This window comes from Silene latifolia, chromosome 9 (genome assembly GCF_048544455.1).
Source record: "Silene latifolia isolate original U9 population chromosome 9, ASM4854445v1, whole genome shotgun sequence".
Classification (NCBI taxonomy): domain Eukaryota; kingdom Viridiplantae; phylum Streptophyta; class Magnoliopsida; order Caryophyllales; family Caryophyllaceae; genus Silene; species Silene latifolia.
Window position 1 is genome coordinate 176895894 of NC_133534.1, and position 72089 is coordinate 176967982.

A 72089-nucleotide genomic window follows, 5' to 3' on the forward strand; every position below is an offset into this window, starting at 1 on the left:
TAACCTACTTACATCTACCTCGAGAAGAAAATCAATTTGCGGATGCTCTTGCAAAACTTGCATCTTTGATTAATATGCCGGATAGCATGGTAGAAATGCCTTTATGCATCGAACGACGATCTGAGCTAGCTTATGTGCACCAAATCACCGATGAAGAGGAAATTACGGAGGAACCTTGGTTCCAAGAAATCCTAAACTTCAAACTCAATGGCACCTATCCACCAGAAATGGACAAAAGGGGACAACGTGCTATCCGCTTGCTAGCTTCCCAATACGTTCTCATGCAAGGAGAGCTATACAAAAGAACACCTCTTGGTGTAATCCTACGTTGTCTTGATCATTCACAGGCACGGAAAGTGATGGAAGAAGTCCATGATGGAGAATGTGGCCCTCACATGAGTGGACCCATGATGGCAAAGAAAATCACACGTTTAGGGTATTATTGGACCACGATGGAATCTGATTGCATCAAATATGTAAGACATTGCCATAATTACCAAATATTTGGGAATGTGCAACATGTTCCTCCTTTATTACTTTACACCATGACATCTCCTTGACCATTTTCTGCTTGGGGAATTGACATCATCGGCAAAATCACTCCAGCTGGAACAGGAGGTCACTGTTTCAACCTAGTAGCAATCGATTATTTCACCAAGTGGGTAGAAGCGGCTTCCTACACCAGTCTTACAGCCAAGAACATGGCAAAGTTTATACAAACCAACATTATCTGCGATATGGTTGCCCACACGAGATCATCAGTGACAATGGATCACATTTCCAAGACGAGACTGAACAATTGCTAGCCAAGTACAAAATCAAGCATCACCACTCCTCGCCATATAGACCACAAACCAATGGTGCGGTAGAGGCGGCAAAAAAGAACATTGTCACGATTCTCAAGAAAATGATTGACAACTATAGAGATTAGCCAAGCAAGATACCCTTTGCTTTATGGGGATACCGTACATCTGTTAGGACGCCCACTGGGGCCACCCCTTTCTATTTGACCTACGGCATGGAAGCCGTACAACCAGTCGAGCTAGAAATACCATCCTTGCGTATTTTACTCGAAAGTCAAATCCCAGAAGCCGAGTGGAAGAGGGATAGATATGAAGAGCTCATCCTCCTGGATGAACGAAGGTTACGTGCATTACACAATGTGCAAGCATACCAAGCACGTATCAAACGAGCCTTCAACAAAAGGGTTAAGCCAAAGAACATCAAAGAAGGAGACTTGGTCCTCAAATCAATTAGAGCTCTTTTATGTGTCGATCCATGAGGAAAATTCAAACCTAATTGGGCTGGGCCATTTCTAGTCAAGTCCATACTTCCAGGAGGTGCGGTTAGAATCACAGACCTAGATGGGAACGAATTTGCCAACCCGACAAACCTCGACCAACTGAAAAGTTACTATGCCTAGAATAGAAGCAAAAAACGCGCCTCGCGTAACCTCACTTGCCGCTCTTGTGGCACGAAATAAACGGCCCCTGGCCAAGCTGAATCAAGCTAATGTCATCTTGCTCTTGCACTTTGACAATTTGTCATTCTCATATCATCAAATAAACTAAATTGCATTTTCGGAGTAAGTAAAGCTCATGCTTATTTTCTAAAGTTCATTACAAGCTCTTGCTTAGAACAATTATTCTTTTACATTTACTCGAACTACGCACAAGGGTTTGATTTCATTTTTTTAATGAATACGTAGGCAATCCTTGACGGGATACAACCCATTTAATTATTTTAAATGTAAATAGAAGGACATTTGCGAATGCATTTGAAATTCAACAAGAATAATGAAAAGAAAATCACAACGGTTTCATAACCAATTAACCTTTTTTATTTCATTTCTAATAATAGTACGTTACATAATAAAAATAAATAGGCTAGGATTCTAAAAACCCCACCTTCTTATTACAATAATAATAATAATAAATAATAATAATAAAGACTTAGGCTACTCTTCCATTTTCCCTTTGCCTTTGTCATTTCTATCATACTTCTTGTCCCGACCTCAAGTCGGACGCTCTTGCGCCACTTCCGACCTAATCACCAATAGTCTCTCTCGTGGTCTTGCTTTGCCATTCTTGTCAACCACCATCTTGACGGCAGGAGAAGTCTTCGATTTCTTCAATGGACGAACAACTCGAAACCCGGCTTCTTCCTCTCCCTCAGTCAGATGCTTCTCCTTCTCCTTTTCCACCTCACGAACTTGTAGTCAACAGGTTCACGTTTCCTCAATCTCTCGCGCTCCTCCGGAGTAGCAGCTTTCCTCCACCGCAGATAGGAATCTGACACCCATAGAGCACTGACAGAAGAATTCAAGAACCAAATATTCCTCTGAGCCCATTTGATGGCCCATTCCCTTCGACTCTCAGTAGTAAGCGCCACGGCAGTCTGTGGGACAGTGGAAAGCTTCGGGATCCTCTGCTTCAATCCAACCTGCCTCATCAACCTCTCCGGGAAAACGCATATCATAAACTCCAGGCCGGGAATGCGAACAGACCGGGTAGGGTCCAAGGAAGATACTCCAGTGACAGATTTGAGATGCCACCATGGTATGATCCATCTAATTAAGGGGCCATCTTCACTCTTAAATTTAATCTCCCAGTAATTGCAAACTCGAGTGAAGTCCACCATGTAAAGCCTGGACCTCATCGCAATTGAGCGAGCATGATAAGCAGGAACATTGACTGGGGGCTCGATCAATCGAAGACGCTCCATGAGCCAGTCCTACCAAAAGCAGGTATTAAAAAAAAATAAAAAAAGAAAAAAAAAAGGAAAAACGAAAAAAAAAAAAAGAGAAACAAGAAAAGAAAAAAAAAGTTCTTTTACCTGCAATATAATGGGACTTCCCAAATAAGGTAGGTCGCGATTGGCTTTCCTGTTATCTAAGCCCAATAGGATCTCTCCTATACACAGACAAGCTGGGCTCCTGCGCAGCTCCATTTGCTCAATCACGCTCAAGAGACGAGGGTCGACTCTCATATCCTCATCAACATGCCCTTGAAGGACATATACGTGTAATAGGCAAAATCCGAATGCCCTTCGCCTCGCAACATAAGAGACAGCGGGATCAGCCCTATTGATGAATCGATCGATGAAATCTAACATTCACACTCCTTTAGAAGTCACAAGACGGTCAACATCAACTCTGGCCAATCCGAGCAAGTCTCTAAACTTGTTCTTATACCCTTGAGAAGTGGAGGGAATAGCAGGCAAATGTTCCGGGTCCCAACCACCAATCGCAGCAATTTCCTCGGGAAATGGGCAAATGTCGCCTCCAGGGAAGGCAAACACGTGATAATTCGGGTCCCAATAGTCAAGACAAGCATCTAGAAACGGTTTGACTACCTTGATCAACTTCAAGCTCAAAAGCGATCCAAAATTATAACCACACATGTCGTGTTTCTCCACATTGGAGAACTCATTTGTCCATTCTTTTAGATGAATTTCAAGAGTATTCATGTTGTATGCTTATTTTGGGAGCTTTGTGTAATAAGACGAAGAAAGACGGAAGAATTATGTGAATAAAACCTCCCTCGACGTCTCTATTTATACTAAAAGTTGTTTCCTAAAATCCGTCAGAACGGACGATTGGGGAACAGCGCGCGGCGCGGCCCAGTCTTTGCGCCGCTTCGATGGGACGCAGCTCTTGCTGCGCCTCTTCCTCAGCATTCTTTCTGTGATTTTCCGCATTGGATCTTTCCTAAATTCCTCAACGAATAATTTCCTATTCATACGGGTTATTATTTTGGTAAATATGTCAAGTTGCCATGTTTCGTGTTTCCTAATTTCACGGACACGCATTTCGAGACGACATCGACATTTTCGTCATTTTAGCACACTTATACATTTCTTTTTTATTTTGTTTTTTGGAGAATCATTTCACCAATTTAATTTAATTTAATCATTCTCTTCAAATCTATACATTTTTGTATTTAATTTAATTTAATCATTTTCCGGCTTATACATTCCTTTTTAATTTTTCTTTTTGGGGGAATCATTTCACTCTCCTTCCACATCACATTTCAAACTTATATGTTTTTATTTTTTATTTTTTTAGGAGGTAACCCTCCCTACCGTCCGGTCATTTCTGGCCCAATTTTTGCATGTTTGAGTCATTGTTTTGCGCTAATTTAGGCTATATGTACAAATATATGTTCTATGTGATTTCTATGTAAATTTCGGCAGCATGACGGCGTAACCGTCATCTACCAAACCTGTTCAAAGCTAACCTGCAGGTACAAACAAAACAACCCAGCAGCAAGAGCACTCAGGCCATCATATATACAACCAAAAGGAGATATGTACACCAAACTGGGGGCTCGAGCCCCAAAACAAGATCCAAATGTCCAAAAGCGGGTTCTAAAATGTATAAATGTACAAAAATACAGCCAAAAAACAAGAATCAACACGGAAGCTACTGCCGCTCACCGTCTAACTCAGCAACTCTCGCCTCGAGAGCAGCAACCTCGGCGTCACGGACCTCGAGCTCCTTCAGTAGGCGAGCTGTCTCCTCTCGGGACTGGGCAAGCTCTCACTCCCTCTGCAAAAAATAAAAACTGGCTCATGCCAATCATTTCAAACGTAAAGGAAGATTAGAAAATTCGAAAATGAAGTAAACGGAAGGTTCATATCTGGCGTCCTAGGCCACCAGCAAGTGCCTCGATGGCAGTAGCCCGCAGCCGGTTGGCTACCCTCCATAAAGCCACGAACCGGGATGGCGCAACCTTGTAGACACCTCGTTTCTGCACCTCCCGCAAACCACCCGGTGATGATTGGGCCGCATGTTTGATTCGCGGAACGATTTGTGACAGTTCGTAAGTTTATCATCAAGTGATTGCTCAAATATTAATGTCTACCTCTTAGTTGTCATCTACGTCCCGATACGGTCGTTTTGACAGTAATTAGAGTACATTTGGAGTCCGGGTCAAAAACCGTCTTCATTTCTTAAAACCGTCAAAATCCCGAGTCAAAGCAATGTGCTTGTCTACCTAAGGTTAGTATGTCATAAAATGTTGATACTATATCTCATTTTGAGTCTCATGTCACCTCTTTAGGCTAAAACTAAAAGTTTACATTACAAAATGTGCATTTCATTTAGTTAAAATGATAACCCGACCTTTAGGCCCGTTTTACGAGGTGATAACCACTTTTTTGGGTCAGGCCTATTTCACAGAAAGTTCTAGATCTTTCTTTTAGCTTTCCAACGCCACCGAAATCACCTTAATCCGAGTCTTGTAGAGAAAGTTATGCCTAAAATACGACAGGCTGTCAAACGCGTTTTCTACGCGCGAGGAACCTACCCGGAAAGGACGCAGCGGCCGTCTTTGCCTCTTCCAAGGGACGCAGTGCCTGCTGCGCCTTTTCCCAGGGTTTTCTTTTTGTCCAAGCTTCCGTGTTTTAACCTAAGTCGGTTATTTCCGGATCTTTCCTTCCGTATCCTAGTCTTGCCATAATTCCTTCGCGTGATTAGTATAAATAGGAGCCTTCGCTCCTCATATTTCTCACGCGAGTGTCCGCCCTTCTCTTCTCCCTTTGCATTCTAGACTTCGTTCTTACTAATTGGCGCCTACGTGCTTGGACTTCCGACCACGTAAGCTCGGATCTTTCCGGGTACCAGCCTCTCCGTTGCATGACCGACCAATTTGACCAACTACACTCAATCAACTTAATTAATTAATCGTTTTCCTCTTACGAGGGCACTCTCTTTGCATTCGCGTCGAGCATTCACTAATCGATATCTTAGTCCTTCCCGTTTCATCAACATGTAAGTCTGAGGGTGTATAATCCTTTTATTTATTGTTTTTTATTTATTGTATCATCATCCATTGTAAGGTTTACGTCGAAAACACCGTTAAAACCGATTTCTAAAACCATGCTTTAAAACCTGTTTTCGCGGATTTCCAGTAGACTGACAGTCGAGAAAAGACGCAGCAACTGCTGCGCCTCTTCGAAGGAGCGCAGTTCCTGCTGCGCCTCTTCGTGAGGCTGCCGCAGTTCCTGCTTCTTTTCTTCTTCTTCGTCCTCTGTAATTCCGTCTTGCTTTTATTTTGTTTGTTTGATTAACTCTTCGTTCACATGATAGTATATAATTCACATGTATATTATTCCTTCATCATTAATATGTTTTAATCATCACAAATCCGACTTAAATCCCTTATAATCCAATATTTGCGGGTTTTCGTCATTAAACTCAAATCCGGGTTTTATAAATTCGATTCATCAGTATTGAGTTTCTGGAATTCGACCTTTGATATAGTTTTCATCTGTTTATTCATATGTTCGTCGCATATTCGTCATTAATCATCATGTTTAGTCTAATTAGTTAGTTTTGTTTGTTTAATTCGTTAATCAATCATTATTTCATGTAATTAATTCATCTTAATTCCGTCCCATCCATATTTTATCGCTTTCATGACCATCATTCACATGTAATTAACCTATTAATCACTTTCATCCGAGTAAATATTTTAATCCATCATTAAATTCATCAATTCAGATTAACGATTTGCACTTCCGGCTTCACAGCCAGAACTCACCCTTGGAACAGACGCAGCAACTGCTCCGCCTCTTCCAAAGGGCGCAGTCCTGCTGCGCCTGTTCCAGGATGAGTTCTGTCCCTGAACTCCGTTTCTGCCTTGACCTAGTTTGTTTAATTTACATATTAACTAACTATTACTCGTAATATCGCTAATTCCTGTTCGTTAATTCTTTTAATTTTTATTCTTTTATTTCTTTTTCCCAAATTATCCGTTTTAAAGGTATTTTCGACATAAATCGCCTATTCCAATGTAATTAATGTAATTTTCGTTATTGTAATTTTCGATTATTGTATTTTGTATCATTTGTATGTTTTCACATGTAATTGAACTAAATCCTACTTCGACCCAATTGTTTGCTAAATTAATTGTTCAACCGACTTAGGCTAAATTTCACATGTTAGGATTAATCTAATGGATGTTGCATTGCATGCATATAGCTGACGGTATATCGAGTACGAATAACTTCCCTAATCATTAGTAGAGGCCGCTATCGAGGCGGGCGGGATTAGGTGTTCGATCAAAAGAGCTTCCTAATACGTACCCTCACCCCTTACTCCAGATATCTGTGAACACCCGTGTTCATTGGCATCCACGAGAGTCATTCTAGACATAGAATGCTAAGGGTAACGATTGCTTAGTGTTCATGTCACTACTTTGTGTCTTGACATGACACGAGGTATTCGAACGGTTCCAATTTCCCATAAAAATTGGTGGCGACTCCATACAAAATGCAAACGCTTGTTTTTCGACCTTCACCAAGCGCCCCCGTGGGCGGCCCGCTGTCCACGCTTTGGCGACTCCTGGGGGATAATACACTTACGTGTAGCTAGGGTGAAACTCGAACAAGGTTAGGGAATAATTTGTACAAGACAATTGTCGGTTTTCATAACTCGGTCTTCCTAGATCGTTTAATTCGGCCTTCCTAGGCCCAACCCAACCCATTCGACCAATCGTCCCGTCTAAACGGTCCTAATTCTTATTTGGACCTAAGGATGGATAGCGATTGACGTCATCCATACCATGATGCTTACTCTTGTTTGTATCAAGGGCCTTCACTACTTGAGGAAATGGACTAGGAATCGGCCTTACTCTTGTTTGGCACGAACCTCTCCACAGACTTCGGGTTTGATGGTTCGGTATGGCAACCCACCCTTTAAGCCAAAACCCTTCTAAATGCACTCAGCATCCCGTTATAATGCTTGTATAAATGTGTAAACCTTACGTGATCACCATTTCTAAACAAAACCATGACGAAATTTGTAAAAATCAAAACCTCTTTTAAAATATAAATTTTCGAAAAAAGGCCTTTGTTTAGCGCAAAACAAAGCCGAAACTCTGTCCATATGTCGAGTCAAACTTCGGGCCTAAAACCCATTTCAAAACTAAATACAAAAAAAAAAACGTCCAAAAAAAAAAAAAAAAAAAAAACGTCCAAAAAAAAAAAAAAATACGTCCAGAAAAAAAAAGTCCAAAACCAAAAAAAAAAAAAAAAAAAAAAAAAAAAAAAAAAAAAAAAAAAAAGTCAAAAAAAAGAATGTTTTAATCAAAACATTTTCCAACATGTAAATGTAAATATGTAAATTCAATTGGGCTAAGTTAGAGTCAAAGTTCAAACCGACTATGTCCTAGTCGAAACTCCGTCGAGTCATGAACCCGTCTTCCATTACATTTTGGGTCTTTTCAAATTCAAGTCAAGTCCTGAGGCGTCACGCCGTCATTTTGGACCCCCTACCCCAATTCACTTAGGATCTAAACACTCGAGTCACACGTTCCGAGACTTAACACACGAGTCTCAATGGGCCTCATATTTGAGTCTAAACTACAACAGTCTTCTTAACAACTATAAGCAAACATCGAGTCCAGAATCAACACGTGTCTTCAATCCCGTCAATAAGGTCAACTGTATAAATGTCACTCCGTCAAAGTTAACACTCGAGTCTAAAATTACAGTCAAGCACCGTGAATTCAAACACGAGATGTCGCTCACGACATTTTACGAGTTCACAAGTCAAGTCTAGATGTGTCATCTTATCCCTTCCTTTATTTGTTGCCTTAGTATGCGTGATCCCCTGTCGAACCGAGTGTAATGCGCGTCATTTCTGTCGAGTAGGAATCCAGCAAGTTCTGTCAATCAGCAAGGTCACGAAGCAGATCAAGCCACAATCACCATGTCTCTTCAAGACATTTACGCCATGGTCCTACGAGTTCAAGCTACAGTGGAAAATTTGAGCATTCGCGTCCTCACCCTTGAAAATGGAATGGTGGAAAAGAACACACCAACTAGGGAAACATCTAGTCTAGGTCATCCAAAGCTTACCTCTTGCAATAACCATCGTCCTAGAAAGCCGAAAACAGCTGAAAGGAAACCTGGGAGGCATCAAAGGGTACTTAACAATTTAGGCATGTCTTATGCCGATGCTTTGAAGAGACTTTCTGCCCAAGGCAAGCTACATCTAATAGGGCCAACTCCGGATCCACCCTTAGAGAAACAGGTGAACCTCTGGAAGGGCAACAAATATTGCTTATATCACCAAGGTAGAGGCCATGATATTGAAGAGTGTTTTCTCTTGAAACACGTTATCCAAGATATGATCGAAGAGGGCAAGCTTCCTAAGCCACCTTCTGTCGGGAAATCCAAGAAGATCGACCCTCTTGGGTCTAATATTATTAAACATGACAAAGAGTCATTCCTAGACTGTTCTCACCTCCTCGATCCTCGTGACGACGGAGAGATCAACGTGCTTGAAGACGACAATATCCAAAATGGAATGCTCATGCTTTCCATTGCCTTCAACAACAAATTTTCCAAAATAGAGGGAGCTATTGATAGTCTAAACTCTCGGCTTTCCAACATAGAGAACCAGTTTGCTTTAAATGGGTAAGAAGCTTGATGCCCAACCTCTCGGGATGAAAAGTGTCCGACAAACCCTCAATTTGACAGTCTTAAGGAGAAAGTAACTAGTGAACGATCTATTCCTAACAACTCTCCAAGGTCATTTACAAAGGCTTCCGAAAATAAGGGCACACCTCCTAGGAAATTTACCAACATTGGTATTACATACACCGATGCCCTTCAGAGACTCATGGAGCGACGAATGTTAAAGCCTATAGGACCTACTCCCGAACCAGAAAGGAAATCCAAGTTCTGGGATGAGAATGCCTATTGCCAATATCACAGGGGCAAAGGGCATGATACAGAGAAATGTTACAAATTAAAACATGTCATTCAGGATATGATCGAAAGCGGGAGGTTGTCCCTCTCAACCTTTAACCCACAAGGTAGCTTGGACAATCCTCATGGATATACCACTTATCAAGAAACTCTTCTTGACTGTTATCCTTCCAATGTTCCCAATAATGAGGACGAGGTGCTCAAATGGGTGAATGCTCAAAGCCAGATGTCGAAGCCCGTTGCTGGAAGAGAAAATGTTCAAGCGTGGGCCGATGATTACGAGTCTAGGTCTAAGATTGCGTCAAAGTCCGGGTCCGAGTCCGAGTCTTAGGCTTTCTATCTCATATTTGTTCTAGTAACTTTCTTTCTCCATTTTCATTTCTAGTGACAACCTGGGGCATTTGTCCCACGAGTCACATGTCTTCTCAAGTCTATGTTAAAAATATTCATTCTTCATTTCAATAAAAATATGCAATCCACATATTCTTCTATCTTTTCCTTTACCCTTTTCCTGTGACAACAAGAATTGGTTTGAGACATTTTTTAAAACAAACAACAACAACACATGACAGTCAATGTGAGTGCACTTATATGATGTTCCATTCTAAGTTGTAGAGGACCCGAAACTCCGTGTTCTTTCTTTACCTATTCCATGTCCGGCAATAGAAACCACAATATAACCCTAGTTTAGGACGAGCATATCTCAAGAGATTCTAAGACGAATCCAGACCATCTCCCTTGTTAACGATCCATGACGGAAGGCAAGCCCATTCCCCACAATAAACAACCCGTGTTACTAAAGACCAACCCGTTTCCCATCAAAAGGTGCTAGTCTGACCCAAGAAAATCCAAGACAATACGAGCCACGAACAAAGATAAAGGCTCAATCAAGATAAGTACCCAAGATCAATATCTAAGATAAAAGAGTCAAAAGAAGAAGGCTCAATCAAGCAAGTCAAGTCAATATCGAAAGTCAATGTCATCCTTAAAAAAACCGAATCAAAAATCTGAGCAAGAAGCCGAGATATATTCTAGACCAAGAATCTGAGTCTGAATCAAGATAATGCTGAAGTCTATATAGAATCAAGACACCAATCAAGATGGTCAGCTAGCACCCTCACTTAGCCTTTCACATCACACACCCTAAGTCCTTCTCGAGACCGTTACAGGGAGATAGTTAGGAATTTTGAGAATCCTCTCAAGCTCGTCAAGTATATCCATCCTTTAGGGCCAGGACATGGAAACTTGATCCCACGTCATTTCAACCTACCTTTATGTGCTCAGGCTACATCAAGCCAAGAGACTCCATTTCCAAGCCACATTACAAGCCATAACCCCATAAAGCCTTAACTCCACAAACTCAAGCTCCAGAGATTTGTTCATCAAAGCCTCTTATTACCGAGCTCCACATTCCAAATATCCAATCCAGTTTCACCTTGACCCATACACGGAGTCTTCAATACTTTGCTACCCAGGACGGGACATACCCATATTCATCCTTAGGGTCCACTTTTAGGTGTGCTCACGCGACAAGGAAATTTTTACAAACTTAATTATACCTCTTTGGTCTATGATCAGAGGGAGTTATCTCAAATCGATTCTTTGAGTCACCAAAGGAATACACTCCCTTGTGACCCCTATACTTTAAGGTCCTAACAACATAGCTTAGGCACACACTTGAACTACGAGCATGGTTTGATTTCACCTTTTCAGGTGGATACGTAGGCAGTCCTTTCTTACACAAGAAGGATACAACCACAACACCCAAACAAAATTAACCAAACCTCAGAACTACGATCTGGTTTGATTTCACTTCACGTGAATACGTAGGCAGTCCTCAAGGACACAACCATCCCCACTTCCAACTTTCAATCTCAACCATCAACTTCCAACCTCAATTATCAACCATCCCAATTTTCAAATTAACATCCCTTCCACAACCAACACCTCTATACTAGGGGCTCCTTATTGTCGCCCAGCCTTTTTTTACCAAAGTCCAAAGTCATTTTCTCATCCTGGGGGCTTCTCTTCCAAGATGCCACCCTTCCTTTATTCCTCTAAGTCTAGCTAGTACTCGTTCCGGACAATGACAAAGGTCTTAGATCGATTCTCCAAGTCATCGTGCCTCAAGAGGGGTCACTTTTACAGCAAACGGTGGTGAAAGATGTCCAAGTAGACAGATGATCCATGGCTCATGCCTTGCCTTTATATGACGTCATCATTCTCTCAATTATTCTACCTTTGGAACTGATACGCATTGTCACCCCTACTAGGCTAGGGGTTGCGCATACTTAAGCAAAGTCTGTCAAGGTCATCCTTGTGTCGCGTCAAATCTAAGTTAATGTCGCGTCGACCAAACCTAAGTCTATATTTTCGCGTCCGCATAAGGTCTACGTCGCGTCGACACATGTGTAAAGCCCATTGAATATGCATAACGTATTACAAACGAAAAACTTCTTTGAACAAGTTTTAAACAACTTTTATAAAGAAACGCCTTTTGCAAAACCTATGTGTTTCCTCATTCGAGGTCCATGTGATAATTGCTTACGTGCATATGTGTTCATGTTCTATTTGCATATTAGATTGCATTCTTGTGTGGCTACTAACCATGTAGGTAAGTGTCAGAAGCAGTGCTCGCTCCGACTGGGGGCTTCACCCAAGTCTTCATTCTCCCCAGCGCAGCAGTATTTTGCAGTATTGCTCATTCAAGATTTCTTCCACGACGATCAAGGTGTTCCTAGTCGTCAAAATATTTGTCCCAGTAAGAGCAAAGATTTTTGCAAAGATTGCTCACTCAAGATTTCTTCCATGGCGATCAAGATGTTCCTAATCGTCGATATTTCCCCAACAAGAATTCGCTTGAGACCGACGCAAGCAGATTCAACCTCAAGTTTTTGCCGAGTTCGCTTGAGACCGACGCAAGCGCATTCTCCAAAGGTTTCTACCGACGTCCCCTATCCTCAATATTATTGTTTCCCGCGGAGTTCGACAAAGGTGTCGTTCTCCGAAAGTTCCCAAACCAAAGCCTCCTTCCTTAGGTTCGTAAACCCAAAGTTAGGATTATTACCCCTAGATTCTTAGATCCCAAAATGGCTTCCCATAGGTTCATAAGCCTTTAAGCTCCCACACCAACATCCTTAGGTTCATAAACCCATAAATCCTTTTGGAGTTCTCATACCTCACGCGTTTAAAACAAGAATTAATATCCCAAAGAGTTCCTAAACTTAACCCTAGGATCCCAATTCCTCTTAGGTTCATAAGCCTTTAAGTTCCCATACCAGTCGTCCTTTTAGGTTCGTACACCCAGGTTCACACGCCTAGCTCTTTAGGTTCCCAAACTCCCTAGAGTTCATACACTTCTACCCCTTAGGATCATATTCCTTAGGATCACCTTCTACCCTTAGGATCATATTCCTTAGGATCACCTTATACCTTTTAGGATCATATTCCTTTAGGATCACCTTTTCCCTTTAGGATCATAATCCTTTAGGATCACCTTTCCTTAGAGTTCCTACACCCAAACCTTGGTTACCCCTTTAAGTTGAACCTATATTCAGGCCTCCTTCCCGTTGATGCTTTCCTTTAGGGCCCCACACCCTAGCACAAATCCTTACATATCCTTTAGGTCTTACCCTTAGCTCCTACGCTTAACCTTAGCTCCTATGCACCTCCATAAGCATCTCGAGAAAGAAGTCTCGGGTATGGTCTCTTCTTATGGTCAAGGCGAGCTTCCTTACGTAGTCTAATGGACTTTAAACGACCCTCCCGATAGTCGACGGACTCTAAAATGTTCCCGACGACATGTCCTTGGTTCGGACCCCTTGAGCCGCCTCGCGTCGCCATAGTCGTCAAGTTGTAATCTTCGATTGACCTGATGGCTATACTTTGACTTTCGCCTTGTCCAAGCCTCGGTCAAAGTGGGGGCTCAGAGACACCTCGTTTACGCACCTCCCGCAAAACCACCCGGTGATGATTGGGCCGCATGTTTGATACGCGGAACGATTTGTGACAATTCGTAAGTTTATCATCAAGTGATTGCTCAAATATTAATGTCTACCTCTTAGTTGTCATCTACGTCCCGATACGGTCGTTTTGACAATTAGAGTACATTTGGAGTCCGGGTCAAAAACCGTCTTCATTTCTTAAAACCGTCAAAATCCCGAGTCAAAGCAATGTGCTTGTCTACCTAAGGTTAGTATGTCATAAAATGTTGATACTATATCTCATTTTGAGTCTCATGTCACCTCTTTAGGCTAAAACTAAAAGTTTACATTACAAAATGTGCATTTCATTTAGTTAAAATGATAACCCGACCTTTAGGCCCATTTTACGAGGTGATAACCACTTTTTTGGGTCAGGCCTATTTCACAGAAAGTTCTAGATCTTTCTTTTAGCTTTCCAACGCCACCGAAATCACCTTAATCCGAGTCTTGTAGAGAAAGTTATGCCTAAAATACGACAGGCTGTCAAACGCGTTTTCTACGCGCAGAGAGGAACCTACCCGGAAAGGACGCAGGCAGTCCGCGCCCTCTTCCAAGGGACGCAGCGTGCTCGCCGCGCCTTTTCCCAGGGTTTTCTTTTTGTCCAAGCTTCCGTGTTTTAACCTAAGTCGGTTATTTCCGGATCTTTCCTTCCGTATCCTAGTCTTGCCATAATTCCTTCGCGTGATTAGTATAAATAGGAGCCTTCGCTCCTCATATTTCTCACGCGAGTGTCCGCCCTTCTCTTCTCCCTTTGCATTCTAGACTTCGTTCTTACTAATTGGCGCCTACGTGCTTGGACTTCCGACCACGTAAGCTCGGATCTTCCGGTACCACCTCTCCGTTGCATGACCGACCAATTTGACCAACTACACTCAATCAACTTAATTAATTAATCGTTTTCCTCTTACGAGGGCACTCTCTTTGCATTCGCGTCGAGCATTCACTAATCGATATCTTAGTCCTTCCCGTTTCATCAACATGTAAGTCTGAGGGTGTATAATCCTTTTATTTATTGTTTTTTATTTATTGTATCATCATCCATTGTAAGGTTTACGTCGAAAACACCGTTAAAACCGATTTCTAAAACCATGCTTTAAAACCTGTTTTCGCGGATTTCCAGTAGACTGACAGTCGAGAAAAGACGCAGCAACTGCTGCGCCTCTTCGAAGGAGCGCAGTTCCTGCTGCGCCTCTTCGTGAGGCCGCCGAGCCTTCGCTTCTTTTCTTCTTCTTCGTCCTCTGTAATTCCGTCTTGCTTTTATTTTGTTTGTTTGATTAACTCTTCGTTCACATGATAGTATATAATTCACATGTATATTATTCCTTCATCATTAATATGTTTTAATCATCACAAATCCGACTTAAATCCCTTATAATCCAATATTTGCGGGTTTTCGTCATTAAACTCAAATCCGGGTTTTATAAATTCGATTCATCAGTATTGAGTTTCTGGAATTCGACCTTTGATATAGTTTTCATCTGTTTATTCATATGTTCGTCGCATATTCGTCATTAATCATCATGTTTAGTCTAATTAGTTAGTTTTGTTTGTTTAATTCGTTAATCAATCATTATTTCATGTAATTAATTCATCTTAATTCCGTCCCATCCATATTTTATCGCTTTCATGACCATCATTCACATGTAATTAACCTATTAATCACTTTCATCCGAGTAAATATTTTAATCCATCATTAAATTCATCAATTCGATTAACGATTTGCGCTTCCGCTTCACGGCCCAGAACTCACCCTTGGAATGACAGAAGAATCGCTGTGTGCCTCTTCCAAAGGGCGCGATCTCTTGCGCTTTGTTCCAGATGAGTTCTCATCCCGAACTCCGTTTCTACCTTGACCTAGTTTGTTTAATTTACATATTAACTAACTATTACTCGTAATATCGCTAATTCCTGTTCGTTAATCCTTTTAATTTTTATTCTTTTATTTCTTTTTCCCAAATTATCCGTTTTAAAGGTATTTTCGACATAAATCGCCTATTCCAATGTAATTAATGTAATTTTCGTTATTGTAATTTTCGATTATTGTATTTTGTATCATTTGTATGTTTTCACATGTAATTGAACTAAATCCTACTTCGACCCAATTGTTTGCTAAATTAATTGTTCAACCGACTTAGGCTAAATTTCACATGTTAGGATTAATCTAATGGATGTTGCATTGCATGCATATAGCTGACGGTATATCGAGTACGAATAACTTCCCTAATCATTAGTAGAGGCCGCTATCGAGGCGGGCGGGATTAGGTGTTCGATCAAAAGAGCTTCCTAATACGTACCCTCACCCCTTACTCCAGATATCTGTGAACACCCGTGTTCATTGGCATCCACGAGAGTCATTCTAGACATAGAATGCTAAGGGTAACGATTGCTTAGTGTTCATGTCACTACTTTGTGTCTTGACATGACACGAGGTATTCGAACGGTTCCAATTTCCCATAAAAATTGGTGGCGACTCCATACAAAATACAAACGCTTGTTTTTCGACCTTCACCAAGCGCCCCCGTGGGCGGCCCGCTGTCCACAAACCTGCATTTCAAAAGGAAAATTCTTAGCTGATACGTGCATATTCTATACACTTTCCATTGAGTTTTGGCACGTATTTCTATGCGTAAATGTTAGCGTTCGGCTACTTTTCTTCCCGAAACAGGCTACTTTGGGTTTTCTATGTGTCAATTGCAGGATTAACCGTATGTGAGCTAAATCGAGCCTTTATTCGTCCCCTGGAAGCATATCTTGGAAACTACGGGATTTGGAGCTCAGAAATCGTCCACCTCGAAGTGCGTGAAGAGTTTGAAGTGGAAGTATGAAATCATTGCTGAGTATATGGTCGATCGACCAGTGTTGCCAGTCGATCGACCGAGGTAGACTCCCCAGAATTGGTCAGAGCCCAGTATAGTACATGCCAGTCGATCGACCACAAGAGGTAGTCGATCGACCGCATCGCGACTTCAGAAGCCTTTTATTGCGTGATTTATGTTTGGGCTTCTTTTATAAAATAACTTATCTTTCGACTCCTTTGGAGGAGATTAGGGTAAAAACGGTAGACAATCAGAAGGTTACATTATTACGATTCACAACAGTTTGTAGATAAAGTTTTAGGAACGCGAAACGGAGGCTACGGATTACGATCAATTGTTTGTTCATCGAATTATTTAGTATGCTTTAATTCAATTTCAATCTTCTCTTATTCTTGTTTATTTATTTCTAGTTTCTTCCAATTTATATTTAAGCAATTCAATTTTAATCCCTTAGTTTTTAATTCTAATTCAATCATGTCAATTTTATTCCGTATCTTTAATTTTGCAATTGTCATATTCTTAATCATGCGTAGCTAAATTCCTATGCTAGGAATTAGGGAATCCATGGCATCATGAGTTGCAATTATTAAGTTTAGGTTGAACCCGTACCGGCCTTATTTACTTTTGTAAGAATTTACCCCTTTGCTAGATTGAGAGATTAGCGGAGTTAGATTTCTTACCAGTAATTGGAAAGACTGGTGGAGCGAAAGCAATCTAGTTTCATTCTAGGGTGAAAGAAGACCGACATGCTTAATTCGAATAGAGACTTAGAGGACCTATTTGACATCCTGAGACGGTATTGGACAGACCTTGACTTTACTTGACTGACCCTTAGGCCATGGTGAACCGAAGTTCCTAGCTGCTTTTTAATATCTATTTTAAATTTTATTTAAATTTCAGTAATTAGTTTAGAATTAACCAACCAACCCACCCCCCCCCCCCCCCATAATTATTACTTCAATAGATTAAAAATAGCAAATAGAAATTATCTTGTCTCTCTGTGGTTCGACCCTTACTATCACTAACTATAGTTTTAGTTTGGTTTATAAAATTAACTTTGATACAAAACGACGGTATCAAATTTTGGCGCCGTTGCCGGGGAGACGGTGTAATTCTGTTTGCTTTATTTTTAGTATATTTTTATTTTCTCAAGGAACTTTGGTTCCTTGAGGTCGTTGCTTACCTTTTCCTTCTAGTTTTGCTTGTGCACAGTTAGAAGAAGATTTCGAGAGGAAAACTTGAGTACTCCCGATTTTGCTACAATCATGCCAACAATATACGATCAGTCTTAGCCAAAGGTACAAGATATTCCTCAGGGCTTTAGCCTCCATGTTCCTACACAGGGGACTTTTGATATCCGCCCCTCTCACATCTCTTTAGTGGATCAGAACCTGTTTGGGGGATTACCAGATTAAGATCCTGGGAAGCATATGGAGATCTTCACGGATTATTGCTGTTACATATCTGTACCGGCCGGAGTGACCAAAGATGAAGTAAAGGAGACATTATTTCTATACTCCTTGAAAGATTCTGCGCGTGAATGGTACCGCTACCTTGATAAGGTAGCAGCTGGAGTTACAAACTGGACATCTCTAGCATTGGTTTTCTACAAAAGATATTATCCGCCTGCGATAACCAATGCTTTGAGAAGTCAAATTACAAACTTCCAGCAAGGACCCGATGAGGAATTACATGAAGCATGGGTCCGTTTCAAGAAATTAGTTTGATCTGTTCCTCACCACGGTTTTCAGCAGTTGTACCTTTGCAACCAATTTTATAATGCCTTATACGATAACTACAGAGTCATTCTTGATGCGGCTGCAAATGGTAGGTTCCAAAATAATGTGGATTCTAATAAAGGTTGGAACACTATTGAGGAGATGGCAGTTCATAGAGCTAAATATGGGAGTTCGCGTGGGAATTCGCGAAAGCCAAGTGATGAAATGAGTGCCGTTGCGGCACTTGAAGCTTCTATTAATGCCCGGTTTGAAAAGCTCGAGTTTTCTAAGGCTTCCGAGAAGAAAATTGAAATTCTTGTTCATAACTCAAATGAGACCGCGGAATTGAGAGAAATAGTCCAAGCTCTTTTGGTTCAAGTTACGAAAATAGAAGAAGCTAGGATTGAATCTGCAAGGAATTTTGAGAAGCAGTTGGAGATTCTAGCGGCTAACCAAGTCGCTAATTCTTCAAGCAAATGTGAGGTTCCTATCGAGACACTTAATGCAATTCACCTCTGCAGTGGTCTCTTATATGACGGTCCTGATAAGCCAAGAAAAGACTCGGAAAATGATGAAAAGTCAGATTTAAATTCTGGTGTGAAAACAAACTCTACTGCCAGTGCCAGTGGTTGATCGACCAACAGCATCAGTCGATCGACAAGAATCTCTGACGAAAAAGTTTCTAACAATTAGGAACTATTTGAACCCAGTGCACTCGGTCGATCGACCGAGCCCCATGGTCGATCGACTGGGTCGCCAGTGCTGAATGAAAATCCGTCAATTGAATTGCAAAATACCTCAGCTAGTGACGATTTGACGGAGATTTTAATCATTCGGAAGACGAAAATTGTCGACCCTACGACAAGTGTTGCGGTCCCATATTCGAAGCGTTTAAAGAATACAAAGTTGGAGCGTAAGTTCGGTAAGTTTTTGGAGATCGTCAAGAATCTTGAGGTAACCATTCCTTTCACTGACTTAATTACCCAGGTACCTTCTTACACTAAGTTTATGAAGGATATTTTTACTCGTAAGAAGAATTTTAATGATGTTGGTACTATTGCTTTCACGAAAGAGTGTAATGTTCTTTCACGAAGCAACATACCACCTAAATTAAAAGACCCGGGTAGTTTTTCGATTCCATGTACTATAGGTAACCATGAATTTGGGAAAGCTCTTTGTGATCTAGGGGCCAATGTCAGTGTTATGCCATATTTTGTGTGTGAAAAGTTAAATATAGGTAACCTTAAGGTGACCAATATGACCCTTCAGATGGCAGATAGATCGATTCAGAGACCCTTAGGTATTTTAGAAGATGTACCCGTTCGAGTGTATAAGTTCTTTATTCCTGTCGATTTCGTCATTTTAGACATTGCTGAGGATAGTCAGATACCTATTATCTTAGGTAGACCATTTTTACATACGGCTGGGGCTGTGATAGATGTCAAACGCGGAGTCTTGACCTTGGAGGTGGGGGATGACACAATTGAGTTCATTCTTGCTCGCACTGCGACTGAACCTGCTGATGATGATACGTGTTATTCCGTTGATATTGTTGACAGGGTTGTTAATTGTAACTAGAGGGAATCCCTAGCCAAGGATCCTCTAGTTGATTTAACCCTTTTAGATGAGTGTGCAGTTAATCCAGCAAAGAATGCTGATGAACTGGATGGTTTAGAAGCAGTAATGGAAGGCCACGAGCTCACAGAGGAAGAAGATGAGATGATCATAAGCCTGGCCAACGCGAATTTGGTAAACACTTGTTATGCCATTGAAGCTGATTCTGCCTATGCTGTTGAGGTAAAGGTGCCAGAGCGTAAGCCACTTCCTCCAAATCTTAAGTATCCCTTTTTAGATGATACGGAGCAATACCCAGCTATTGTTAGTGCTAAGCTTGACGATAACCAGCTTTCTGCTTTGATGTGTGTACTTAAGAAAAACAGGAAAGCTTTAGGTTATTCTTTGGATGATCTTAGACCATCCCCAAGCAGTGGTCACGCTAACTAGATCACGACCCGATTTTACTCTTAATTCCACTTTATTAACATTGACCTATTTTCACCCTCCCAAGCAGAAGGTCGTGACCTAGGTCATCAACCCAATCATTTTCCACTTCACAACATTCACAATCATACCCCACTATCATATTATATACTTTTTTTTATTATTTTTTTATTGTTCCACCAATCAAATTTGGACACATAGAAGGTCACATAAGTGGTCAATTTGTGACCAAAGTGACCAAGTTTGGTCACAAATTGACCTTTGGTCACAAATTAATAACTTTGGTCACCAATTAAGTACCTTAATTACCCCATTAACCATGACCAAGCAAGGTCATGACCAAGCAATTGACCTTGCTTGGGGATGGTCTTAAGGGCATCAGCCCTGACATTTGTATGCACAGAATTGAGCTGGAGGAGGGTCACAAGCGTTACAGACAGGGTCAGCGCAAGTTGAATCCGAAGATGTAGGAGGCTGTCATGGCTGAGGTGATGAAACTACTCGATGCAGGTATTATTTATACAGTTGGCAACTCCAACTGGGTCAGCCCAGTTCAGTTAGTCCCGAATAAAGGAGGGACCACTGTGGTACAAAATGAGAAAAATTAATTAATACCAACTCGAGTTGTGACAGGTTGGCGGATGTGCATTGACTATAGACAGTTAAAGGCCGCCACAAAAAAAGACCATTTCCCCCTCCCTTTTGTTGACCAGATGACCGAAAGACTAGCCTCTAATAAATTTTTCTGTTTCTTAGACAGATATTCAGGGTTCTTTCAGATCCATATTCATCCGGATGATCAGAGTAAGACCACATTTACCTGTCCACAGGGTGGTTTTGCATACCGCAGAATGCCTTTTGGATTGTTTAACGCCCCAGCTACCTTCCAGAGGTGCATGATGGGGATTTTTTCTGATTATATAGAGAATATTATGGAGGTATTTATGGATGAATTCTCAGTTTATGGTAATGACTTTGATCGTTGTTTAGCTAACCTTGATAAAGTCATGCAGCATTGTATTGATGTTAATCTTGTTTTAAACTGGGAAAAATGTCAGTTCATGGTCAATGAGGGAGTTGTGTTGGGACATTTGATTTATGATAAGGGCATACATGTTGATAAAGAAAAAGTGCAGGTGATTGAGCAACTGCCTCCTCCTGTGAATGTTAAAGGAGTGAGGAGTTTCCTTGGCCATGCTGGTTTTTATCGGCGGTTCATTAAGGATTTTTCGAAAATTGCTAAACCACTTACACAATTGCTTCTTAAAGATGCTGTTTTTGAGTTTACTAATGAGTGCCTTTTAGCTTTTAACAGGTTAAAGGAGACTTTAGTTTTGGCGCCAATCATTCAGCCGCCTAATTGGGACCTCCCGTTCGAGATTATGTGTGATGCTAGCGACAATGCGATTGGTGCAGTCTTAGGACAGCGGAAAAATAAAGTTTTGAATGCCATATATTATGCGAGTCGAACTCTGGATGAGGTTCAAGTTAATTTTTACACAACTGAGAAGGTGCTTTTAGCTGTAGTTTTTGCCTTAGATAAATTTCGGTCTTATTTGTTGGGTTCCAAGGTTATTGTGTATACTGACCATGCAGCGTTGAAGACTCTCTTTCTTAAGAAAGATGCGAAGCCGAGACTTCTGAGATGGATACTCCTTTTGCAGGATTTCGATTTGGAGATCAAAGATAAGAAGGGTGCAGAGAATGTGGTGGCTGACCATTTATCTCGTCTGCAGCTGACAGAAAGGGAAGATTCGTTACCCATTGATGATTCTTTTCCTGATGAGAGTCTATTAGTTATTACCAATTCAGGGTCTTATCCACCTGGTTGGACTAAATCTTTTCGGTAACTTGTCGTTAGGAGCACCTATACCAAAACACAATTTATAGCTTCACAAACAACTCTACAATTAGTAAAGAGGCAAGTAAAGGTCGGATCCCAAGGGACGGGAATTGAGATGAGATTTCTATTGAGACTAGTGGTGTCTTAGGGGTGTCACAATTTGGGTTGATGTAGAAGGTCACTAAACTAAATAGCAATAAAAATAAACAAGCAAGATAAACTAAAAGGGTTGTAAACAATTGATAAAAAGCACTAGAGTGTCATGGGGTCATAGGGGATTCATGGGAATTGATCATACAAACATGTTCTCAAATTATAAGCAAGCAATTATTGTTGTGATGGATTCAGTTGGGTTATATCTTACAATCCTAGGAAAGTTTGGGTCCCGGAGCCGAATCAATTAGATTGTACAACACCTACAAGTCGACTTAGTCTTCCCTACTCAACAACATGCATGGTCTAATGAGACTCGAGTTGATTTATATCTTACAAGTCTCATTGAAAAGGTAGGTGATGGGTGAAAAATGCAAGGATTCATAGGCTCGCATTTCATCAAACATAATATGTGCATGAGTTGAGATCAAAACAAGCAAGCAAATAAACCATGAAAGCATATTAATTTAAGCATGAATCATTCCCCATGTTGGTTTCCCCTAATTACCCATTAACCCTAGCTAGGTGACTACTCACTCATTATCATGTTGATCATGCTAGCAAGAGTGTCAATCATACCAACAAAGTAAACCATGATGAATAAATGAAAGTAATTAACAATAATTAAAAAGGGATTAAGAGAATTATACCTACTAATGATTCTAATAATAAAGCAAAGAATAAAAGAAGTACTTGATGCTTGATTGAGAGGTTGTCAATCTCCCAATAATAACCCAAATAATCTTCAATTACCCAAAATAAAGGATGAACAAGAGAGAGATTAAGGAAATAAAACTTGTATTAAAACTTGATTAATTGTTGATTACAAAACTAAAGAGAGATTTGATTGATATTAACTACTCTAAGAATTGATAAGAAGAACATACTCTTCCAATTAGACTAATGGGGTATTTATAGTGGAAATTAGGTGGATGCATTAGGGTTAACTAAGGGCTTAAATGACGATTAAGTCCCTACTTAAGGAAACGCGGTATTTTCTGAAGGATGGGCATCTTTCTTGAAGCTTGAAGAAACGAATTTGCGATGTCTTGGAATCCGTGCGTCTTAGGCTCGGGACGGCCGGATTCCTGTGTCTCTGCCCGGGCGTCTTTGGGAGAAGACGGGCGTCTTCTGGTAGCTGCTGCCCGGGCGTCTTGTATGGAAGACGCACGGATTGTGGCTGCTGGGGACGGGCGTCTTCAGGACAATCCGCACGGATTGCTGCTCAGACTTGTTTCTTCTTCTTTTCTTCCCTTTTCTTCATAAAATCCTTGGGGAATTCCTTGGGGATGCAAGGATCTTTCCTCATCATTGCCCAACTACTATAATATGTACAAAGGCCTTCTAATCTTGTCTCTCCTTGATGCTTGGTCATTGAATTCAATCAATTTAGTTTCATTTTGCCATGAAAATGCAAGGTTTGCACTCCTTTCCTACCAAGGACACAAAACCTCAAAGAATATGCAAAACAAAGAAATAAAGACAATAAATGACCCAAATATGCACTAAAAAGCATGGGAACAAGGCTAATTCGGGGACTAAATATGCTCTAATTATGGTCACATCACCACCTCCGTGGTTTGCTGATTATGCTAATTTTGCAGTGACAGGTAAAATACCACCCGAGTTCTTATGGCAGCAGAAGAAGCGGTTCGCTTATGATGCTAGACAATACTTTTGGGATGATCCATTTGTTTTCAAGGAATGTGCAGACAGTATTATCCGGAGATGTGTACCTCAATGGGAGGTCAAGGATATCCTAGAAGCTTGCCACTCTTCTGCCTATGGTGGTCACCATGGTCCGTCCCGGACTGTGGCTAAGGTACTCCAATCTGGCTTCTATTGGCTAACTTTGCATGCAGATAGTCGGAATTTTGTTGCTGAGTGTGATGCTTGTCAAAGATCGGGGAATATTTCAAAGAGACATGAGATGCCGCAGCTAGGCATTCTAGAGGTTGAGATTTTTGATGTCTGGGGCATAGATTATCAAGGACCCTTTCCGAGCAGTCAAGGTAATAAATATATCCTCGTGGTCGTAGATTATGTGTCCAAATGGGTAGAAGTTGTTGCTACTCCTCATTGCGATGCAAAAGCCGTGATTAAGCTGTTTAAAAAGATAATCTTCCCTCGTTTTGGTGTCCCTAGGGTTGTCATTAGCGACGGAGGTATGCATTGTAAAGAAAAACAACTTTGTGCGAAGTTGACTAAATTCGGTGTCCAACATCATAGCGGTTTGGGGTATCATCCCCAGACTAGTGGTCAAGTTGAGATTTCTAATCGAGAATTGAAAGAAATGTTAGCTAAAGTTGTTTCTAAATCACGGAAAGATTGGAGTCTTAAGTTGGATGATGTCTTGTGGGCTTATAGGACCGAGTTTAAAACGCCAATCAGGATGTCGCCGTTCCGATTAATTTATGGTAAAACGTGTCATTTGCCTGTTGAATTAGAGCGTAAATCTTGGTGTGCAATTTGTGATTTGAATTTAGATCCTAACCTCTCTCGTGAGAAACGTATGATGCAGTTAAACGAGTTGGAGGAATTTAGGCTGCTGGCCTATGATAATGCTAGGATCTACAAGGAGAAGACGAAGCGCTGGCATGACAAGAGGATCATCAAGCGCGAGTTCAATATCGGTGATAAGGTACTCCTTTTTAAGGCTCGTATCCGTTATTTCCTGGTAAGCTGAAATCCAGGTGGAGTGGCCCTTATACGGTCACAGCGGTGACAAAATTCGGATCAGTTGAATTGGAGACCTCCTCTGGAGACCGATTCAAAGTGAATGGTCAATACGTTGTTGAACCATATAGTTTATATGTTATGTTTTGATGATTTCAAGGTGATTTATATTTTATATACTTGTTGCGTGTAATCGTTTGTCAAAGTGTTTTAGAATCAACTTATTACAAACAAGCAACAAAGAAGATTGTGATAATTGTATGAAAAGTTCAAGCCTCTATTCAAGATTAAGCGATATAAAGATTCATTCAAGATTTGTGTGAAGACGAAGTCTGTCTAAAGATTAATCAAGCTTGGATGATGACGTAGCCTATACTCGAAGATCTCCTTGAAGATTAGAATAGTATAGGTGATTATCTTGTAACGGTAATCAAGAATGAGTTTCTTGAATTGGTAAAGTTATAGCTTCGCAGCTATAACATTACTAGTAAAAGAGCTCAATGTTATAGCTCTCCTACTATAACATTGAGATGCTGAGTTTTTATACACGACTTATATTGCTTCGAAAATTGTTTTGAAAATTGTTTAAAGTTTATTTTAAATGTTTTAATAAAAGTATTTATATAATAAAGCCGGTTTAGTGCGGAGTTTGGTTTTATGTTGGACGTTGACTAGTAGCTATTTTGGACCAACTTATGAGTTGGACCATGCTACTAATTAGGGTTTCAACATAGCCTCTCTTAAAACCTGAATTCTAATATATATGTTAAGACTAGGGTTTGCACGAGTCACGAGGCATATGAGCCGTGACATCTCGTGTTACCTAGGGTATATTCGGTAAAGATTTTATTCTATAATAATATCTTTACATATCTTATATATCTTACTTAATATATTTGTTTATGATAAGAGATATTCTTGTTTTAGGAAATCTTATCATATCTTGGAATTTATAGTAAAGATAATATTTGAATAAGATTATATTCTATCTCTTGGAATATTCTTTATTATATTTTAAGGCTTTTAGGAAAGAGATAATAGAAGATATGATTTGTTTACATATCTTATTATTTCGGCTATTAGGGTTTGTGCAAAACCGTGTTGCCTACTCTTTCCTTCCTATAAATACTTTGCTATTTACAACATCTAAAATAGAGACCTTAAGCATAAAAAATTGATTTTAATTTTACAAAGCAAACCGTGTGTTTTCAAGCAGAAAAACCGATTTGTTACTTTGAAAGGTCGTGTGTTTTAAAGCTCGCATACTTGTTCTTATTTTATTGTTATAAGATAATAGTGCTTAGTTGATTTCTTACTTGTTCATTAATGTGAACCTTTGTTAGAATCATTAGTGCTTTCTTATTAGCGTAAGTTAGTCACTCGAGTATTTAACGGTACTCATTGAGTTACAGCTAGAGTTAGTTGTACGAGTTGGGTTATTAAATTTTTAATCCGTAGAAAGGTACTAAATTTATTAATCGAGAATAGTGGACGTAGGTTTCGACTTGTGAAACTGAACCACTTCAAAAACCGTGTATCTCTTCGTTCTTTCGTTTATTTCGTTTACTTTCATTAGTTGATTAGTTAAAGTTTAATCAATAAACTTTAAATAATCAATTACATACGCATAATCGAAAAAGCTTTCAAAAGTTTTAAATCCTCACTTCAACCCCCCCCCCTTGAGTATTTTGGATCAATAGACTCTTCAATTGGTATCAGAGCCTCGTGCTCTTGATTGCCTAACCGCAAAGAGGCTGATCTATCTTGTTTTTCATTTATCTTATCATTTTATATTCTGCTGCCTATCACGTGATAAATGGATTCCAAATATCTCAAGTGTCCCGTCTTTGATGGGAAGAATTATGGATTATGGAAAAACATGATGACTCACTATGTGAAAGGTCACGATTGGGAGTGCTCGAGGATTATCCTAAACGGACCGCACAAAATTCTTGTGGCATCCGAGGAAGGCACTACCTATGAAGAGAAAGAAGAGGACTATGTCGAGGCCGACTACTAGAAGGCCGAAAAGAACTCCAAAGCAATAAGTCTCCTGCAAAACGGAATGACTTCTACAGAGTTTGATCGGTTTTCTTCATGTTCCACGGCCAAGGAGATATGGGATGGGCTTGAACTAGCTTATGAGGGTACTTCCATTGTTAGGAAGCACCGAATAGATTTGCTTATGCAAAAATATGAGCTATTCATTATGGAGCCTAATGAGTCCTTAGATAATATGTCCGCAAGGTTTTCAAGCATCATAAACGAACTGAAAAACCTAGGTAGGAAATTCAGTACTGAGGACATTGCTAGGAAGGTTCTTAGGAGCCTGACTAAGAAGTGGCGTGCTAAAGTCACGGCAATGGAGGAATCACGAGATCTTGAAAACCTATCCTATCAAGAACTCATCGGTGCTCTTATGGCCCATGAAATTACTCTTAACAAGGATGACGCTGAACTAAGCCGTAATAAGAGTATGGCCTTAAAGAGCGAAGAAGTTGACTCTGAACTAGAGGATGAAACTGTTCTGTTTGCACGCCGTTTCAAAAATAAAATATTTAGAAACAAACAAACAAAATCATCCTACAACAACAACAACAAGTCATCCAACAAAAAGGTCACAGAATCAAAGTCATATTTTGCAAATAGAGGTTGCTTCAATTGTGGAGAATCTGGTCATATGATCAAAGATTGTCCAACATGGGAGAAGATAAAGGACAAGACAAAACGTAAGAAGACAAAGAGAGAATTCAAACAAGTTATGATGGCGTCGTGTTGGGGAGACCTTGACTCAGATGATGACGAGGAATCTGACGACGACGAAGTGGCCAACCTTTGTCTCAGCAGTGTTAGTCTTGACCTAATCTCCGACAGCGATGATGAAAGCACAAATTCTCACTCAAACTATTGCTTTCTTGGAGAATCAGACGAAGATGGCGATGAAGAGGTAAGTTATCTTGAGCTTAAAAAACGTGTTAAGAAATTGTCTTTTAGTGCTTTAATTGAATTCTTTGAACAATCTCTTGATAAGTGTCACGAACAGGACTTGGAATTAAAAGATCTGAAGGAACAGATTCTCGAAATCGCAGAAGAGAATCATACTCTCAAGGCCAAAGCTAAGAAGTTGAAATCTAAGGTTATAGCTGAGAAAGCAACAACGTTAGATTCGACTATGGCTGAAAAGAAGGAATTAGAGTCCAAAGTTATAGCTAATGAAGTTATAACTTTAGACCTAAAGCTTAACATCAAGCAGCTTCAAGCCAAAGTTATAGCTAATGAAGCTATAACTTTAGAACTTAGAAAAGCCAGAGAACTTTTGAAAACTAAGGTCACATTTGATGAAGCAGTGATCTTAGACCAAAAGAAAGAGGTAGATTCTCTTTTAAAGCAATTGAAGGAATCTAAGACCGATATGATCAATGTTAAGAAACAACACACCGATGTTGTACTCATTCTTAACAAACGATTCCAAGACTTTCGTGATAACTTTAAAAAGGACAATGATGTAGATCACACGAAATGTCAAGAGGAAATTAAAATCCTAAAAGAACTACTTCTACACGCTAGAAAGGTCCATGATAAGTGGGAAGGTAGCACAAAAGTCCTAAACTTCCTAACCGAACAATCTGACAATAATATGAAGATGGGGTTAGGACATGAGTGCTACAGCCGTAGAGATCACTCTAAATGAAAATCTACCCCTTCGTATTTTGATTTCAAAAAAAGGAAGTATGCTGATCTTCCTGAATACCTGATTTGCAATTACTGTGGTCATACGGGTCACATTCAAATCAATTGTGTCAAAAAGGCTCATGATAAACGAAAAAATGCCGACCATGCTAAAACTGTTGACACAGTTGATGAGAATAATGAAACCCCCATTAAAGAACCTAACGAAGAAAGGAACAATAAATTTCATTGGTTCTATGACATGGCCTTCGACTACAGCAAGAAACCTAGCACCTCACAAAACCCTTGTCGATCTCAACCTAGTAAACCTATTCACAAGGGAAATAGTCAAGAGAGACCTAGAGAAATTCCTAGACCAAGAGAAAACCTTAACCCAAGAACTCCTCCCAAGCAAAATAAACCAAGGGTTAGAAAAACGGTTATTAGACAAGTGTGGATACGAAAGGATTTAGTATATAGAATAACTAATCATAAGGGACCCAACTTAGCTTGGGTACCTAAAAATTGTATCTAATCCTTTCTGCAGGAAGTAGTGAAAGAAAACAACCAATGGTATCTTGACAGTGGATGTTCAAGACACATGACCGGAGATAAGAACTTATTTCTTTCACTCAAGCCATTCAATGGAGGAAAAGTGACGTTCGGGGACAACAAAAAGGGAAAAGTCATCGGCGTTGGAAAAATCGGAATTTCTAAGACTCACGCAATCAGTGACGTTTATCTCATGGATGGTCTCAAACATAACTTGCTAAGTATATCTCAACTATGTGACAAAGGTAACAAGGTAGTTTTTCATACTGATAGTTGTCGCATTATTATTGAAGGAACTAGCAATGTTATTCTTGAAGGCCACAGGAAAAGACATGTTTATATGGTAGATTTAAATGTTGTGCCTACTAACTCTTTTTCATACATGAAAGTTACTCTTGATGATCCTTGTCTATGGCATAAACGATTTGGTCACATTAGCTCACTAACCTTGAACAAACTCAAGAAGTGGGACTTGGTTGAAGGGTTACCTAAGATCAAGTTCGATCAAGAAAGGATGTGTGACACGTGTGCAAGGTGCAAACAAGTGAGATCATCGTTCAAACCAAAAAGATTAATAAGCACAAATCAAGCCTTGGAATTAGTACACATGGATTTATGTGGACCAATGAAGGTAAGGAGTAGAGGAGGATCCAGGTACGTCTTTGTTTTTGTAGACGATTACTCAAGGTATGTATGGCCTATCTTTCTTCATTCAAAAGACGAAACTTTTGATGAATTCGATTGTCTTATAAAACGTGTTCAAAATAAGTATAAGACTAATCTAGTATCTATTCGTACGGATCATGGCACCGAGTTCGATAATCAAGCTTTCATAGAATATTGTAGAGTTAATGGTGTAGGGCATAATTTTTCTGCACCAAGAACTCCACAACAAAACGGCGTCGTTGAACGTATGAATAGAACTTTGGAAGATATGGCTCGTACAATGCTTTTGTGTAGTGGTTTACCTCGTAACTTTTGGGCTGAAGCCATTAGTACTTCTTGCTACATCCATAATCATGCTATGATCCGACCTATTATCAAGAAAACCCCCTACGAACTCCTTAGAGGTCGAAAACCTAATATCTCCCATCTTCGTTGCTTTGGGAGTAAATGTTTTGTTCACAATAACGGTAAAAACCGGTTAAGTAAGTTCGATCCTAGGAGCGATGAGGCAATTTTCATAGGAAATTCAGATCATAGCAAGGCTTACAAAGTCTTCAATAAAGGAACTCTTTGTATTGAAGAAAGTGTCCATGTCATGTTTGATGAGGATAACGTGTTTGATAAGCCTGTACAGGATGAGGAAGAAGACTTGGATGAACCCGACTTCCGTCTTTCAAGAGACGATACTCCGGAACTAGAATTGGAGGACAATGAGATTGAGGGAACGAATGATGAACTTGATCGTTCCTCAAAAGATAAAAAGGAGAAAAACAAAGTTATAGTTAATGATACTATAACATTGACTCAAAACAAGGACTCCCAAACCAATGTTATAGATGATGTTACTATAACATTGAATCCAAATCAAGGTGTAGAGTCCGAGGTTATAATCGGCTCTAATACAACACCCGGATTGGATTCAGGGGGAACTTCCTCCAATTCCGATCCAGATGAAGTTGGGACCAGCTCAAATAACGATGAAGAACCAAGTACGTCAACAAAATGGAAATACAAGAGCTCACACCCCATGGACAATATTCTAGGGAATATTAAGAAGGGTGTTCAGATAAGATGTTTCTTGAACAACTTCTGCTCTTTCTACTCTTTCCTATCCATGATCGAACCAAAGAATATCAATGAAGCTCTTGCTGAATCAGATTGGATTATAGCTATGCAAGAAGAGCTACAACAGTTCGAAAGAAACAAGGTTTGGCTTTTAGTTCCTAGACCAAAAGATCGTTCAGTCATTGGAACAAGGTGGGTCTTTAGGAACAAACTAGATGATGCCGGAGTCATTGTCAAAAACAAAGCAAGATTGGTGGTCCAGGGTTATAATCAACAAGAAGGAATAGATTATGACGAGACCTTCGCACCTGTCGCTCGTCTTGAAGCTATTATACTTCTAATAGCCTTCGCTGCACACAAAGGGATGAAGCTCTTCCAGATGGACGTAAAGACGGCATTCTTAAATGGATATTTACAAGAAGAAGTCTTCGTTGAACAACCTCCCGGTTTTAAGAATATCAAATTTGAGGATCACGTTTTCAAATTAGAGAAAGCCCCATACGGATTGAAGCAAGCACCTAGGGCATAGTACGATAGATTATCTAAGTTTCTACTTGACAATGGATTTAGTAGAGGATCCGTCGACAAAACCTTATTTCTAAAAACCGAGGATTATGACCTTTTGGTTGTTCAAATTTACGTCGATGACATTATCTTTGGATCGACCAACCGAAGCCTATGTAAATATTTTTCTGAGTTGATGACTTCCGAGTTCGAGATGAGTATGATGGGAGAATTAAAATTCTTCTTAGGTCTGTAATTACAAAAAACTGAAGAAGGCATTAAAATCCATCAACAGAAATATATTAAAGAATTAATTCGGAAATTCGGGCTGGAAAACTCTCATGCAATGCCTACTCCAATGGTCTAGAACAAGAAATTGACATTGGATGAAAACGGTAAATCAGTTGATGAAACTACTTACCGTGGAATGATTGGGCCACTGTTATATTTGACCGGAAGTAGACCAGATATAATGTTTAGTGTATGCGTTTGTGCGAGATATCAATCATCTCCCAAAGAATCGCATATGACGGCCGTAAAACGAATTTTACGATATTTAATTGGAACGGCCAACTTATATTTGTGGTATCCAATGGAGTGTAATTTTGATCTAGTCGGTTATTCTGATGCCGACTACGCAGGATGTTCTCTAGACAGAAAAAGTATGTCGGGTGTCGCCACATTTGTCGGACCGTGTATCATTACGTGGGGTTCTAAGAAACAAAATTCGGTTGCTCTCTCAACTGCTGAAGCCGAATATATTGTTGCAGAACTGGTATGTACTCAACTTTTATGGCTTAAGCAACAATTACGTGATTATGGTATTGATGTAGGATGTATTCCTATTTTATGTGATAATACTAGTGCAATTATTATTTCTAAAAATACCGCACAACATTCCGTACCAAACACATTGAAATAAGACATCATTTTATTCGAGACCATGTTGAGAAGGGGAATATAAAACTTGAATTTTGTAGTACTGAAAAACAATGGGCAGACATTTTGACAAAATCATTTGCTAGAGAACGATTTGAGACTTTACGGTTGGAAATTGGTTTAATCAGTGGTACCTAAGTTTCTATACACATTCAATTTCCTTATGACTGACTAGTTAAGATAAGATTGTATGACTATGTCCGTATATTGTGTTGCATGAATAATTTCGTTATTGGAATATATATTTGTTATAAATTTCTAACTGTTATTTAGAATTTTATTATTTATACAAACTTAATTCCTTATATGGCACACCATATCTTTTATATTTCCAATTTACAAAAATCTTTCCTAAATTGCTACTCATTGTACACGCCTAAATACACTCCACATGCAATTCTATTTCCTAATTCTTATCTTTTACCTTATTAATTCTATCACTTAAATTCCTATACCTACCATAACTCCTATTCCTAATTGACACTTACCATAATTGCTTACCACTTGCTAAACCTAGACCTAGACTACTCCTATATCTACCCCTCCCTTGCGTGTAACCCGTCCAACACACCCCACTTGCATACTTTTTATCCTCTCAAAAATTTACCATCATCACAATCTCCTTCTTTACACAACCATCACCATCACCTCCTTTTTTCAACTATCACCATTATCATGAATCCAATCCATGCAAAAACAACCCGATCATCAACCCGTCACCACCAAAACCGCCACTCACATAACCAAACATCACCTCTACCACCACATGATCCCAATTCCACAAATTTTCCTTCACCTCAACCAAACCCATCTACGCCCCTGTTTCGTGGTCGGGACGAGTCGATGTCCGAAGGTAAAAGACGCCGTCTTTTCAAAGGAAAAAATAAGGTAGTTGTCGATGAAAGTGAAGATGTGGAGGAACCCGAGGTTATAGTTCAGAATGGTGTTGCTCGTACCTTACTTCGGGATGTTTCGAAAGCCGCGACCAAGGAAGGGTTAAATCGTGTTCGGCTTACTCATGACGAAAGCATCCTAGTTAATCGAGTTTTAAGGTATTCTATTCATGGGGGAAGGTACTATCCAAAATCTTGGTTGATTAATGTTCCCGATCTTAAATTCTTTGTTGATTTTCTTGATTTTCAAGGATGGAGTCACATTAGTCAGTTTTCGGGTCCTATTTATCCAGTTGAGGTGGTTCAATTTTTTGCTAGTGTATCAATTAAGAAAGGAGTCTTGCATGCGGTTGTTAATGGGGTTGATGTGACGGTCTCTATTTCGGATTTTTGCTCTGCTTTTTCGGTTCCCGATGACGGAATCGAAGTAAATCCGAGTCTTGAATGGTCTAATGTGGTGAGTGAAAAAGAGATGTTATTTAAAAGGTATTTTGAGGAGGTTGGGACGGACGGAGGTAATATTGTGGTTCATCCTCTCTCGGCAAAAATCAAGTTCCTCTTGAACTTTTTGTGGAACACGGTTGTGCCGAGGAGAGGAGGTCGTGATAAGGTGTCGATTTATGAAGCTATCATGGTTTATTCTTGGTTGAAGGGACAGAAAGTGAATTTGGGTAGTGTCGTGTTACACCGTATAATCCAAACAAGTCTCACGGTAACAAAAGAGAAGTTGAGCACAACAATCGACTTACCATATGGGATGTGGGTGTCTCGGTTGTTGGAGATAAAACGAGTGGTGGGACAAGATAGTTAAGGTGTTAGTGCACGGGATTGCATGTGTGATAGGTTGATCAAGCTTATGGGTCTTGTTGTTGATGGACCCGAGTTACTTCTTGTTAAGGATGTTGAGAAAACCCCGGGTGATTCGGGTTTGGGAGCTATGGAGGCAAAATTGGAAGGTTTCATGAGTGGTTTAATGGAGAAGTTTGAGGAGCATTCAACAAATTTGGCTACGGTATTGTCACGGGTTGGACCATATCGGTCTTTAGACTCGAGTGGGATGCTTCTCGGGTGTATTCTTGGATGGAGGCAGTGGATAAGAGGTTAGCGGGTTTTGAAAGGGAATTGAAGGCAATTCGTGGGGAAGTGTTCCCACACGGTGATCGTCTTACTTTCCTTACAAGTCAAGGTGGAGCGTTGGTCATGCACGGAAAGGCTATGGCAAGTGATCAATCGCTTACATTGGAGGCCACGAAAGCTCTTTCCCTGAAAGTGCTTAACTTTAAAAAAAGGAGTATCCAGACTCTTTCTCAGCTTGTGCGGAGTTCTTTCGATCATTTTGATGCTTTAGAGCATTGTACTCGGCCCGACTACGTGAACCCGTACCGTACCCATAACATTTGATCTACCCTTGCCTTATCATAATTAGCCCTGCCTATTTTTAGCTTTCTTTTTCTATTTCTTATGGTGTGTTTAACAAACTTATCATTCGGCCCACTTTTGGCATGCACTTGTGGTTATGGCCCAAGTGTTTCTTTAAACATGCTTGTTATTCGGCCCATCGGCTTTATGCGTGTTTTCTTAAGTTTGTTTAAATAATTAAACTTCTCGATGCTTTTAGTTATGTATGCTAATATTAATTTCTATGGCGTTTTATCTCTTGTCTCGTCTTATATTATTCTAGTCATTTTTGATTTGTTCTTAGATTTTCGATGATGTCAAGAGGGGGAAAGAACGTCTATAGTAAGCATTTACCTAAGCTTGCTCCTTGTCAAGACCGATTGTCTCTTAAAGTCCTTAAAGTTTCGGTTTTTGATAAATCGTTTTGATCTTGCGTTGATCTTTATTATTAAGATGACGGTATTATATTAAGGGGGAACTTTTTACTTAGTCACAAATTAAAAGGCTTGCCATCATCAAAAAGGGGGAATTTGTTAAACCATATAGTTTATATGTTATGTTTTGATGATGTCAAGGTGATTTATATTTTATATACTTGTTGTGTGTAATCGTTTGTCAAAGTGTTTTAGAATCAACTTATTACAAACAAGAAACAAAAAAGATTGTGGTAATTGTATGAAAAGTTCAAGCCTCTATTCAAGATTAAGCGATATAAAGATTCATTCAAGATTTGTGTGAAGACGGAGTCTGTCTAAAAATTAATCAAGCTTGGATGATGACGTAGCCTATACTCGAAGATCTCCTTGAAGATTAGAATAGTATAGGTGATTATCTCGTAACGGTAATCAAGAATGAGTTTCTTGAATTGGTAAAGTTATAGCTTCGCAGCTATAACATTACTAGTAAAAGAGCTCAATGTTATAGCTCTCCTACTATAACATTGAGATGCTGAGTTTTTATACACGACTTATATTGCTTCGAAAATTGTTTTGAAAATTGTTTAAAGTTTATTTTAAATGTTTTAATAAAAATATTTATATAATAAAGCCGGTTTAGTGCGGAGTTTGGTTTTATGTTGGACGTTGACTAGTAGCTATTTTGGACCAACTTATGAGTTGGACCATGCTACTAGTTAGGGTTTCAACATAGCCTCTCTTAAAACCTAAATTCTAATCTATATGTTAAGACAAGGGTTTGCACGAGTCACGAGGCATATGAGCCGTGGCATCTCGTGTTACCTAGGGTATATTCGGTAAAGATTTTATTCTATAATAATATCTTTACATATCTTATATATCTTACTTAATATATTTGTTTATGATAAGAGATATTTTTGTTTTAGGAAATCTTATCATATCTTGGAATTTATTGTAAAGATAATATTTGAATAAGATTATATTCTATCTCTTGGAATATTCTTTATTATCTTTTAAGGCTTTTAGGAAAGAGATAATAGAAGATATGATTTGGTTACATATCTTATTATTTCGGCTATTAGGGTTTGTGCAAAACCGTGTTGCCTACTCTTTCCTTCCTATAAATACTTTGCTATTTACAACATCTAAAATAGAGACCTTAAGCATAAAAAATTGATTTTAATTTTACAAAGCAAACCGTGTGTTTTCAAGCAGAAAAACCGATTTGTTACTTTGAAAGGTCGTGTGTTTTAAAGCTCGCATACTTGTTCTTATTTTATCGTTATAAGATAATAGTGCTTAGTTGATTTATTACTTGTTCATTAACGTGAACCTTTGTTAGAATCATTAGTGTTTTCTTATTAGCGTAAGTTAGTCACTCGAGTATTTAACGGTACTCATTGAGTTACAGCTAGAGTTAGTTGTACGAGTTGGGTTAGTAAATTTGTAATCCGTAAAAAGGTACTAAATTTATTAATCAAGAATAATGGACGTAGGTTTCGACTTGTGAAACTGAACCACTTCAAAAACCGTGTGTCTCTTCATTCTTTCGTTTATTTCGTTTACTTTCATTAGTTGATTAGTTAAAGTTTAATCAATAAACTTTAAATAATCAATTACATACGCATAATCGAAAAAGCTTTCAAAAGTTTTAAATCCTCAATTCACCCCCCCCCCCCCCTCTTGAGTATTTTGGATCAATAGACTCTTCATACGTGAAACACTATCACGGTGCAGACGAATTTATTGGGCAGGTCGAAGTACTATACTTTGACCCACTTTTAGAAGCTGCAAATTAAGATAAGAAAGTCGTGCGGGACCTCTTAAACCAGCGTTAACCGGGAGGCAACCTGGTTTGTAATTTTTTATGTAATTAGGAACTTTACAGTTTATTTAGTTAATTTGCATTAGGTTGCTTTAGATTTGCTTAGTCTTGGTTTGCTACTCTGTATAATCCGTATTAGTGGTGACTGTTTTTGGTAGACGTGCGCTTTTGTAAGTTTCTTTTTGCAGGCTAAATTATTTTATGCAAAGCGCGTAGGATGATTCGCTGGATGTCTATGAGAGAAAGACGGGAAATTGAAGTTGAAAAAGAAAGTTTTGACGTAATTGAGCTTAATTGCCAGTACCTGAAATCGATCGACCAAATGTATCAGTCGATCGACTGAAGAGAAAAAAGTCAGGAGCTGTTTAAGCGGAAGACCAGTCGATCGACTAGGTCTGTTAGTAGATCGACCACAGCGTGATACCAGAGGCCAAACCAATAGGGAAGTCTTTTTTCAATATTTTCAATCATTCATTCATACACGATTGAACGAAAAAAAAAAAGAGAAAAACCCTTTTTCTTCCTCCATTGCGATTTTCTTGCTCAATCTCCCCTATAATTTCGATTTTCTTGCTCAAAATCTCCAAGGTTTCATCAAAGGTATGTTTCTAATTATCTTTTAGTCCTTAAATTCGACTTATGATGTATAGTTATGCCCAAATTCGAGCACAACCTCACATTTGTTTCGAAAAAAAATCGATTTGGGGAAAATCGATTTGGGGCTAATTCTTGTCGAATTTGTGATTTAATTGCGTTTGTTATCCTTTTCCCTTGATTTTCGAGCCATCTCAGCGACTAGAAGGGGTTTAATTTCGTTTTCCCCAAATTTTTCTAAACCCTAGTTTGATGATTGATTTCTGATTGTAACTTAGGGTTTATTAATTTTCATTGTTCAAGATTTTGGGAACCTAGTTGTTGAGTTTGCTATTTTTTGTGAGCAGAAGAATGATGAAAGGGAAGAGGGCAGCGGACCAGGGATAGTCGAGTAAAGGCGCATCAAAGCGGTCGTGGTCCACGATGCCAGGTATAGCCGCAAGCAGAGCGCAACAACGAGCCCCCGTGGTTGAGCTGACTACGGATAGTCTACCTGGCTATCCGCAGGTTATTTTCACCTCCCCGAGTCAGAGGGCTAGCTTTATTACTTTAGCTGAAAAATGCTCTTTACAACCCACTCGTTTTTTGCATAAACCTACTTTAGAAGAGTTGGGTTGTTTAGCGTCCACTGTTGACCTCTTAAATGGGACGGGTATGTCGGGATTGCTGGAGATGGCAGAGTACACCTACCGGGTGTTAACTCTTGAGTTCTTTTCCTCCTTCACTTTTGATTTAGACGCCTTTCAAAAAGATAAGGCTTGCTCCTGCATTTCTTTTCGTCTGTTTAATGTCTCTTATTCATTGACGCTAGGTGATTTTGCTAGCTATTTAGGCCTTAGTTTTGAAGGCCGTACTTTTGATCCCTCTGACGCCTACCGAGTTATGTGGGCTTGTATCTCTGACCTGGACGCCCCTAAGAGAAAGGGGACCTCCGTTCATTTACCCCCCATTCGACACTACTTTCGGCTAGTGGGTAACACTATCTTTGGCCGGAAAGAGTCAAATTATCTCAACACGATTTAATTGTCTATTTTAGCCGGCTACCTGAACATTGAGAGTCGGGTAGCCCATTCTTATAATATTGCATTTTTGACTGCGTGCCATTTCAATACTATAAGGGAGGGTACTACTTTGACTACAATAGTCTGTGGTGGGCTAGTTACTCGCATAGCCCACCGTCTTGTTCCTCTTTTTCCTCGAGAGGAAGCTCCTCTCGATCCTCATGCATGCTTCATGGACATGGACTATGTCAAGTCTGTGAAGTGGGTTGATAGACGGGGTCGGTGGAAGATTGATTCTTTTATCTCCGACCCTATCCATATCCTTGCCCTTCCTCACATTCTGCCTCTTCCTACTGTTACGGGGGAGACTCGTCCGCCCTTGCCTAGCTATAGGCTCCCTATTAGGGCAGGCTCCTCTCATGCTTCCGCATCGAGAGGAGCTCGTACCTCTTTTTCACAAGCTCCTTCCTCCTCCACTCCTACTCCTGGGTCGGGTTTCCCGGCTACTTTTCGACCCCCTGTACCTATTGTTATCCCTGCGGTCATGGACCAAAGGGCGGTTTCACGTGTGTTGGGTGATTTATGCAGAAGTTTGATCAGCATAGGATGGACATGGCGCTCGCCATGTATCCTGTTTACGAGGAGTATGCACGGACAGGGATGCTCCCACGGGGTCCCTGGACCCACCCGTCCTTATTTGTTCCCCCGGATGGTGGATATCCTCCGCCTGCTACGACGTCTACTCCCACTACTACTGCTGCTGCTGTGGCGGAGGAGGAGGATGACTCGGGATCCGACGAGGAGGATGCGGATAGCGATCCCGAGTATGACGGTGGAGATTAGACATTACGACCTCCCCCATTTTTTGCTGGTTTGGGGAGGTCTTCTATTGTGAGTTTCCGATCCCTTTTAGTTAGTTTCCTTTTATTTTGTTGTTGTTTATATTCTTCCCAATATTGTTGTTGTTGCTGTTGAGTTAGCTGCTGAGCACAATGAGGGCATTTTGCGTTTTGGTTTGGGGAGAGTATATTCATATGCTTATCACATTTGCATTGTTTTACTCGCATTTTTAGGTCATGTTTATTGCATTTCCGCATGCATTTGCATTTCTCTTAAAAAAAACAACAAAAATACAAAAATATCACGTTTACTTTTGCATGTAGGTCGAGTCGGAATGGATGGATTTCAATGATAAAATTGCTTTACGTATTGTCTCATTGCCCTTCGTTCCACTTTTAATGTCGTTGAGTATGTCACTTGCATAGTCTACGAGTTTTGTTGGAATTTTACTAAACAAATAGACTTGACTCAATATTGGCAAACTACTTAAAATTTCTAAGGTTAGAGCTTATTTAAACAGGTGTCATTTATGACCGGTTTCATGTAGGAATGAGAGTAGTTACTCCTCGTAAGGCATGTCACATAAATTTGCATAAACATGAATTTTATCTGCTTAATACCTGTATGCATTCAGTTTTGCGGTTTGCTGACACATGTAGAAGAGGTTCCCTTTATTTCATTTTGCTCATAAGCCCCACAAAAGCCAAATTTGCCTTTTTTGTCCCATAAACTACATTCCAAATTTAGCCTACCCTAGCCGATCTAGTAAAGGTAGTATTTCAGGAATATTATTTTGCGATTTGGTTTTTATTGTCTCGTGTGAGAAATGCATCAGTTTTGGGTGATATGTTGGGAAATGAAGGGAAACTTTGAATTAAAAATAAGAAAAGAAGAAAAAAAAGAGAAACGGAACTGAAGTAGAGGAGGTTCAGGTCAAAAGGGGCAGTCAATCGACTGCATCACATAGTCGATCGACTGCCAGATCAGGTTTTGAAAAAAGAGGCAGAAAAAAAAAAGAAAAAAAAATCACATGATTAGAATAATTTTTGGATGGTGATTTTTATTCCCATGTTGCTATTCATATTATTTGGGGAATTATTACTATTTTGGGAGATTGGGAGATTTGTGCTTTTAGTAGCACCGTTTTGATTTTCTCTCGAGTACGAAGTTGGGAAGTATTCAGAAATTTGGTATTTAGAAGTTGCTTGCTCGGCTTTATCTCCTCTTATCCAAATTTATTTTAGCCCCTTCTTACCCGTAGCCTCACAATCCCAAATCGCCTCGGCATGTGTCATGGTCATTAAATGGTTGGAATGCATATGTACGGTTGTAGAGATTTTATTCATGTTAGACTGCAGGCATGTTTTTATGGGTCGTAGTTAGGTGAGAGACTTATTTCAATCATTTTTCTATCTTGCACAATTAAATTCTCATCCTATTCTTAAATTTGAGTGAATGAGCGATCCGTGAGAGCCCGATATATACGAGTCTTGCAAGGTCAAAAGTTTGGTAAATTCTTGAACATGTTCAACTCATTTGCGTTTGACAAAATGCTTTGATATTATTTGTTGCACTAAATTGGTTGGGCATGATAATACGTTCTTGTTTTGAGAAAGAAATTTGCTCCAATAGGTGTTTAGATTGAGTCGTAGTGCTTGCTTGGAGACAAGCAAGGTTTGGTTTGGCGAGATTTGATACGTGCATATTCTATACACTTTCCATTGAGTTTTGGCACGTATTTCTATGCGTAAATGTTAGCATTCGGCTACTTTTCTTCCCGAAACAAGCTACTTTGGGTTTTCTATGTGTCAATTACAGGATTGACCGTATGTGAGCTAAATCGAGCCTTTATTCGTCCCCTGGAAGCATATCTTGGAAACTACGGGATTTGGAGCTCAGAAATCGCCCACCTCGAAGTGCGTGAAGAGTTTGAAGTGGAAGTATGAAATCATTGCTGAGTATATGGTCGATCGACCAGTGTTGCCAGTCGATCGACCGAGGTAGACTCCCCAGAATTGATCAGAGCCCAATACAGTACATGCCAGTCGATCGACCACAGGAGGTAGTCGATCGACCGCATCGCGACTTCAGAAGCCTTTTATTGCGTGATTTATGTTTGGGCTTCTTTTGTAAAATAACTTATTTTTCGACTCCTTTGGAGGAGATTAGGGTAAAAACGGTAGACAATCAGAAGGTTACATTATTACGATTCATATCAGTTTGTAGAGAAAGTTTTAGGAACGCGAAACGGAGGCTACGGATTACGATCAATTGTTTGTTCATCGAATTCTTTAGTAAGCTTTAATTCAATTTCAATCTTCTCTTATTCTTGTTTATTTATTTCTAGTTTCTTCCAATTTATATTTAAGCAATTCAATTTTAATCCCTTAGTTTTTAATTCTAATTCAATCATGTCAATTTTATTCCGTATCTTTAATTTTGCAATTGTCATATTCTTAGTCATGCGTAGCTAAATTCCTATGCTAGGAATTAGGGAATCCATGGCGTCATGAGTTGCAATTATTAAGTTTAGGTTGAACCCGTACCGGCCTTATTTACTTTTGTAAGAATTTACCCCTTTGCTAGATTGAGAGATTAGCGGAGTTAGATTTCTTACAAGTAATTGGAAAGACTAGTGGAGCGAAAGCAATCTAGTTTCATTCTAGGGTGAAAGAAGACCGAGAGGCTTAGTTCGAATAGAGACTTAGAGGACCTATTTGACATCCTGAGACGGTATTGGACAGACCTTGACTTTACTTGACTGACCCTTAGGCCATGGTGAACCGAAGTTCCTAGCTGCTTTTTAATATCTATTTTAAACTTCATTTAAATTTCAGTAATTAGTTTAGAATCAACCAACCAAACCCCCCCCCCCCCCCCCCCCCCCATAATTGTTACTTCAATAGATTAAAAATAGCAAATAGAATTGATCTTGTCTCTCTGTGGTTCGACCCTTACTATCACTAGCTATAGTTTTAGTTTGGTTTATAAATTTAACTTTGATACAAAACGACGGTATCATTAGCGATTGGACAAACTTTAGCAAATGTTTTCTTACACAAAACTATACGAGTTAGAAGACTCACCCTCCGAATTAAATGCTGCCACTCGTCCAAGCCAGCATCTCTCACCGCCACGTCATAGTCACGTAGCTCGAAGATCGTCGTCATCCCCGTCGTGTCAGTGTACTCAAGGGTCTTGGGGTACTCTGGGGGCTCGATGCCCGCCGCCTCGACCTCCTGCAAGGACAAGTGATTTCCATTAACCGATGATCATTCATCGTATTCTCAAACAATCAAAACTAAAAGAGGATAAATCACTTACCACAACCGGCTAGTACGCCAACCTCTCGTAGAGGAACGCTGAGTAGTCCTCACCAGGAAGAAGGAGGGCGTCGCCACCGACACCAGCCAGGTCAGCCTCCCTCTCAGCCTCAGAAGGCTCCCTAAACATCGTCCGAGGAGGATCGATGGGAACCGTCAAGGCGTCCCGAGAGCACTGACGAGCCAAGCGCTCACCCCAATTACCACACAGGACCCATCGACGTCCTCAGCAGCAGCCGGCTCGAGCTCCTAGGTCAAAGGACCTCAGCCACGAAAGGAGGAGCGCCAGCGTACTCCTCCCAAGGCCTGGGCACCCACTAAAGAAGCAAACGAAGGGTCATTCCTATGATCAGTTCCAAAAGTAGGAGAAAGTAAGACAAACAAATGTAAAGTGGAATACTCACGTCGTCCAGCTGAAGAGCGTTCACCTCCCGCCGACAAACGTCATGGAAGGAACGCCGACTCCTCGTGCGACACATCACCCAATCCCTCACAACGGGATAGGCCTTCTCCACCGGCTCCGTCCTCTTGGGCGCGAGGCCCGAAAAGTAGGAGTACACCCACGCCTGTAAAACGAGATAATCAACAATGATATTTCGTGATTTGATAAGAAAAGGAAATGATCTTTCATGAAAAGAAGTGAAGGTTCATATACCTCCAACAGCAGTCCAGGGCCGACGGTAGCAGGAGAAGTCCCCTTCTCCATCAACTCCGGACGAACCATGGCCCTCATGAAGCGGATGAGGACCACAAAACTAGCAGTGACCCAGTCCCAACGGCCTAAGGAGCTCAGATCAGAAAGAAAGGGAAGAAGCTTCGTCGAAAGCCTCTCTCCCTTGTCTCCGAGGTAGATCGAAGACAAGAACCACCAGAGCCACAAACGGACTCTCTGTTCTGCAGTGCAGGGAGGAGGAGCCATCTCCCTCCCCTCGATCACCACTAACGCCAGGGTCTTCCCCGCGAAGTAGTCCCGAACTTAAGAACTAGGCACCAAGCCAGGTACCGCAGCCGCCTTCGGCGCCAAGTTCCAGCCAATCAACCTCCTAGCCTCCGCCGAGTCAACCCTCATGGCTGTCTCCGGCCACTCCACCACCTCAGTCCCACACGGCAGACCAGAAATCATGTCGTAGTCCTCCAACGTGACCCTCACCTCACCAAAAGGCATGTGAAACGTGGAGGTCGTGTCCCAAAACCGGTCCAAGAAGGCTCGGACGAGACTGAGGTTAGCCCGAAGCTTCCTCCTCGCGATATCCCTCCAAGCCTGCACTAGGACGCCGAACTCTCCCCGCTCAATCATGGCACGCTTCTCAGCCGACAGTCTCTCGTAGCCCCCCATCGCCGTCGTGTAGCCCGAGAACGACCTGATGTTCCCGGCCTCCTATGTTGATTTGAAACAAAAGCTATCTTTAGCTCGGATGAAGAAGAAAAGGAATGAGAAACAGAAATGAAAGAAGATGAATGAAGAGTTATGAATTCTATTTACCAAGCTCTTCACCGTCCTGTAGGACAGGTGACCCTCCGCAACCCAAAGTAGGTGCCTACTGTCCCAGGTCTCAGCTCACGCAGGTGCTCCTCTCAGCTGGCGACCACCCCTCCAACGTTGGCCTGTCTCGGGGCCTCCTCCTCCTCAAGAACCTCCTCCTCCAGGACCTCGCCCTCAGCAGCCATCACCGCAGCAGTGAAAGCCTCCTCCAACGCCTCCTCAAGCACCTAAGAAAAGTCAACAGCAGAATCCACGTCCATGGGATCCCTCCCGGATGTAGAAGCCTCGTCACCTGCAAAATTAAAGTAAATATAGGCCGCGTCAAGTGACGACAAGCCTTGATTAGGGGATTTTCGAGTGTTCGGAGCTCCGAAATCGCTCTTTTCTCGCCATCTTTGGCAAATTTATCACAAACCCGTCCGCTCATGTGGTAATTTGGGTCAAGTCAAGCCTAAGTTGAAGCCTAGTCATGGGTTCGAGTCGGAATTTCGACAGCATTTCGTTATAACGGCGATTATGCCCTAGAAAGTGTCCTGAAAAAGCCGTCACAACTCAAAATTCCGAGATGGTAGGAAGTTTACCCATCACACAAGGATTCCAAATATCAAGTTTCGTCAGAAATGGGCAGTCCTAAGGCTATTTTCGAAGCGATTTACGGTTTAGCTGTGAAACCATCTCAATTTTACTCAAATGCTCAAAACTCAACGAAAATTCGAAACAAATACATGGTTATGATCCTTATATTACCAATTAGCCCTTTACAAAGTCAATTTTTCAAGGCAAAGTCATTTCGGGGAAAAGCCCCAAATTTTCGACTAATTAGGGTCGAAAACCCTAATTTTGTCGATCCCATTCGATCAAGTACGGAAGATAAATGCAAGATTAGTACACATACCTCGATTAGTCATGGCAAATGCAAGCTTTTGGATCAAATTTTGACGGAAATGGTTGGTATTTGAGAGAGATTGAAAATTTATGTTTCGAAATAATGAAATAAACCCTCTGTTTCATCGGGTTTTTACGCAGGAATAGACGCAGCAGGTGCTGCGCCTCTTCCAAGGGCCGCAGCTCTTGCTGCGCCTTTTCCTCAGCCTCCCTTCATACGAATTTTCAAAAATTCGTTATGAGTTCGTTATTTTGTGGGCCGATCTTTGGTGCGCCTCTTCCTTGATGCCATATCACATATTTGATCCGTTTGGCGTATATTCTTCGCCCGAACCCGCATTTTCAAGGCAACTGCAGACTGCCATATATTATTATTTTCATCCAAGACCTAGCTTGTCACAACGAGCGGTTCCTTCTTTGATAGGTGTTTCGACACACCTCTATTCTGTTCCCCCAGCGAGAGTACACGGATAGACATTCTCTCTCGAGACATGGAGATCAGTTTTCGATTATGTTCCCCCAGTGAGAGTATACGGATAGACATTCTCTCTCGAGACATGGAGATCAGTTCCCGATTATGTTCCCCCAGCGAGAGTTCACGACCGACAGTCACTCCCTCTCGAGACATGGAGATCAACATCGACCCCAAGCTCTTCCGAAGTTTGTTTGAAGCCGACCACAGGCAGATTTTTCCCAGCAGTTCTAGACTGTGTCCTGCTATCTTCTCCCAATATCACGTTTTTTTTTCCCTGGACTTTCAAGGAATTTCAGGTATGGTCTTTTCTTATGGCTGGCGGGCTTCCTTACGTAGTCTAATGAACCTTAAACGACCCTCCCCGATAGTCGACAGACTCTAAAATGTTCCCGACAACAGGTCCTTGGCTCAGACCCCTTGAGCCGCCTCGCGTCGTCAGGTTGTAATCTTCGATTGCCCTGATGGCTATACTTTGACTTTCGCCTTGTCCAAGCCTCAGTCAAAGTGGGGGCTCTGTAGATACCTCATTTTTGCACCTCCCGCGAACCACTCGGTGATGATTGGGCCGCATGTTTGGTACGCGGAACGATTTGTGACAGTTCGTAAGTTTATCGTCAAGTGATCGCTCAAACACTTGTGTCTACCTCTTAATTGTCATCTACGTGCCGATACGGTCGTTTTGGCAGTAATTAGAGTACATTTGGAGTCCGGGTCATAAAACCGTCTTCATTTTCTAAAATCGAGTCAGAATGTTCCGGATATTTCTATTCCATATTTTACAATATTTTAATCTTTGGCAAATAATTTCCCATAATATTCACACAAATATTAAGGAAAACAAGATTAATCCGTTATTCCATAACCAAAACACGGAAATCTTTCTTCCGCAGGAGGAAACCACTTCGGAAAGGACGCAGCAGGTGCTGCGCCTCTTCCCAAGTCCTTTTCTGCGTATTTTTCGTATCTTTTCATATCGTTTCGAGATTCACTTCCAAAGTTTCTCCGAAAACCCTAATTTCCTCCACGTGATTAGTATAAATAGAGACCTTCGGTCCCACATATTTCTCACGCGAGTGTCCGCCCTTCTCTTCTCCCTTTGCATTCTAGACCACGTTCTTACTTTTTGGCGTCTACGTGCTTGAACTTTCGACCACGTAAGCTCAGATCTTTCTGAGTACCAGCCTCGTTTTCCATGACTGACAAATTTGACCAACTCCACCATAATCAACATTAATCAATCTTGTTCGTTTTCCTCTTGCGAGGGCACTTTCGTCTACATTCGAGTCGAGCATCACTAAAAGTTAACTTAGTTCATCTCATTTCATCAAACATGTAAGTATGAGGGTGTAAATCCTTCTTTTATTTATTGTTCTTTATTTTTTTAATCATAATGTAAGGTTTATGTCGAAAGTATTTATAAAACCATTGCTTTAAATCCTTTTTTACGAATTACCAGAAGATGACCGTCGAGAAAGGACGCAGCAACTGCTGCGCCTCTTCGAAGGGATGCAGCACCTGCTGCGCCTCTTCGTGAGGCTGCCGCAGTTCCTGCTTCCTTTCTTCTTCCTTCGTCTTTTATTAATTTGTTTGTTTTTCTTTTGTTTTCAATCGTTCGTCGTTTTTTTGACATAATAATTCAAGCATAATAGTCTGACTTGTATTATTAATCGTCATTAGTATTTAATTCGTCATTAATATCCCGGCTTAAATCCCAAGTAATTCATATTTGCGGGTTTTCGTCATTAAAATCAAATTCGGTTCTTAGAGGTTCGATTCATCAATATTGAGTCTCTGGAATTCGTCGTTGACATATTTTTCACCTCTTGTTCATCGTCACCATCATTAATTTGTCATTAATAACTTGTTTAACCTAATTAGTTTGTTTAGTTTATTAATTTGTAATTAATTAACCTTATTAATCTTGTAAATATTCGTTCTAATTAGTTTTCATCCATGTTTATTGTTTTTATGACCCTTAGTCACATGTAAATAACAAGTTAATCACTTTCACCCGAGTCAAATAATATAATCAAGCCTCAAATTCACCAATGAATATTAACGACTTGCAATTCCGGCTTCACAGCCAGAACTGAGCCAAGGAACAGACGCAGCAACTGCTCCGCCTCTTCCAAGGGACGCAGCTCTGCTGCGCCTGTTCCTGGTTGATTTATGTCTCTGAACTCCCGTGTTGCTTTGGCTTAGTTTATTAATTACGTATTAATTAACTGCTAATCGTATTATCACCTTAATTCCTGTTCGTCAATTTATTTATTTATTTATTTCTAAAATTATCCGTTTTAGAAGTATTTTCGACATAAATCAATTAATCCCATGTAATTATTGTAATTTTTTCTTTATTGTATTTATTATATTTTTTGTATTGTATTGTATGCCTTCACATGTAATTAAACTTAAATCCCAACTTTGACCCAATTGTATGATTAAATTACGTGTTTATCGACTTAGTTAATTCTCACATGCTAGGATTAATTTAATGGATGTTGCATTGCATGCATATAATCGACAATATATCGAGTATAGATGATTTTCCCTAATCATTAGTAGAGGCCGCTATCGAGGCGGGCGGGATTAGGTGTTCAATCAAAAGACCTTCCTAATACGTACCCTCACCCTTTACTCCAGATCTCTGTGAACATCCGTGTTCATTGGCATCCACGAGAGTCATTCTAGACATAGAATGCTAAGGGTAACGAGTTCTTGGTGTTCATGTCACTACTTTGTGTCTTGACATGGCGCGAGGTATTCGAACGGTTTCCAATTTTCCACAATAAATTTGTGGCGACTCCACAAATTCAAACGCTTGTTTTCCCAAACGCCCCCGTGGGCCCGCGTCCACAATATTATCTTTGCATAGGTGTGCGATAGCCTATCAAATTTTGGCGCCATTTCCGGGGAGACGATTTTGTTTGTTATTAGTTGTTGAATGTTATCTTATTTTATTTTGTCTTGGGGAACACTTGTTCCTTGGGAATTGGGATATTCTCACGGTTTCTTTGTAGTTTTAGTACCTATTTTTGTAGGTGATAAAGCTATTGGCCTTTCATAATGAATGACGAATTCGTTCCACAACATAATGATGAGCCTTTCCATGACTATTATGCTCTATTTTACTACTACCGCAACACTAGACACATCCCCCTCATTTCCATTGGGTATGTCCTTGATGAGAATTACTTGGGTCGTCTCGTGCTTGACGGCATGAATCTTGAGACCCGTGAAAAGGCTCTTAACTTGAGTAATGGGAGTGTCTACTACATGGTTGGGCCAGAGCTTTGGAATTTCTTTGAGTTCATGGCTTGCGAAAGTCGGGAGGTAGCTTGTCAACAAAGTTCGTCGCCGAGTCTTGAAGAGGAACTCTATGCGATTCTGGCTCAAAGCGAACAAGTGATCAAAGAGATGCAAGAAAGAAGTGAGCAATTGACCATTTCTTATGCTCTTCCACCCACCCAATGTGAGTCTTTTACAACTAATAATTTAGAATTATTGGAAGATGATGATGATGGCCCTAATTTTTCTCTTAAAATTCCCCATAACATCACTCTGATTGACCATTTAGAGACTCATAACGTTGACCTTGTAGTAGATGACACCCATGTCGTGGACGATGTTGGGCCTGTTTTTAATAAAAAGGACGAGGATTTACCCGAGACCTTAGAACCCTTTACAAATCCTTCCATGGAGGATATAGTGGACCCATTAGAAGTAGATGGTGGACTATGTGACATAGAGGTTAATAGGGATGAAACCCCCAATTCCCCAAAGTCCTACCATTTAGAGTTTTCATACCACCCAATTGAGACCGTTTATGATGATATGTTATGCACTAACAATTTGTTTCATGGTCTTAAGCATGATGCTCCATCTCTTACTGACGAGTGGAGTGATACGGTGGTTCTCTTTGAAATCTCGGATGCGCATTTTGATAAGATTTATCCTACTTTATCTTTGATCTTTCAAGCTAATATCTTATCAATTGCGTATATATGCTTTTGTATTGCCCATGCACAGGTATATGATTTACTTCTAAGGGCATTGACGTGCTTTTTAGAGGACGATGGAGGATCCATTAGAAAATAACTAGTTTGTTTTTGTTTCATTTTTTACGCAATTTCATGTTTTATTAGAATTAGGAATAAATTTTAGACTAATTAGCCATTTTGAGTTGTGATTTGTAGGTGTTTAAAGAAGAGAAGAGGCCTTTTGAAGGATAGCATACTACCCCATGTTGTAACCCCGTTCGGGGTCGTAACATTCCAGTTTTTTCAAAAAAGAAAAAAAAGCCAACGGTCAACCCCGATTGGGGTTGACTTCCCCGATCGAGGTCGTGACTTTCTACTTTATTACGTGTTTTAATAAAAGACGGGATATGCTAATCTTCTCCATATGCTTCAAATGCAAAGGACGGTACTCCTCTCTATTATTCTTCATTTCTCAATCAAATCACATGCGAAAACCTCTATTAGCATCGAGGACCTCGTACCCACCGGAATTTTGACCCATTTTTTGATGAGATGCTAAGTGGAGGAATCCCCCAATGTTTATTCTAGCTTGGGGGAGGCTCGCTAGTCTAGTAAGTTTTCATTGTTTTGCATTTTAGTTTATTTCTCGCAACCCATTAAATATGACCTCTTGTCCTTCTTGTTTATGTGCTTTGCGCCATTTTTATGGTTTAGTTGGGTAATTTAATTGTTGGCACATTGAGGACAATGTTATGTTTAGCTTGTGGGGAGATTGCATTCGCATATTAGTTAGTTCGCATTTAGTTAGTATAGATTTAGTGAGAATTTTTGAAAAAATTGTGTGAAGTTTTGCTTCTAATTCTTTGCTTGTCCTACTTATGCCCTCTTGCATATCCTAATGATTGCTTAAGCTAATGATTTATTCTTATTTGATGGATTTTGCATACATGGGGATGTCTTAACATAGTAGGTGGGAGATGGAGAATGAACCGAGTAAGCTTGATCTTGACTATTAGCAAGCTACAAATTGGTAGGGTAGAGCCTCTTTAGACCGGTGCATCCATATCTGGTCTCTCTTAGGTGAGTGTAGGTCTCCTTATGGTGTGTGCTACATCAAAACGCACAATTATGGTCTTAATTTCATCTCTTGTTAAGCATGCATTCATTTGTTAAAGCATTTTGGAGCCATTCACATGATAAATTTAGCCTTTTTGACCCCTTCACAAAATTTATCCCTAGCTACATCATTGAAATTGCCTACCCTTGTTGAGCTAATAGCTTAGTTGGATAATGTTTGGGTGCTCATTGGGATTTGTTTTAAAGTTTGGAGAATCATGTGAGCTTGGTCTTAATGCTCAAAAATGGAAAAAAAAAAAAGATGAAAGGAAAAAAAATGATGAATTGAGAAAGAAGAAAAAAGTTGAGAAAAGAAAAGAAAAAAAGAATGAAAAAGCATGGAAATGAAATGAAAAAAAAGAAGTATGAATTGAAAAGAAAAAAAGAGAAGAAGAAGTTGATGTAAGAAACTCTCATACATTATTCTTATATTTTGGAGAGTTTTCTTATGATTTAAATTGCAAATTGGGTTAGAAATGGGATTGAGCATCCTTACATTTGGTTGTTGCTAGTTTGACATTAGGTCCACAGCCCATAATTCATTTGTTCCCCCTTCTTACCCATTACATATTGCCTTCTTCCTACCATTTGGCTTCTTTATCATGCTTGCATTTGATTGTTTTGTCTTATAGTTTTGAATGATTACCATATTATATTGCGGGCACATTATTATAAGTCGAGGATAGTTGAGTGTTTATTCACAAAATTGTCCTTTCACATAAAAAAGAGTTTGAGTGCACCGTGAGATTCCATAAGTTGAAAGATCATGCAAGAGCTTAAAGGTTCACTTCAAGTTTTCCATGCTACGCCGTCATGTAAATATCATCCATGTTCTAGCTTTGTTCCATTGCCCATGTTGATTCGGGTTTTAAAATCATTATGCTTAGCTTGTTTGGGATATTGCAATTGATGGGATGTGGTTTCTTGCTTGAGGACAAGCAAGAGTTTAGCTGGGGGAGTTTGATAAGTGCATATTTTATATATTTGCATCCCCTATATTAGCTCTATTTTACATGTCTTTTAGCACTTATCATAGTGTTTTGAGCTAATATTTGCTTTCTAGTTCCATTTGTATATTTGTGGACATGGGCCACGAGCCGGTATGCGGGCATGAGCCACCTACCGGTCTGTAGTCACGGGCTACCTGCACGCTAAGCCAAACTGTGGACATGCAGCGGTCTTTAAAAATCCACGCTCGGCGGCGTAGAAATGCTTTCGACCGGATCACTTTAGATCGGTCGGTTTCGTCTCGGCAAAGGTCTCGAAACGATGCTAGAGATGTTAGGAGTCGCCACCAAGCATTTATGGGATGCTTGGAAACCGTTCGAATCCACTTTATACCTAGGTCAATCAAGGCAAAAAGCAGTGCTTGACATAGGTACTAAAGATAAGAACTCGTCCCCCCTTTTAGCATTATATGCCTAAAATGACTCTCGTATGCCCTGGATAAGGCCATCCACTATCCAAAGGTTCTGAGTAAGGGGTGAGGGTACGTATTGGGAAGCCCTTTAATCGGACCCCCAATCCCGCCCGCGTTAGCCGACTCTACTGATCGATCGTGGTTGTTTAAGTGCAAGAGTTGATAAAACGGTTTAAATGCATGAATGCGCATCCAAAAGCTTAACCTAACATGTGAGAATTTGCTAAGTCGGTTTGTTTATCCACATAGCATGAAATTGATGTCGAAGTTGGATTTAGATTGATTTGCATGTGAAAACGGAAATTAAACATCCATTTACCAAATTCGGATTATGATGCTTAACACGATTCCATTGTTTAAAAAAAAGGTGTCAAATGACAAAGTGTAAAAACATAAGCTTGTCAATCTGATCCGTGATGTATTCGAATGAACCGTAATCAGGATCGTCCTAGACAAATGCTAAAACGAAACAGAGCAGTGCCAGGCAGCCCCATTGGGGCGCGAGCCTATTGGCGAGGGAAAGGGCTCTGCCCGGGTTTTGAAAGATGGAAATAGGCAGGCTCCTGGGGCGCGAGCCATGGGGCGAGCCAAGAGGTGCCTTCCGGGTTGTTAAAAAGGTTGTTTAAAACCGTATTTGTGTTTAAATGACTTGCAGGTATGATTTGCATGACTCGGAATAATTACTATTATGTTAGTAATATTCGTTGTCGGATTTTCAAGTTTGAAAAGCATAGTTTATAAATAAAAATGTAAAATATTTGTGCTTAACCATTTTATCACCGTACTCGAATTAAATTGACATGGTATTTATTTTAACCAAGGGTGATATACAATATGTCCAAGATAAAGATGAAAATAAAATGAAATAAAAGTGAAATGAAAGTGTTTGATTTGAACTAATTATGTTAAGTTCATTTATTTTGTAATTAGTCAAGTTTGTCATCGTACTCGGATTAAACCGACATGGTATAAGGAACCAAGGATGATTATGAATTATGACTAATATGTTTGCAAATATAAATAAATGATGAAAATGGTAAGTAAAAGAAAAGGGTGTTAAAATACCTATTAAAATGTAATTAACCAATAATATCATCGAGTCACGGATTAAACCGTCATGGTATAAAGAACCAAGGATGATTTTTGTAATGGTCAAAATATGTTTAACATAAAAATGAATTAAAATGGTAAAAACCGTAAAAAGGAAATAAGTAAAAATAAAAGAAAGTGTTGAAGGAAAGGCGAACTCAAACACATTTGAGTCTGACCTGGACACCCACAAGAGGCGCGAGCCTCCCTGCATAGCAAGGAGCTTCTGTCTCAGACCAAAACTCGGTTTTGGCTCGTCTAACCTATATTTTAATCGTGAGATGCATCATTCATGCTTATATACTCATAAAAATGATAAAGACCTGAAATAAAAGAGTTGTTTACACCCTCAAACTTACGTATATTGATGTTTGCGACGTAGACGACTTTAGAGACGGTTTTCTCGTAGCGACTACTCACGATCAAAGAAGTTTATAAGAGTGCCTTAAAAAAGGATTTTGTTTTGAAAATGAGTTGAAAATATGTTGTTGAAAAACATGTTGATTAATGTTAAGTTGGTCGAATGGGTCGGTCGAATGCACGGCAACGGTACCAAACAAAATGTGTAAGGCTTGTGTTTACGATCGGTAGGTCGTAAACACGTGTCGATTTTGTGACTTAGGAAGTCGGGTCTAGAAGTTTAAGGGAGATGGAGGGGGCGGACTCTCGCGTAAGGATTATGGTGTGTGAAGGTTGGTATTTATCGAGAAATGTGGGGTGGTAGGTCGGTTGAGTTTGCTTAGAGGCTAAGCAGACACCCCATTGAGGCGCGAGCTACCTAGTGACTGAAAGGGGTGTATTGTCCCTTTCAGAAATTTGGATTTTGCATTTGTTCTTACCAATGTTTTGTTGGTTGTGATTTGTGGTCTTTGATGGTTTCTTAGCCATGTAAGCTTGATCTTGGGTGATATTTTGGGGTAGGTACTTTGTGTCCTTGACTCGGGTTTGACCCGTGTGAGTCGGGATTTGAATTTTGAGTCGGTTTTTGGTCCGGTGTCGGTTTAGACTCTAATTAGGGTCATTTTAATGCAAATTGCAAGATAAAACCATTTATGGCATTATTTTCGACATTTGATATTTGGTTTGACTCAGGTTGACTCGAGTTGCAGGTTTTTGAGTCGGTTTTGGGTCCGAAGGCGGTTTAACTCTAAATAGTATTGTTTTAATGCAAATGAAGTTAGAAAGCTTTTGAAATCATTTTTCATATCCGAGTAGTGCATTAAACCGTCTCATGTATAGCCAATCCACGCACGCATATCAAAAACACGTTATAGTCCGATCATCATCGGGTGGTTTTTGGAAGGTGCAGATACTGGGTATCTACAGAGCCCCCACTTTGACTGAGGCTTGGACGGGGCGAAAGTCAAAGTATAGCCTCTAGGTCAATCGAAGATTACAACCTGAAGACCATTGCGACGTCGAGGCGGCTCAAAAGGGTTTGAGCAAAGGACTTGCCGTCGAGAAGGGCGACGTAGAGGCGACTCGGGGATTCGAGTCAATGACCTGTCGTCGGGAACATTTTAGAGTTTTTCGACTTCCGATTCGGGTCGTTTTAAGTCCATTAGACTACGTATAAAGGCTCGCCAGCCATAAGAAGGAACCATACCTGAGGCATCTTCGGGATACGTCCTTGAATCATTTGCGCGCAAAGGCTCGCCAGCCGGTGTTGAAGGTGGTGCGTTTTGAGGCTCGCAGCCATAGGAAGGAGTCATACCTGAGGCATCTTCGGGATATGTCCTAGAATTATTTCTTATGTGCGTGTAAAGGCTCGCCAGCTATGTTGAAGGTGCGTTTTAGGCTCGCCAGCCATGGGAAGGTGGTGCATTTTGAGGCGCGCCGGCCATAGGAAGGAGTCATACCTGAGGCATCTTCGGGATATGTCCTTGAATTGCTTCTAGTGTACGTGCAAAGGCTCGCCAGCTATGTTGAAGGTGCATTTTAAGGCTCGCTAGCCATGTTGAAGGTGCGTTTTAAGGCTCGCCAGCCATGTATGGTCGAATAATCGACTTCGGGAAATAACCTGGAACATCGGGCTTATTTCTATATATTGTCTGGTAATGACTTCCAACCAGGTTGACGTTGATAGGCTCGGCTAGGGAGCGACGAACTCCAACTTTCTGGGGGTCCTAAATGAACTCCGTGGGGATAAATCATATAAGCAAAGCTCTATGGAAAACCATTCAGGGTGAGCGTTGCATCGGGATCATGAATGATGTTGCGGGGATCCTTGAAAGACCTGTGTGACTTCCATTTGAAAATCGGCACTCGTTGGGGAGTTAGAAACTTCTCAGGACTCGCCGGGGATATGAGTTGCTGCTCGTTGGGAGGTAGCGTGTGCCATGTAATCGGCGGGGGTAAAGCTCTTGGACTTGAAGGGTCGTTGTTTGTTGGGAAGAACCCAATACTCAGTTGGAGTGAGTTTGTCTTCTCAAGATTATCTGCATGGTTAGTGACCACACAAATCCGCAGTCGCATAGAGAAGCACATTGAATGCAAGCATATAAGCACGTAAGCACATAAGCATGTGAGTAGTTAGCATATAAGCAACGAGCACGTAAGCATATAAGCACGTAAGGACATAAGCATGTGAGCGGTTAGCATATAAGAAACTAGCATGTAATATCTCACGCGAAGAGAGATAGAAGTTTTGAATGTTGTGAAGCTTAAAGGCGAGTCTTGTTACTCGTAGATCTGTGATTTGATACATTGGAGACATGTGGCCGTTGCGATATTGACTCACATGGACGCATACTGACAGACTGACAAATGGGCAGTCGTGAACGTGATACAAAGTCAGTGTCGACAGGACACGGGGGTGACTCTGACAGACTTTGTTTATGTAAGTGCAACTTCCTGTCAAGAAGGGGTGACAATGCGTATCAAATCCCTGAGGTAGAAGGTACGCTCGGCTGGGGAACATGAATTGATTATCTTCTCCGGACGTCTTTGCCCTTGTTTGCTTGTTTGAGATCCCTTCTCGAGGCATGATGATTCAGAGAGCGGAACCAAGACCTTGTCATCGTCCGAACCGAGCACTAGGCTATGGGCGGTTTTATTTTGGACTGTAGTTGAGACTCAAAAGATGTTTGAGGATAAAGGACGGGTGGCGTCTTGAAAGAGAAGCCCCCAGAGTGACAAGGTGGGAATTTGACAAAATAAGGAATGGGCGACGTCTTAAGGAAGAAGCCCCCAGTAAAGAGGTATAAGATTAATTTTTGCAGCTGGGTGGGCTGCTTTTGAGGATTCATGTTGGTGGTTGATATTTAAAGGGGTATGCAGTTGCGTCCTTGTTGGGGGACTGCTTACGTATTCGCGTGTTTGCGAAATCAAACTTCGTCGTAGTTCTGAGCTGTTTTTTTAGGATTAAAATTTGGAAATGTTGTGAAAGGAGTATGCGGTTGTGCCCTTGTAATAGGACTGCCTACGTATTCGCATGTTTGCGAAATCAAAGCAGATCGTAGTTCTGCGCTGTGTGTGCAATGGGTTGCAAATTGAAGGTGTGAAAATTGAATGTGTGTGGGGGTGTGGTTGTGTCCTAGTAATAGGACTGCCTACGTATTCACGTGGTGTGAAATCAAACCAGATCGTAGTTCTGTGTGTGTTGATAATTGATTTTGAGGTGTATGGTTGTGTCCTTGAAGGACTGCCTACGTATTCATATGAAGTGAAATCAAACCAGATCGTAGTTCTGAATGTGTTTTGATAATTGATTTTGAGGTGTATGGTTGTGTCCTTGAAGGACTGCCTACGTATTCATGTGGTGTGAAATCAAAACAGATCGTAGTTCTGAATGTGTGCCTAAGCGAGTTGTTAGGACCTTAAAGTGTGAGGGTCACGACGGTAAATGTCGTTTGGTGACTCGAAAAATTGATTTGAGAGAATTCCCCTCGATCATGCATCGAAGAGGTGTAATTTGTGAAAATGTCCCTTATCATGTGAGCACACTAAAAAGTGGACCCTAAGGGTAGATTGGGTATGTCCCGTTCTCGATAGCAAAGCATTCGAGGACTCCGTATCTTGGTCAGGGTAAAAAATGGCTTCGACATCATGGAATGTGGAGCTTGGTAATAATGGGTTTGTTTGACAGATAAAAATCTGGAATTGAGGGTCACGACGGTAAATTCCATTTGGTGACTCGAAGGTTGATTGGATATAATTCCCTCTTGATCATGAATCGAAGAGACATAGTTTGTGAAAATGTTTCTTGTTATGTGAGCACACTAAAAAGTGGACTCCAAGAATGCAATGTTTTTAAAGACTCCGTATCGAGGTCAGGGTAGAAAATGGCTTCGACATTATGGAATGTGGAGCCTGGTAAGAATAGGCTTGTTTGACAGATAAAAAAAATCTGGAGTTTGTATTTCTGGTGTTCAGGCCGATGGGTTACGGCTTGTAATGTGGTGCGGAATGGGGTCTAAGGCTTGATGTGGCCTGAGCATGAAATGGTTGGTAAATAGTTTGGGATAAGAATCCCATGTCTGGACCTTAAAGGTTAAGGTGCGATATTTTGAGCTTGAGAGGGGGAATCATCAGAATCCTAGATATGTCTCCCTGTAGCAGTCTCTAGAAGGACTTAGGGGTGAAGCAGTTTTGACTATGATCTTGAGGGAAATCCCCAGGATCCTAGATAGGTTTCCCTGTAGTAGTCTCTAGAAGGACTTAGGGGTGAAGCAGTTTTGGTTATGATCTTGAGGGGAATCCCAAGGATCCTAGATAGGTCTCCCTGTAATAGTCTGTAGAAGGACTTACAGGTGAAGCTTTGTTGGTTATGATCTTGAGGGGAATCCCCAGGATCCTAGATAGGTCTCCCTGTAACAGTCTCTAGAAGGACTTAGGGGTGAAGAAAGGTTGGGTTTGTTGTTAGTTGACGAGTCTTGAGCTTTGGACATTGGTCCTGGACTTTGTGTTTTGGATTCACTGGTCCGGGATTTTGGACTTGTTGGTCCTGGACTTTGTGTGGTTGGCTCATGGGTCTTAGGCTTTGGACTTGTTGGTCCTGGGCTTTGTGTGTTGGACTCATGGGTCTTGGGCTTTGGACTTGTTAGTCCTGGACTTTGTGTGTTGAACTTCAAGGGTCCTGGGCTTTGGACTTGTTGGTCCTGGACTTCGTGTTTGAAAAGTGACGGTTTTTTTAATTCCGTCGTTTGAGTTTATGTAAAGATAAAGAATTTGAATTTCACTATTTCAGTTTTTTGTTTGAAAAGGACGGTTTTTAGTTCCGTCGTTTGAAATTGTGGGAAAATAACGAATTTGAATTTCGCTATTTCATTTTTGTTTGAAAAGGACGGTTCTAATTCCGTCGTTTGGGTTTGTGTGAAAATAGCGAATTTTGAATTTCACTATCTTGTTTTTTTATTTGAAAATGACGGTTTTAATTTCCATCGTTTGAAATTTGTGAAAATAGCGAATTTGAATTTCACTATCTTGTTCTTGATTTGAGAATGACGGTTTTAATTTCCGTCGTTTGAAATTTGTGAAAATAGCGAATTTGAATTTCATTATTTTGTTTTTTTTTGGCTTTAGCCTTGGCTTTGGTTTTGCTTTGGCTTTGGCATTAAGTGAATTGCTTTTGGCCTTGGCTTTTGATTTAGCTTTGGGTGAATGGCTTTTGGCCTTGGTTTTTGGTTTGCTTTGGCATTGGGTTAATCGCCTTTCGGCTTTGGGATGTAATGCCTTTTGAATGTGACCTTTGCTTTGGAGAAATTGGGAAGGGGGGCTTGTCCCTTATGTGTTGTCGTTGTTTTGACATGTCGGTGATATTCGTCGTTCATGGACTGGGTCATGGTCGAATTCATGAACGTCATGGAGCTCCAGGTTTTGGAGATTTTTTGTTTGGGTTAGACTAACATTTTTGTTAGACATTTGTTTGTGTTTTTGGAAATTGGTAGACCTAGATCTACTCGTTCTTTGTTGTCCTTCGTTCGAGGATGGTAAGGGTGCAGATGGGGATGTACCCAGTGGTAAGAGGTCGATTCTTTGTGATGGGAATATTTTTGTGGGGAATGGTCTTGCCTTCCGTCATTGATTATGAACAAGGAGATGTTCTTGTTTGTTATTTGGGTTCGTCGTAGAATCCCTTTGATAAGAGCTCGTTCTAGATTGGGTGCTAATGAAAGGTTTCTATTGCCAGACATGGAATAGGTAAAGAGCTGGACACGGAGTTTCGGGTCCTCTACTTACTCGGTACGGAACGTCACTCGAGTGTACTCACATTGAATTGGAACATATTGTTTGTTTTAAATCAATTCTCGTTGTCAATGGGAAATGGTAAAGGGGAGAATATATGAGATATATGAAAGTTGTGCCTTTATTTAGATAAATAAGAGGTTAACACAGACTCGATGAATACATGTGAATCATGGGGACAGCCCCCAGTTTGTCACTTAGGAATAAAAGGACAGACACTAGGATAGATATGAGAAAGTCTAAGACTCGGACTCAGACTCAGACTCAATCGTAGATACAGACTCCTAATCATCATCTTCCTCCTTGAAGGTCTCCTTTCCAGCATCCAGCGGCTTGAATGTTTGGTTTTGAGCATTGACCCACTTCAGCACTTCACTCTCGTTGTTGGGAATGATATGAGGACAATAGTCCATGAGGCTTTCATCTCCTTGTAGAATGAGATGTTCATGAGGGTTGTTTTCATCACTTGGTTGGCATAGGGATGAAGCTATCAGTTCATGGTTATCGATCATGTTTTGAATAGCATATTTCAGTTTGAAGCATGTTTCAGTGTCATGACCTTTTCCTTGATGTTATTGGCAATAGGCACTGTTGTCCCAAAAACGGGTTTTTCTTTGTTCAAACGGGTCCGGAGTGGGCCCTATTAGTTGTAGCTTCCCTTCAGTCACAAGCTTTTGAAGGGTTGCGGCATAGGTTGTGTTGAGTTTGGTGAATGTCCTTTAAGAACGTTCAACCTTGCTGTTTGACTTGAAACATCTAGAAGGATTGTTTGGACTACGAGGTGCAATTATGATTTTGCCAGCCTCGATCACATCTTGAATGGCATGCTTGAGTTTGAAACAGGTTTCGGTGTCAAGGCCCTTGCCTTGATGGTATTGGAAATAGGCATTACCATCCCAGGATCGGGCTCTTTTGTGTTCGGGTTTGTCCGGAGTCGGACCAATGGGTTGGAGCATTCCTTCTGAAGCAAGTTTCTCCAGAGCGGTGCCATATGTTATTCCCAGATATGTGAATACCCTTTGATGTTTTCCCATGGTTCCAACATTGGTGTTTTTTGGGATGTTTTTGTGAGTTTTCTTTTTGTCAATCCTGGGCGGAAACAGGATTTTGTCATTGTCAATGGGAAGTTTTGGGGAAATTGATTGATATCTTGAAGGGGATTTTGGTGAGGCAATTTCGTGTTCTTTGTTGGTGGGTTCGTGGATGTGGGTACCATTAGATGACTCCTCATTTTCAATAGCTGTTGGTTGGTGAATGGAGGGTTAGTGTTCTCCTTGATGGTCAGGTTCATTTTCGGTATTACCCAACCTTTTCTCCAAGTTAGCTACCCGAGTGTTCAAATCATCGATAGCCACTTGCAGCTTTGAGAATATGTTGTTGATAGAGATGGAGAGCATTATTATGGCGCTTTGTGGGCCATCTTCGTCAATTGCATGAATTTTCTCATCGTCAGGAGAGATGAGACGAGAGCAATCTAGGGAAGATTCCTGACTGTGTCCAGTGGGGATTTCTGGTGGGTTGTTTTTGTTGTTTGTTGAGGGAGGTAATGGTAACTCGCCCTTTTCGATCATATCAAGGATGGCGCCTTTTAAGGGGAGACACATCTCAGTGTCATGTCCGCGACCTTGGTGGTAGTGGCAAAAGAGGTTTCAATTTCATTTTCGACCTCGCTTGTTTGGTAGAGGGTCCGGAGTTGGACCAATTGGTTTGAGCTTTCCTTTAGAGATTAGCCTTTCCAAGGCTGTGGCATAAGGCATACCCAAATCAGGGAAGGACCTATGAGGTCGTCTGGTGATACCCGTCGTTGTGAGTACCAAAAATTATATTTATAATTTCCAACTACAACTATAGATAGCGGCAATCGGGTCGAACCACAGAGAGGCAGATGTAATTTCTAGTTGTCTAATTTCGGTCTTAAGGTAACAAATATGTGGGGGTTTGAATTGATATGGTCTATAGCTAAAGGCAAATAAAGACAGTAAACTAAATAAACGGATAAAAATCAAGAAATAAAAAGGGTGCAAGGATGATCGGTTCACTATAGTTTCGGCGGCAGCAAATTAGGTAAGCCTAAATCAATCACGTGAGACGGGAAAATAAGAGGTCCTCTCGGTCCACTCTCACATGCAGCATCTTTCGATCTTGCTACAGGTCCCTAATACCACTAATACTGACTTTCGTCCTGAAAAGTGACTCAAAAGGCTAAACTAGAATATCTTTCGATCTCGCTAATCTAGTCGTCTTAATTAGGTAGGCTATCTCCCTTCCCTATCTTTCGATCTTTATTGGGTCGGTCAAATCCTAGACATTCAACTAGTCGCGTGCACTCGATTTGTCAAACATAACAATTAAAACGAAATAAAACTCACGAGGTCAGTCGATCGACCGGGTATGTCAGTCGATCGACCAACACGCGATTCAGGTCATGTTAATTTTATGCCGCCTACACTATAATTCCCCTACATCCTAGCACAATTAATTTAGCTACTCATGCTGGGAATGATAACAACAATAAATTTAACTAATAAACTTCCAGAATTCATGATTAAAACGGCTAAATAAACGATTAACATAAAATGATAACTCGGCTTTGGGAAACTGATCTAGCAATTCTAAATCTATAAATGAAAGCATAACAATTGAAATAAACAGGAGAGTACCGTGTGGAATTGCGAAGGAAAAGAACAAAGCCGAACGCGAAAGTGAAAACCGAAACCCTAATTCTTAATGCTAAACTAAAACTGAATGATAAACTTGATAATTTTCTGGATTGAAAACTGAATGTCTATTCTCAAAACTCAAGCTGCGTTATAAAGGAAAAGTCCGCAGCTATTATTTCTAAACCTAATATATCATGGGCTTGCTAATTCTCGATCTTCTAATTCACGTCTGAGATAGCGTCTTGGTCGATCGACTGCTGGGACCGGTCGATCGACTGGTCTATGCTGAACAGTAGCTACTAGAACCCGTGGGTTGGTCGATCGACTGAAGGCAGCGGTCGATCGACTGAAGTAGCTGATACTTGACTTCTAACTTCTCGTGGATTTGTCTTTTGGGCCTCGAAATGCGCACCAAGCTCGTTCCTTGAATAAATACTTCACGTCAAATGCAGTGCAAGATACTCGGGGACGGATTTAGCTCAATATCTACTCATTTCCGCATAAATCTACAATATTACACAAAAATACGAAAGTAGACGAAATGGGGCAAATAGTAGCCTTAAACTACATAAATGAGCTCTGAAATGCGTGTAAAATAGGGTGTAAAACATCATATAAATGACACGCATCAAACTTCCCCAAACCAAACCCTTACTTGTCCCCAAGCAAGAACTAGACTCGATCCTAAAACCTAATGGAACGAGTTCAATCTCAGAGCGAAATGCACACTGAATAGCCTAAACCAATTTAATGCAACTAACAATCAATTAGCAACGTGAATCATGCAAACGAGTTATGGAGTCGTTAAAAACTGCTGAACCGTTGACTATAGAGACTTATCAAATTGGACTCTCACGGGTCGCTCAAATTACTCAAATAAGCACAAGGTGAATTATGTATAAGATGGGAAGAAGTAATATTGTAGTGACTCTCATCTAACTACGACCTATAAGAACATTCCTGCAGTCTAATATGAAAGTAATCTCTACAACCGTACATATGCATTCCAACCGAACAAATGACCATGACACATGCCGAGGTATCTATGGGATATGTGAGGTAATGGGCAAGAAAGGCAAAACATTTATGGGAATGTGGGGGTACAGGTGATCAAGCTAGTACCGTAACAAAACCATATGACAATATCCACTTCTTGCTCAAACTTCAATCGACCGGTGCTATAGCAAGCACAAAACTCACAATCTCCGTAATAAATCAACTCCCCATAATATATGAATGAAACATGGGAGCAAAAATCGCCATTTGATAAAGACTTGAATCGTGCGAAATGATTTTTTTTTCTCTTCTCGGGCTTCAGTCGATCGACCATGTAGAGCAGTCGATCGACCGGCTTAAACAGTACAGACTCTCTTTTTTTTTCTTTTTCGAAACATTTTTTTCTCTTTTTTTTTTCTTTCCTTTTTTCAATTTACCAATAACATCTTAAGTGAGCATAGCTACCAAAAAGAAGTAACAATCCCAAAAACTAAACTACTAGCTTGACAAAGGCAGGCTAAATGTAGGATGTAGTTAACGGGACAAAAAGGCTATTTTTGGCAGTGTGGAGCTTATGGGTAAAATGAGAAAAGGGAACCTCTACCACATGTGTCAACAAACCATAAACCGAATGCATACAGGTATTAAGCAGATTAAGTTCATATTTATGCAAATTAATGAAACATGTCTCATAAGGAGTAACTACTCACATCCTAAATGAACTGGTCATGGATGTCACCAGTTCTAGGCTCTAATAACTCAGAAAATATAAGTAGTTTGCCAAAAATCTAAGTCAAGTCTAAAGTCCAGCAAGAAATTAACGAAAACTCGTAGATATGCATTTATGATTCTACTAATAACATGTTAATCAGCAAGACTTAGGCAAAAACAGATGCAAATGCAATGTCATCATTGAAATACTACCGTTCCGACTCGACCTACATGCTAAAATAAACGTGCATTTTTTTTTGAAATTTTTGAAATTTTTTTCAATTTTTTTGAATTTTTGTATATATGAGAAACGAAACAAACAAATGCAAACTGAAATGTAAACGTGAATGCAAGCAAATGCTATGCGGCGCAAAACCCTTCCCCAAACCAAATCGTACAATGTCCCCGTTGTGCAAAATCATGTAATCAAGAAAAAGGAAACGGGAATTTGCGAGAAAATAAAGAAATATGACATAAACTGGAACTCGGGAACTCACAAGACTTTAAGCGCAGCAAAAGGAAACCTCCCCAAACCAGCGTGAGCTAGGAGGTTTCAAAGAGCAAAGATGCTACCAATAAGTACCTGAAAAGACAAAAGAACCACGCATAAGTCCGAGAAAACAATTTTGAAGCGGTACAATGTGCATAAGATGAAGAAATTGAAGAAAACAGAATTATGTCGGAAAATAAAGAGAAGGAAAGACTCCCACAATTCCGCAAAACGACCAAACACAGCAGGGGAAAGGTCGTTAATAGGTACAGCAGCAGGAAACGGTCGATCGACCATCTCACCCAGTCGATCGACCAGGTGAACAGGAACAGAATTTCCTGGAAATCGCAGCTCAGTCGATCGACCATAAGGGTCAGTCGATCGACTGGAAATACTGCTATAACTTTCGGATTTCTCAATTAGCTCGAGAGCATGAGCTAATAAGGTCTAAAAACCTGCAAATGCACAATAATACGCGCCCAAAATTGCGCAAAACCCAAAGTAACCATCCTAAGTGTTTAAAATCCTAAGCAAACGAAATAAATTGCGAAGTCTCGCGCACACAAAAGCAATAAATAAAAAGGTTCAAAAACAAATAAAAAGTAAATGTTTTGAAGAAGTCTCAATCAACTAATAGTTGATCAAGAATAGCCATGGAATGGCCCACTTGAATGGCTTCTGGCTACAAGACGTAGCCTCAACAGTGCTCATCTTCTCAGCGGCACTCTTCTCAACTTCATCATCCGATAAGCTCAACGGATCAACATGTCGGACATCTTCCCACTCAATGACCTTCTCTGACTCGTCGGAATCTAGATCAGACTCCGTTGCTTTGACCGGCTCATCTTCGGGCTCCTCATCAGTACCATAGCTAAGGCATCCTAGACCACCTCTTGAAACGACTTGCTCCTTCACAGCTGGAGCAACTTGTGGCTCTTCCTTCCCCAAACCAGCTCCTGCAATGTCTAAAACAATAGAATTTTCCTCCACTTTGATCCCAGTCTTGGGCGGAGGTGTCACAACAGGAGTAGAAATAGAGACAGGCATATCAGGAAGTATAAAATAGGATTTCTTTTCAGAAACCGTATTGCAAGTGACAGGCCACATGGGGTCTTTCTTCCTAGCTGTATGGGCAAAGACAATGGAATGCTTGCCTACCTTAAAGGTCAAAGTTCCCGAACCAACATCAATAACTGCACCAGTAGTGTGCAGGAATGGTCTACCTAGTATGATAGGTATGTGTGCATCTTCGGGCATATCAAGCACCACGAAGTCAACAGGGAAGAAAAACTTCCCTATTTGCACGGGGATGTCCTCTAAGACTCCTATTGGCTGGACCGCAGAGTGATCAGCCATCTGTACTGTCATGTTGGTCACTGCAAACCTAGTCAATTTGAGCTTCCTAGCAAGACTCAAGGGCATTATACTAATACTGGCTCCTAGGTCACATAAGGCTTTCTCAATAGGAAATGTGCCAATATTATATGGGACTGAAAAGCTTCCCGCGTCTTCTAGCTTAAGGGGTGCAGTATGGGTCAAATAAGAGCATGTCTCCTCAGTGAGTGCGACAATATGCACAGTTTCAAGTGACTTCTTTTTAGACAGTAATTGCTTCATGAATTTTGTGTAAGCAGGCACTTGATTGACTAATTCAAGGAAAGGAACTTGCACATTTAAACTACAAATAACCTTTTCAAACTTATTAAATGATACCTATTCCTTTGTCGGCACCAATCTCTCTGGATAGGGGGCTGAAAGTAGCAACTTAGCCCTCTCCTCTAAATCTCTCATGCCGACATCGGTGGATTTAGGCTGAAAATCCACCACCTTCTCCTTGTTGAAGCTTGACCCTTCTTCAGACCGTCTCATAAATGAACCATTTATCGTCATCAGGTCGCACTTCAGAACCGGAACAGACCCATCAGCATTCGGGTCTTGACTCAATACTTTCGGAGTTGTCGTACCCCGAAACAGGTGATCCCACAAATTATTTGGCATTGGAGGACGAAAAGAATCACCTTCAGCAGCGATCTTAGTCGATCGACCAGGTTGGTCAGTCGATCGACTGACCTGTACAGGACCAGAAGCTACTGTTTGTCGCACTTCAGTCGATCGACCAGGTATGTCAGTCGATCGACTGACATACCTGCTGTTCGTCTTTTTCTTGCTTTTGTTCGTTCCAGCTTTCTTTTGACTCGGTTCTGCCTCATCTTTTCCAGCAATGTCCTCAGCCATAATGGGCCCATCAAGGGTAGACCCACTCCTCAAAGTAATGGCATTGAGGGTGTCTTTTTGCTTCGTTTGAGTCGGTAAGTGTCCCGGAGCTCGAGTTGTGCTCTTGCTAGCCAATTGAGCAATTTGGCTCTCTAACATCTTCATCCCGGCCTCTCTAGCTTGAGACTCTTTCAGCAACAAGTTCTTAAATTCAGTAAAATCGGAACTATGGGATTGTTGTTGCTGCTGGGGGACATATGGGGGCTTTTGGTACGGCTGCTGCTGCTGCTTGTGAGGGGGCACATAACTTTGCTGCTGCTGCTGTGGAGGTGGAGTTGGATTTAGGACATTCTGGCTACTCCACCTCAAGTTGGGATGAACATTCGGCTCATAGTAGGTGTTTGTCTGCCTATAATGTTGAAAGGCAGCACAAGACTCAAAGGGACTAGGACAATTTTCTTAAACATGTCCCTCAGCTCCACATCTTTTGCAGACGAAAGGACCGTCTGACACAGCATTCACATGGTATATCCCTTCTTTAGAAGCTCCTCCCAACTCATACTTATCGAATCGGGCCGTGAGAGCCTCTAGTGCAGCTACAAAAGGAGATTCAGCACTTCTCCTTTGGTTACCCCTCGAATTTCCATACTCAGCCTTATGGGTGGCCAAGTCATCAATGATCTTCCACCCTTTGGTCTCTCCAACATTCTCTGTAAATCGACCACTTGCTGCAGCATCCAAGATAGCTCTTTGATCATCATAGAGCCCATTATAGAACTGATTGCATAGGCTCCACTTCTCAAACCCATGGTGTGGTATGGTTCGCACCAATTTCTTGAAACGGACCCAGGCCTCATGAAAGTTCTCATCCGGCCCTTATTTAAAGCTCGTGATCTGAGATCTAATCGCATTGGTCTTCGAGGCAGAAAAGTATTTCTTGTAAAAAGCCAAGGCCAACGAACTCCAGTCGGTGATCCCATTAGCAGCTCGATCCAGGTCTCTATATCATTCCCTTGCAGCATCACGAAGAGAGAATATAAACATGGTCTCCTTCACCTGATCCGGAGTCACGCCAGTGGGTGTGGGTATAGAACAACAATAATCGATAAAGGTCTCCATGTGTTGGCTGCATCTTCAATTGCAGCTCCCCCGAATTGGTTTTTCTCAACCAAATTAATATAGGCAGGTTTCGGCTCGAATTTTCGGTCTTCCCCTGGTAATGCGAATCCTTTGTAAAGATTCGCGGCTGTCGGCTCAGAGTGACTAGCGATGCTTGCTTCTTCAGCCATGACTGGAATTTCTGGAGAAGTGACGGTCTCAGCTGATGAATTAGAGACAGGAGATGAAGGTGGATCCTCCTCGTATAGCTCGTTCTCGTAGTAACTAGACAGAGTACTCAGCTCTTCCTCTGTCGGCAATATCCTAGATGAACGTCTCAACTCGCGCAGGGTCTTCTCAATCTCAGGATTGAAAGGTACTAATTCTCCACCCTATGACCTGCGCATAAGAGGAAACTACAAAAAGAATATGAGAATAGTTTAAGGAACGAATGTCCCTTAAACTAAGAAACAGACTAAAATAAAACAACTAAAAATTAGAACAATTGCCTCCCCGGCAACGGCGCCAAAATTTTACCCGTCGTTGTGAGTACCAAAAATTATATTTATAATTTCCAACTACAACTATAGATAGCGGCAATCGGGTCGAACCACAGAGAGGCAGATGTAATTTCTAGTTGTCTAATTTCGGTCTTAAGGTAACAAATATGTGGGGGTTTGAATTGATATGGTCTATAGCTAAAGGCAAATAAAGACAGTAAACTAAATAAACGGATAAAAATCAAGAAATAAAAAGGGTGCAAGGATGATCGGTTCACTATAGTTTCGGCGGCAGCAAATTAGGTAAGCCTAAATCAATCACGTGAGACGGGAAAATAAGAGGTCCTCTCGGTCCACTCTCACATGCAGCATCTTTCGATCTTGCTACAGGTCCCTAATACCACTAATACTGACTTTCGTCCTGAAAAGTGACTCAAAAGGCTAAACTAGAATATCTTTCGAACTCGCTAATCTAGTCGTCTTAATTAGGTAGGCTATCTCCCTTCCCTATCTTTCGATCTTTATTGGGTCGGTCAAATCCTAGACATTCAACTAGTCGCGTGCACTCGATTTGTCAAACATAACAATTAAAACAATTAAAACGAAATAAAACTCACGAGGTCAGTCGATCGACCGGGTATGTCAGTCGATCGACCAACACGCGATTCAGGTCATGTTAATTTTATGCCGCCTACACTATAATTCCCCTACATCCTAGCACAATTAATTTAGCTACTCATGCTGGGAATGATAACAACAATAAATTTAACTAATAAACTTCCAGAATTCATGATTAAAACGGCTAAATAAACGATTAACATAAAATGATAACTCGGCTTTGGGAAACTGATCTAGCAATTCTAAATCTATAAATGAAAGCATAACAATTGAAATAAACAGGAGAGTACCGTGTGGAATTGCGAAGGAAAAGAACAAAGCCGAACGCGAAAGTGAAAACCGAAACCCTAATTCTTAATGCTAAACTAAAACTGAATGATAAACTTGATAATTTTCTGGATTGAAAACTGAATGTCTATTCTCAAAACTCAAGCTGCGTTATAAAGGAAAAGTCCGCAGCTATTATTTCTAAACCTAATATATCATGGGCTTGCTAATTCTCGATCTTCTAATTCACGTCTGAGATAGCGTCTTGGTCGATCGACTGCTGGGACCGGTCGATCGACTGGTCTATGCTGAACAGTAGCTACTAGAACCCGTGGGTTGGTCGATCGACTGAAGGCAGCGGTCGATCGACTGAAGTAGCTGATACTTGACTTCTAACTTCTCGTGGATTTGTCTTTTGGGCCTCGAAATGCGCACCAAGCTCGTTCCTTGAATAAATACTTCACATCAAATGCAGTGCAAGATACTCGGGGACGGATTTAGCTCAATATCTACTCATTTCCGCATAAATCTACAATATTACACAAAAATACGAAAGTAGACGAAATGGGGCAAATAGTAGCCTTAAACTACATAAATGAGCTCTGAAATGCGTGTAAAATAGGGTGTAAAACATCATATAAATGACACGCATCATCTGGTTTTGGGTGGTGGAGTTCCCAGGGGATTGGCTTCAGTGGTTTTGGTAGTCTTCCAACTAGGGTTGGTTTTGTCGTTGCCAAGTAGCCGGCTTTCAAGGAGCTTAACCCTTTGCTCAATATCAGAAGAGGGAAAATCCCGGTTATCATTTTGTCCTCAACTTAGGAGAGACGAGTGCTCAAGTTTTCCACGGTAGCTAGGAGTCGATGGACCATGTTGTTGGTTTCGGCAGAAGTCATAGCGGATGCGGATTGATCAGCTTCTTGAGTTTGTTCTTGACAATCAATGGCACCCAAGGGATCCCTATTTGACATAACGATAGGCGTTATAACTTGTCTTGGCAGGGGATTTCACAAACAAAGGCAAGTACGACACATATGTAAAAAAGGCAGTTTTGTTGTGAAGATGCGACGGTGTGACTAGGTTATGAGTTCATTAAAGATCGTGAATGACCTCTTGTGTTTGAACTCTTGGTGCATGACTTGAATTTGGACTCGAGTGTCGACTTTGGCATAGTGATGCCTAGATAGACGACTTCTGACTTAGTTTGGATGTGCGTTGATGGCGTGACACTATTGGACAAGACACTTACACAAACTTGACCTTTGACCCGTAATGTAGGGGAAATGCGGGTTTAAAACCCGAGAGGTTCTGACTCTGCAAATGCCATTGAAGATGTCTCGACAATTAGGCGACACGACCTAGACCAGAAGGTAGGCACTAACTTCGGCGGAGATTCGACGTTATCTAGACAACTTGACTTGAAATCGACAGGACTCTAGTCTACTCGAGGCTGAATCAAAAAGGTGGACTGAAGTTTTCAAAAATAGAAATTTTCAAAAAGACTCATTTGTTGTTTTATGGACGGCTTTCGAAGAGTAGGGATCTTTAGAAGGCCGACCAGTTGAAAGGGTTGTCTTAGGTTTGTTTTCAAAAGACACTTTAAGTTAAGATTGCGGCGGCTCTGAAAATAATGTGTTGTTTCCGAAGACGGTTTTTGAAATTCCGAATCACGGATTTGAAAATCGAGAATTGAAGAATTTGGAATCGTCATCACAATGGCCATGAAAACGTTTAAATTTGTTTTCAAAGGATTTAAAATTGGGTTGAAAATTTAAAAACGGTTAAATTTGTTTTCAAATGATTTGATTTTGAATTGAAATTTGAAAACGGTTAAATTTGTTTTCAAATGATTTGAAATTGGATTTGAAATCTGAAAACGGTTAAATTTGTTTTCAAAGATTTGAGTTTTGATTTGAAATCTGAAAACGGTTAAATTTGTTTTCAAAGATTTGATTTTGAATTGAAATTTGAAATTGGTTAAATTTGTTTTCAAATGATTTGAAATTGGATTGAAATTTGAAAACGGTTGAAATTGTTTTCAAATGATTTGATTTTGAATTGAAATTTGAAAACGGTTAAATTTGTTTTCAAATGATTTGTAATTGGATTTGAAATCTGAAAACGGTTAAATTCATTTTCAAAGATTTGATTTTGAATTGAAATTTGAAAACGGTTAAATTTGTTTTCAAATGATTTGAAATTGGATTTGAAATCTGAAAACGGTTAAATTCGTTTTCGATGATTTGAAATTGGAAATTATGAGGATTGAATTCGTCATTACGACGGGTTAGAAAACCGTTTTAACCTTTCAAAGACGGTATACAAATCCAAAAAGTGTGAGAATTAAAATCGTCATTACGACGGCTTAGAAAAGCCAAATTTGATTTTGAAAATGAGATTTGAAAGTTGGAAAGTCGCACGAATTGAAATCCTCATTACGACGATTTGAAATGGGTTTTTTGTTTGAAAATTGATTTCGAGTTTTGAAAATTCGAGGGAATTCGTCATTATGATGGCCTAAAAAGGCGCTTTGAGAATGCAACGGTCGGCAAGGGACCAAGGTTTGAAACGGCCATTATAACGGCATAAAAAGGTGTATTTGAAATGGTTATAAAAACCGGGTTTGAAAATCGTCATTACGACGGCCTAAAAAGGCATGTTTTTTTAAATGGTTGTAAAAAACCGAGTTTGAAAATCGTCATTACGACAGCCTAAAAAGGTGCTTCGAAATGGTTATAAACAAACCGGGTTTGAAAATCGTCATTACGACGGCCTAAAAAGGTGCTTCGAAATGGTTGTAAAAAACCGAGTTTGAAAATCGTCATTACGACACCCTAAAAAGGTGCTTTTGAAATGGTTGTAAAAAAATCGGGTTTGAAAATCGTCATTAAGACGGCCTAAAAAGGTGCTTCGAAATGGTTGTAAAAAAACGAGTTTGAAAATCGTCATTACGACGGCATAAAAAAGGTTCCAACGGTCGGCGAAAGACCGAGGTTTGAAACGGCCATTATAACGGCGCGAAAAGTGTTTTTGAAATGGTTGTCGAAAACCGGTTTTGAAAGTCGTCATTACAACGGCATAAAAAGGTTTGCAACGGTCGGCGAAAGACCGAGGTTTGAAACGGCCATTATAACGGCGCGAAATATGTTTTTTGAAAGTTTGAAATGACACGGAAGGATTTATGATCACATAACACATAAGCACTCGCAGTTTCATTATATTATGCATAATGCTGACACGGGTTTTGGCTTAAAAGGGTGGGTTACACACCAAGCAATCAAACCTCGATTTGCGAGAGGGATACCA